Source organism: Schistocerca cancellata, chromosome 8 (genome assembly GCF_023864275.1).
Source record: "Schistocerca cancellata isolate TAMUIC-IGC-003103 chromosome 8, iqSchCanc2.1, whole genome shotgun sequence".
Lineage (NCBI taxonomy): Eukaryota > Metazoa > Arthropoda > Insecta > Orthoptera > Acrididae > Schistocerca > Schistocerca cancellata.
Window position 1 is genome coordinate 417,820,766 of NC_064633.1, and position 72,089 is coordinate 417,892,854.

Below are 72,089 nucleotides of genomic sequence, written 5' to 3' on the forward strand. Positions count from 1 at the left end.
TGATGATCCAACCTTCTTGTCATATGTTATCACCGGCGACGAGAGCTGAGTTTACGGTGATGACCCAGAGACAAATCAACAATCGTCCCAGTGGAAGATCATGAGTTCTCCAAGGGCCGAAAAAGCGAAACAGGAGCAGAGCATGATCGTTTTCTATGATACCAAGGGAATTTTTTACAAAGAATTGGTCCCACCCAACCAAACAGTGAATTCTGCATACTAGTGTGACGTTTTGCGATGCTCCGTGAAAACTTGCGGCGACGACGGCCCGAACTTTGGCGTCAAGGGAACTGGCTGCTGCATCACGAAATGAGCCCTGTCACATGTCCTTGCTCACCAGGATTTTTGGCAAAAAATAACATGGTGGTTGTACCCCCACCCACCATACTCGCCAGATTTGGCACCTTGCGTCTTCGCGCTATTGCCAGAACTAAAACAAGTTGAAAGGCTGTCGGTTCGACGCACAAGTTTCAAGAAGCAGCACAAGCGGTTATAAACACCCTCAAAGAACAGGGAGAAACGTTTGACCAGTGCTAGAAGCCCTGGGACCGGTGTGTGTGTGTGTGTGTGTGTGTGTGTGTGTGTGTGTGTGTGTGTGTGTGTTTTACTTCGAGCGTGATGGTGACCATTAGTCCATAGGTAAGGTTTCCAACAGATGACAGCACTAATCCCGAAAATTTTGGATAGCACCTCGTATAGTCTAGCTTTAATTTTTAAAATATGTAGGGCATCAAGTTTTAATGCTTGTTCTTTGACAGATTTTTTTGTAATAGCATGATTCCCAGATGGATTTGTTATAGCCTAGGAGATTCAGAGTATTTTACTGAAATGCTGACAGTGGATAATTAAAATATTTTTAACGGTGAAAGGAAAACGAAGAGCACGAGGCAAAAATAATGATAGTCAATTTTTTCTTATTTTCTGGTTAGGACGGGAATTTGTAGCTGAAATACGGCCGAATTTGTAGGGGAGTGTACACTGCAAGAATGCTGGCAGTTACTAAGTTACTTGCCATTTTATTTTTGTTGTGCATGGCAAAACCGATGAATGTCATCGGTGTTCACGGCACAGAGTCATTTCATAAGGTTGGCAAAACCTGCTTGATCAGGAGTTCAACGTGCTGTCTTCATTCTTTTGTTTAGTTTGTGTTTGTTGTTAGAAAGTTGCCAAAGTTCATAGCTTGTGTTCTTGGTAGTAGTTTCTGTGATAATGAGTGAATTGAGTGAGTCAAGTGTGGATGAAGCACAAAGAAGAGAATTCCATGGATGTGTAAGAGATGTGATGAAAAAACTTAAAGTGTTCTCATGAAATTGGGTCCAATTGCAGATGTAAAAGACTGCAGTGTTTTGATAGAGTTTGTAAAGGTGATTGAAAATGATTAATTTCTCATTTTAATAGTTTAGAATCTAATGACGCTCAGTCCACATACTTGGCTGGGCTTATCAATGTTTATGACGTCAAAAATCGCAGACCAAGAAAGCCTGAAAATGAATCACGTTTTAATGATAAGAGCTACACCTACAAAATAAGAATAAAGGATGGTGATAATATTGACACCCCTGTGTGTTAGAAAGCATTTTTGGTATAACTGGGAGAAAGGTTCAAAGTATTCAAACTAGTCAAAGAAACAGGTGAACCCCAACAGACGAGAGAGGAAAGTATGACCACAAACATGGTAGGACCTCAGAAGTTAAGCGAAGTGCCATTGGTCACATTGCATCGTTTAAGGGCCGTACAAGCCATTATAGTTTTATCAAAACTAAAAAAACATGCTTGTCAGACACTTTAAATTTGAAAAATGTACACATTGTAGAAGACAGGTAGGCCTAGTGGTAAGATTGTGTCCTATGAATATTATAGACATATTCGTATCTAAGTTTAACATAGCTTTCGGATATCCCAGATGCGACACCTGCAGTGCATGTGACAGGTACCAAGCAGAAATGAAAGCTCTAAACCTCCAGCTGGAACAGGCTAATGATAAGGAAAAAGCAAATATTTTGAGCAGTATTAAGGCAAAACAATGTGAGAATGAACTACACCTGAGGAAAGCTAACATGTTTTATGACAAAGAGAAAATGTAGGAAAATTTCAAGGAAAAGCGAGGATATTGAGGCACTTACCATTTATTTTCACAAAAATTTAAGCTTACCTAATTTGACCACAAATGACGTTTATTACCGCCGTCAATTATTGTATTTGTTCAATGTCCACAGCCTATCTACGGGAAATGCAACATTTTTGCTTACCCAGAAACAGGAGGTAAAGGTGCAGACGAAGTAGTACCTCATAACAATAGTGTAACCTTGAAAGTAATGAAAACTTATCAGTACAGGAAAATTTTTGCCGTTATTGCAACAGATATTTAGTTAGGTTATTTGTTAAATTCATAATACGCTATGCAAGTAGGTAGGTTACTAATTTATGACAAAAACCACCAGCAGGTTCCCTTGTTTTAGCCCAAAAGTTTGCCTATTTCCAGATCTGATTAAACTAAAACCTGGAAAGTACCAAAATTTGCACCTGAAGCAGTTTTGCAGTCCATCTGCTCAAAAGTACTTTTAAGAACTTCCTCGCTGACCAAACTTAAGTTTTAAGTAACAGTATTAAAATAAAATCTATATGGGCCTAATGTGTTAAAATCTAGAATATTATAAATCTAATAAAATAAACAGCAAACAGAATCTGTTTACAGGTTACAAAATCCACTGAAGAAGCACAGAAAGATAGTGGACTTTCATCGTTTTTACCAAGTTTTTTATGACTACCATCACTTTTGCCATGTTTTGTGTACCTATTTAAATTCTTAATAAAGTGCCTTAAAATTGAAAATGTGTTAATTGTATTACATTTATTACCTAAACAAATATACAACAATAAAAATGTTATAATTATACAGTGAAGGTTTATGATATACGAGAGACTAGAGCAGAAAATTCGTCGCCCTGGAAAGTTACAAAAATGTGACTGTCATTTTTGCCTTGTCTCTTCATATGTTTCGAAACCTGGTTATTGTCTATGAAACCCCCACTAACCTACAACCTATCAGACCATCTTTGGACTTGATATCAGTTTAGTATTTGTAATGTGTAGATCAAGCGTAAGTACTCATGTTTTGCATAAGGAAGTAATTTCATAACACAATTTAAGATATCTGTTGAGATTATTAACTTACTTACAATCAGGTCCAGTAGTCCTTGCCTTCACAGTTTTACTGCTGTTTGCGTTTTCAGGTCCTTTAAATTCGCACCTTTTATCACTTTTTACTTTTAATTATCATGAATTTTCATGCTCTTGCGTTTTTCAGGAATTATTCCTCTTTAGAAAGTTTCAGGATTTTCTTTTCAGAAAGATTAAGAAGAATTAACCAAAATATAAATATTAGCTGCAAGGAACTTTGGTATTGACAAGATTTTTGCTGGTTCATCACATGAGAGCTCTAGTGTAGTTATTTTGAATAAGATATCAGTCATTGACAGCTGCCCTTTTCAAAACAGAGTTTTTGAACTATTGGTAATCATGACACTATGCAAGAAACTAGTGCCCTGTTTAATGAAAGCTGGCAGAGATATTCATAAAGAACGTATTCAGAGTCTGATGCACCTTTCAGAACCATTGATTCAATTGTTACTGACACTTCTCAGAGAGAACGTTTAAGACAATGTTATGCAAAACTTCAGCGAAGCATGGGACCCCGAATTTGTTTTAACAATATGTTGCCAGTTTTTACAAAAAACCAAAATCTCTAGAATGATTGCTGAATTTCATGAACACTTACTGCTGAATAATGGCTCAACACAAGATGGGGGACCCAGGAACTGGTCTGCCTACTAATGGGGTTTAGGCCCACTAGGTCTCTCAAGGCACAGTAATAAACAGGAATACAAATATGTGAGTACAGGCACTAATAAAAACCTGTAAAGTAAGAGTAGGCCCTGGGATCTTGTGGCATACACTTTGATTTTATGATCAATGTTTTATTCTGTTACTTTTATCACTAAGCATATCATTTATATAAGCATTTGAAACTGCAATAAATCCCTTTTCCTCGCACTAATTGCTTTGGAACATTTCAACTGCTCACTGTTTTCTTTCTTTCTGCTTTATGGCACAAAAAACTGGGGGTCATACACACCCAAGACAAAACTATAGAACATGAACAGAGAGAGGAGTCAAACTACTATACGTCAGTCCCAATGGACGGAATAGGAGACAGCTAGAAACAGGCACGTGGAAAAAGTGCTAAAAACACCATGCAGAAATGGAGCTCCAAGACAATTTAAATGGCCTTCGCCATATTGTTTCGGCGGATATAAAGTAAAACGCAGTCGACAGCTCATGCGTCATTCGCTAAAACGGCTGATGAATCAGACGGCAAACCCAAGCTGGAATATAAATGGTTCAAAGAAGGGCGTTCCAGCAAGAAATGGCAGACACTTAAAATTAGGGCGCAATGTGTACAAAGTGAAGCAGTAGCGCCACTTAGCAAATGATGATAGCTAAAAATACACAGCTAAGTTAAAATAATCTCCTGCCAGCGAGAGGGCCGAGAGGTCGTCCAAGATGCTGAGAGACGCTTAATGAGCCGAAGCTTAGTCCCGTGAAGGGAGAACCATTGATGATGCCAAAGGGACACCACATCCTAACAAATGGCAACGCAGAGATCATCGAAGTGAATATAGGTACTCGCAGGCTGAGGTACAAGGACTGCAGCCTTGGCAGCAGCGTCAGCCGCCTTGTCTCCTGGCAGACTGACACAGCCAGGAACCCACAGATACATCACTCTGGCTCTATGAAGAGTGAGCAAATGACAGTTTTCCTGGACTTGCTGCACTAAGGGATGAGCAGTGTCCAGTGCACAGACTTTGCAGGCCACTGAGTGAGTCTGAGCAGAGGACAATTGGAAAGGCTGTGTCGCCGGATGTACTCCATGGCCTGATACAAGGCAAAGAGCTCGGCTGCAAATACTGAGGAATGTGCTGGAAGCAGATATCGAAAGACACAGGTGCCAATGACGAAGGCACACCCGACACCATGGTCAGTAAGAGAGCCATTAGTGTAGACAAAGATACTGTCGTTAAGTTCCATATGAAGATCGTGAAACTGGAGGCGATAGACCGAGGCTGGAGTAGTGTCCTTAGTATGCGAATGAAGGCAAAGGTTAACATGGGCTGATTCACGAACCCAAGATGGTGAAGGGTTGACAACCACTGGGAAGGTTGTAGGTAGTGTGAAGTTAAGCTGTTGTAGAAAGTGGCGAAAGCTGACTCCAGGAGGTAACAGAAGAGGGACTAGACCCTTACTGACGATCAAAGAAATCAAAGAAGGAGTCTTAGGAGGGGTGGCCACGCATGGCAGACAAACGGCTTGCATACCTGTGGAGGAGAAAGTCACAGCGGTAGGACAGTGGTAGTTCAGCAGCTTCAGCATACAGACTCTCAACTGGTCTGATGAAAAAGGTGCCTGTGGCCGAACAGATGCCATGATGGAGGGTAGTGTCGAGATGGCATAAGAGTGATGGGCGTGTAGATGCATAAACAAAGCACCCATAGTTTAGTTTCAAATGGACAGGGGACCGGTACAAAGGGATTAGGGTGGTTCGATCGACACCCCAGGAAGTACCATTGATGATACGAAAATAGAGGGACCACGTACAGCAGGTTGTCAGGTAAGACATGGGAGGACTAAGTTTCCTATCTAGCGTGAGCTCCAGAAATTTCGTAGTTTTAACAAGTGGAAGGGCAACAGGCCCAAGATGCAGATATGGTGGGAGAAACCATCTGCGCCGACAAATTCATCCAGACGGTTTTGTCAGGGGAAAAGCGAAAGCCATTGTCGATGCTCCAGGAATAAAGAGGATCAAGACACCGCTGAAAATGCCACGCAGTGAGACAGGTCCGTAGAGAACTGCAGTAGATGGCAAAACCGTCTACAAAGAGCTGGAGATGCCTGGCGGGAGACAATCCATTATAGGGTTTTGGCGATAGCAAAGAGGACGAGGCTCAGGAATGAATCCCTGAGACACACCATTTTCTTCGATAAAGGTGTGACAAGGCAGAATCCGAACACCTTGAAAAATCTGTCATGTAAAAATGCTCCAAGAAAACAGGGCAGGCGCTCAAGGAAGCCACACATATAAAGACATTGGAGGATACCAGTTCTCCAGCAGGTTTCGTAGGCCTTCTCCAAATCGAAACACACTACCACAGTCAGATTTTCACAGAAAACCATTCATGACAGGGCTGGAAAAAGTAACGAGATGTTCAACTGCAGAACGCCGTGCTCGAAATCTACACTGTACATTCGTCCGTAAATGTCAAGACTCGAGCCATCACCCCAGTTGGGCATGAATGCTATGTTCCACCACCTCGCAAACGCAGCTGGTAAGAGAGGGCGGTAGCTAGAAGGAAGGTAGAAGGAAGGTTTTGGTCCTTGCTGGGCTTAGGTATGGGTACGATGGTGGCTTCACGCCAGCGTCCGGGAAATGTGCCCTCTGCCTAGATGTGGTTGTACGTGTTAAGCAGAAAGTGCTTGCCCACAAGAGAAAGGTGCTGCAACATCTTAATGTGGATGGCGTCCGGCCCTGGGGCCGAGGATCGGGATGACTTGAGAGCATGATCGAGCTCCCTCATAGTGACGGTGGCGTTTTAGCACTCACGATTCAGGGAAGAGAAGGGTATCACCCGAGCCGCCTCCGCTCGTTTCCGAGGGAGGAAGGCAGGGTGACAGAGCGAAAAGCTCGAAACATCCGCAAAAAATGGTGGCACAAGGTGTTGGAGATAGCAATTGGGTCCATAACAACATCTGCTACTGTCGGGCCGGAAATTGGGGAATGGATCTTGGTCCCACAGAGCTGTCGGAGGTTGGCCCACACAACACAGGAAGGTGTAAAACTATTAAGAGAAGCAATAAATGAATTCCAGCTAGCTCTTTTGCTGTGCTGAAGAGCGCGACGCTACTTTGCACACCTGTTTATAATGAATGCAGTTTACCAGCCTAGGATGACTGTTAAAAACGCGAAGAGCACGTCTCTATGCGCGAACTGCGTTGCGACATGCCTCAGTCCACCAAGGGACTGGAACACAATGTGGTAAAGAGGAAGTGCGAGGAATGGAATGTAATGTTCTGCAGCAGTAAGGATAACGTTGGTGAGATAGTCCACCTGGCCATCATAACTGGGGAAATCTTGTTCTTCGAAGGTCGCCAGGAGTAGTAAAGCTGCCAGTTAGCCTTAGCAAGCTGCCATTTTGGTGTGCATGCGGATTGGGTAAGAGTCAGCAAACAGAGAGCACACAGGAAATGGTCGCTCAGGTATGTGTCAGAACAAACAGATCACTCAAGGCAATCGGCAAGCTGGGCAATGCAAAAGTGTAGGTCCAAATGGAAATAGGTGTATGAGGAGTCAGAAAGGAATGTGGCTGCTCCAGTGTTAAGGCAGAAGAGGTTGAGTTGGTTAAGAAGGTCAGCCAAGAGGGCACCTCTCCGACAGGTCCTGGGAGAACTACAGAGGGGATAATGGACATTGAAATCACCGAGTAGCAAAAACGGCGGAGGTATCTGCCCAATAAGCTGAAAGAAGTCTGCCCTGCTGACATCAAAGGACTGAGGTACGTAAATGGTAGAGGGAGAAAGTGAGGCAGGGAAGGAAAAGGAACTGCAACAGCTTGAAGATGGGTAGTCAATGAGATTGGTTGGCTATGAAGGTCAACCCTTAGAAGCGGCATGACACCCCCATGAGACGGAATGCCGACCTCAGGGGGGAAAGTCAAAACGAATCTTAAGTAATTTGAAAACTCAAAGCGGTTGTGAGGGCGCAATTTCGTTTCCTCAGAACAGAGTACAAGGGGATACTGCAATGCTAAAAGCAGCTGTAAATCCTCTTCGTGGGACCGAAGGCCATGAACGTTCCGTTGGAGGACAGTCATGAGGAGGAAGGGACAGAGGTGTGTCAACTCGGCGGCCGCCGAGTGACAGCAGGAGTAGAATCGCTACTATAGGGCACAGGAGCAGGAGGATCCTGCTTCATGGGGTCCACAGAAGCATCGGCTTGCTTGTGCAGTTGGTCAGAGTCCAGCGCTGAGAAATGGTTGCTTGTGTGCACCAGCGAGATGGAAGCCAGCCTGGCTAAGGTATCGCATGGCGACAATGTCTAACAAGATCTTCGAGTTGGCGAAGGAGAAGACCGCTTGCCTTTAGTGGACTTCAAGCCTTTCCAGTTAGAGAAAGACTTGGGTGTTGTTTGGCTTTAAGGATGAGGAAGTTTTCAAGGCAGCACTACTCCTGTCATTTTCTGCTGGCTGGTTGTGTAGTCTGAGGCTTCGCTCCTTGAGGCGAGTGTGTGTGTGTTGCACAGCGGGACGGGGGGGATAGTGATGCTACCTTGATACTGGGTGATTTCACAACCTCTGAGCCGAATTTAAGATCACATGTCTGCGTGGCCATGCCCTTCAGGGAGCGAGGGGTAACAAGAACAGGACTATAGGTGCCAGACGGGAGAACACAGTGTTTGCGACTAGCCAGTAACTTGCGAGCTACTGGGCTAAGGCACTTTTTCCTTTACCCAAATCTGACAGCCCACTTATCTAGATACACGGGACATCCCCGAGAGGTGGCGGCATGGCCGCCATTGCAGTTGATACAGTGGGGGGGAGGGAGGAGGAGGAGGAGGAGGAGGAGGAGGTGGACAGTCGCCATCTTGTGTGGCCCTGCCACAAGTTGCACATTTGGCTGGGTGTCGACAAGATGTTTTAGTGTGGTTAAAACGATGACATTGGTAGCAGCACATTGGGTTCGGAATGCACTGCCAGACTGATAATTTTATAGCCTGCTTTGAACGTGGACAGCAGCACCACCCTATCAAAAGTGAGGAAAAGAGTGCAGGTGGGCACTAAGGAGGAATCTACCTTTTTCATTACATGATGAATGGCAATGACACCCTGATCAAATAGCTAAGATTTTATTTCAGCCTCAGACCGTCAAGCAGCCTGGTGTAAATTACACCATGGGAAGAATTCAAAGTTCTGTGGGCCTTGACATGAACAGTGTAGCCGTGGAGAAGCGAAGCAGCAAGCAAGTGTTGTGTTTGAGAATTAGAAGATGTCTGCAAAAGCAACGTGCCATTCCGTAAACAAGAGCAGGATTTCACAGGGCCAGCAATTGCATCAACACCTTTCTGAATAATAAATGGATTGACTGTGGCAAAAGACTGTCTTCAGTATGTGAGACCACAAGAAACAGTGGTGCAGCAGGGTGGGTCTTCGAATCAATAGCCTCATTACTTTTACGGTTTGTAGACCTCCATTGGAACGATGAGTGACTCATTGCGAGGAAATCCTCACGATTGCCATTGTCTCAGATGGCGCGCTCCTTCCACCTAGAGGCTCCTTTCACAAGGGGGGCACACCTGCCTTAGGTGATTGTTGACACCTCAGGTCACATCTCCTGAATATCAGAGAGGGGGGCAATCAGCAATTTGCGAAGGTTGCAGCTTAGGCAATCGCCCCTCCCTGGGCCTGGCCTGTACCAACTAGTATGTGCAAACCCTACCTGTCTACCCAGGGCTGCGAATTACTCGTTACCCATTTACCTGTTACGTGTCAGATGCGTGGGCCAGCCTTCAGGAGCGCTCAGGGACGAAGAAGAAAAAAAAGAAGATCCTCAAACGCCAAAGCGGAGTACCAAGAGGAGAAGGGAAACAAAGAAAGGGAAAGATAACCAAAAATAAAGGTGAGACTTTTCGTATATCAGTGACAGAATACAGAACATTCCCAATAAATCCCCAGACATGTTCCCCAAGGGAGGGGCAAAAGAATAGCAAGAGGATAGACATGCAGCACAGCAGAGAAAAATGCTGCAAAGATTGGTGCACTGAGATAGCCAAGCATGAGCCCACGAAAGAGTGGCGAGTCCCCGGGGGGGGGCTCACTTTATTGACCACTTGGAGCATTGCATACGAAAGACTAAACACTTCAGAAAATTATTATTCCAACAAATGTTAACTATTTGGACAGTAATAATTTAGTTGTTGAACAAATTACCACACACCGAATATTTTGGCACTTGGAAAAGGTACCTAACCAGATAACTGACATAGGCTAAATCAGTGTTCTTAACATACAGTTAAGAATGGAAGAATTATTTAAACGTCCACCAAATTACTGGCCCATGGTAATGAGTGCAATACTGAACTTCACTTATACTAGAGGCAATAGCTGTGGTGATTACCCTCTAATCTTCGTCTTGATGCCGAAATTTCATGATTCAGTGTAAACCAATAAATGCTATGGTTTAATAACCAATATAAATACAGATCTGTGGCGTAATTAATCCAGTCATGCTGCTATTTTTGCTTCATTCATCATTCAGGACTAACTGGTTGGATGTTGCACACCGACTATGTGCCACGAAGTCTTCTTGTACCACTTCATGCCAAACCATGTTCGACTGTCTAAAACTGTTCGCTGTGGAGGGATTTCCGTTGAGGTTTTACAATCCGTACAGTTCTACATTTTCTATGCATGAACCAGTTTTATATTAGTATTTTAACACACATTATGAAAAAAACAGCTTTAAGAAATACATTCACATATTAAATTTGATTATATTGCCATACTAAAATAAGAAGCACCGTTTCCATAGGCGCATGTGTAATCCAAAGAATATTTCAACACATATTACAGTACTGATAGAAATGCATCACATTTAGATAAAGGAGATTGTACGGAAGTGTTACAGCGCTTAATCTATTGATATCAAGTTGCTGTCTGGTGTCTTCATATCACAATGGCTCTTAACATTAATATGAAAGGTGACATCTCTCTCAACTGCTTCAAATCTTTGTTCTTTTTCTGTTTTTCTTCATTTAAACGGGTAAGAATAATAATTTCGAAACAATTAGTAAACTTTTTAAATAATGCAGGAACTGATTACAGAAAGAATGACACCAGCAGGCTGCCGTCTGGAGTACAGAGTGTGGAGATATTTAAGTTTTAGTTAAGTGAGCCTGTCCATAGATTCTGAGGTGGCTGGAGCAGGCGAAGCCCAGATGGCACTCTTGGGTGCATGCTCAGACGGTGGCGTTCCCAGTCTGCTTAGCGAGCAGGAGCAGAACGGCCTTGAAAGGATAGGAGCAAGGGCAGTGATACAGCGGAAGGACTTTACCTATAGGTTAAGACAGTCCTCGAGGTGAACACCCCTTCTCTTTGTTTGTATGTAGGAGCAGGCTTAGCCACGACGTTGTGCAGTCTTAGTGCTATCTTTTCCCATAATTCTACAAAGGCAGCTCAGAGTGTCATTTATACCGTTATGTTTCTTTATATTTTGAACCACATCTGAATTAGTTTTGCGTAGGGCATTAAAATATCTGGCCCAAGATTTTAACGTATTTACCTGTTCTTTACTTTATTGTTATCACTGTTTTAGCTCCTATTACGTGTTTACCTTCCACTGCCATTACTTCTGTTCCTTTTACAGGCACAGTCACACAATAAATTCAGTTTAACATTTTCTTGTAAACCATTTTCAGTGTCTTCTAGGAGAGCCTGGTCATCTGAAAATAGAATTCTGTTAGTAAATTTGTTCCTTCCCAACTCCACATTCTTTCGTTTCTTAGAATTCCAGTCTTCTAAAACTTTGCAGATATATTTGTATTTACGAGGTCCGTTATGCCCCGTCAGTGCCAGTCCTTGTCCTGGTGGTGGGGCCAGTACTTCACTATGTGAATCAACTCTTCATCGTCCTCAAAATGTCTTCCACGAATGACATCCTTTAATGGCCGAAACAAGTTTAAGTCTGAGGGAATTACGTGGGTCAGACCCGTCAGGTGTGACAGCCGTGGATGGTTTCCCCGACCGCTGCAAATCGTGGAGCCACACCGAACCGCCTTCTGATGACCTCACCCTCCGTGCCCAGCGAGTAACTGTGCTTCTGTCTACAGCAGATGCCCCGTAGACTTTGCACAAGCATTTGTGGAAACTTCCCACAGTTTCTTTCTTTGCCGTGAGTAATTCAATGACGGCACGTTACTTGTAACGTACATCACCTACAGACAGCATTTGTAAACTGTCCTGCAGCTACGTTATCTGTCTGAAATGAAACTTGGCGCGCTCACTCAGGAGACTTCCAATAATACACACGTAACATTTAGCATTCGCAACATTGTTTCCGGCTGAGAAAAAAATGCGGTGCATTACTTTCGGGCAACCCTCGCATTTTAAAAGTGATTGGTGGAACCAGACCCTTTCTTTAGTCGCTGGTTAACAGCCAGCTCTTCGTTTACACTAATGTTAGTGTTATACAGTGATTTCACAGCATTCAATTAATTTAGAGGTACATTTTAATCGTTAAATATTTCTCGCAATTTAATCCTTCCTACCATACTGTAGGCCTTCTCATGGTCTAGTAAGAGCAGAAGCGGGGGTTCGTCGATCAGTTGAAACACGATCCCAGTAAAAATATTTACGCTTTTATCTTAAATTTCCTTTTAATGATAGACTAATATATTTTATAAGCAGCATTTATAATGGATATACACATATGAGCATTCTAAATTTTCTCCTTTCTTTTACATACTTATTCCTGCTACATTTCGTTCCTCTGAGATTTTCCCCATGCACCAGTTATTCAATAACTGCACAAATCTGTTTCCATTTAATACTGATATATTTTGTATATTCCGGATACATTGCATCTATACCTGTATCATTCCTGGCCTTTGTGGTCTGTAACATGTACACAATTAGTATAGCAGGACTTGTCTTCCTGTACTAATAATAGCTGCTTAAACTGTAACGATTACTTTCCTGGTATAATAAACTCTCATTAGTTATTTATTTCCCAACAGTTTCCGAATACTTTGAACGTAAACTTTCGAGGAGCAGTTAAGCTATCCAGGTTCTTTTAACAGTTCTTTCTCAGCTATCTCTGTTTATTTATCTAATAAGTTTGTGAACTATTGGTCTGTTTTTCATGCTGTAGCGGGTCCTCCCGTTTCTAGGCATTATACAACTCGCCTAAAACTTCTAAGGAGGCAAATGTCGTGCACCGTGTTTTTAAAATGCGTAATTTACAAGGAATAATTCACTTTATGTCGAAGGGTAACTAAGCTGGCTAGACAGTGCCGCGGGTCGGTGAGTGAAGGGCGGCCAGCTGGTTGGTCCCTCATCAGGCACGCACCCCGCGCAACTGGAGCTCCGCTACAGTGAGCACCACGAAGATCACCAGGCTTCCGAAGACGAAGAGGCCGAGGCTGCAGTAGAGCGCCGACGGCGGCAGGATCTCCTCGCGCAGGAAGTAGCGCGCCGAGCCCAGCCAACCCAACACGAGGCAAAGGAATCCGAACAACATTACACTCACGAGCGTCAGCCCCCGGTCGATAATCGTATCGCGCCACAGAGCTGCAATCCTAGTGGCGGTGTCACCTTAAAACCAAATAAGTAAACAATATTAAGTATGTTTCTACTTAGAGCAATTTTCGCATACGTGTTATATTCTGGTCGTATTTAACGGCTGCTTGAGACATGTACATGCAACTAGAACTGAAATTGAGGGTACCAAAGCAAAAACAGAAATACTAAACTGTTAAAATATTCTTTTAGAAACGAAAACCCAGCAAAGTAGCTCCAGTTAAATTCTTTTACCGGCGAAAGGGCAAACAAGTGTCAGTGGGATTGAAAAGCATCTAAAATCATTAAAATTTAACGCAACTCCAGGACCCAATGAAATCCCTATCAGATTCTGCAATGAATTCACAGCTGAGTTACCCCTCTATGAACTTATCCATCGCAGATACCTCTAACTGGAAAAAACTCTGCCCTGTACGGGACTGAGATTGTGCTATCTGAACACTGTGCACGCTCACACTGATAATTTAAACGATCAAGAATAATAATTCAGGAGCATAATTACTCTGAAAACCTGTCGAATGATGCAGGACTTAATTACAATAAGACTTATGAGAGCAGGTTAGTAACTGGAGGGCATAGTGTGATGATATTTAAGTTTTAATCAAGCGATCCAGTCAGTTGACTCAGGAATGGTTGGAGCACATAAGGCCAGGTGGCACTTTCGGCGGCATACGCAGATGGTGGTGCACAGTGTCAACAGTCAACAGGGTGGGCGGTACCAGCATGGTCTCGAAAGGGAAGGAGCAGGTACAGTGATGTAAAGGAACGACGACAAAGTTAAGACGCAGTTCTTGTGTGGAGACCCATTCTCTTTGGTTCCAGTGGGTGAGTCCATCAGCGGACCCAGCCAAAAGGAGTAATAGTCCACAATACATTTTTTGTCGTGGACAGTACCGAAGTCGTACTTTTTAAAGCAATGTTTACGGTTTGTCCCCATGTACATAACTCAACATGAGGCAATCATAAGTGAAGCGAATATATTTTGTTGAGGAGTAGGGTCTTTTGTTTTATGGTGCAAACACCGAGGTTTTAAGTGCTCATATCACAGCCTTAAATCATCAACAAGTAAAGGAACTTAAAAGCCACTATATATTAGGTCCAATCGACGGAAGAAAAGAGCCAAGAACAGGGACTTTCTCTTGGGGAAAAGTTCCACAAAAAATCCTGTAGATATAGCGGAGGTCCCGAACCTAAGATTAAATGTCCTTCGCCGTATTGCTACGATGGATAAAAAGTAAAACTCAGCACGCGTCGTTCGCTAAACCAGCCGATAATTCAGACGCCAAACATACATTAGAACCTAAGTCGGAAAATTGGTAGCACACGGGATATGGACGCTTGATTACGTATCAGAACGGACAACAAGCAAGCTTGGCAGTGCAGAACGAGAGATTCACATGGAACTAGGTGTCGCAGATTGTGAAAGGAACGTGAGTGCTCCCGTGTCAAGACAGACGAGGTTGATTGTATTAAGGACAGCCAAGAGGGCACCTGTGGGACAGACTGGAAGAGCCCAAAAGGTGATCTTGTGCATTAAAGTCACTCAGCAGCAAAAAGGGCTGATGGAGGTTACCAATAAGTCGGAGGAAGTCCTGCCTGGTGACAGCAGATGACAGGGGATGTAGAAGTTACAAAGATAAAAGGTAGAGTGAGGGGAACGATAATACAGACCAACACCTTGCAGCTGAGTGTTCAGCAAGATGGTCCAGCTATGATCATCCTGGACCAGCAGCGTAACTTCCCCATGAGATGGAATGAGGTCTTCGAGGGTGTGGGGGGGGGGGGGGGGTAAGCATACTGGACTTGGTGAGGGTATCATGCGACGGCACCATTGTAGAGGACCTCCGAATCAGGGAAGAAGAAAACAGTTTGCCTTTCATTTCTTAGAGCCTTTGCTGTTGGCAGATGACTCAGATGTTTCTTTGCTGGAGGGGCGTTAAAAGTGTGAATATTCCTTTTGTCCTTTCCAGGCTGCCAGTTGTGTAACAGGTGGTTTCGCCACTGGAGGCTAAGATTTGGTGGCTTGTTGTACAGGAGGAAGAGATTCTGGGCTATTTTGCAACTTTGTTGAACTGGAGGTTACGAGCGCGTGGCCATGTCCTTAGTGGATCAAGGCGTAGCAAGAATGGTACTAAGTGCTGGATGGTAAGATGCAGGGCTTTCGACTAGCCGAACACTTTCGAGCGACAGAGTGAAGCAGCCTTTCCCTCACCCAGATCTCTTGAATGGGCCCCTCGTCAAGATACACGGGACACTCACGGTATGAGGCGGCATTGTCGCCATGATTGATACAGCGAGGAGAAGAATGCGGGCAATCGCTCTCGTGAGCATCCCCACCACAAGTAAAACATTTGGCCGTGTTTTTATAGGACACGAGAGTGTGAGTGTAATGTTGGTAGCAACGGATCGGGCTTGGGATGTAAAAACTTAGTGTAATCACTTAAAGGTGAAATTTCAATAGTAAATCTCTCCGTATTGCACAACGTCTCTGTTAATGTCTGGCAGTGGAGTTTGTTTAGCATCTCCAGAACGCTCTATCGCCAGCTAAACGATCCCGCGACGAAACGCGCTGCTCTTCGTTGGATCTTCTCTATCTCCTCTATCAGCCCTACCTGATAGGGATCCCTGATAGATGAACAACTCAAGAATCGGACGAACAAGCGCCTTATAAGCTATTTCCTTCGTGGATGAGTTACACTTAATATTCTTCAGATGAATTTGAGTCTTGTATCTGCTTTTCCCACTATCTGTTTTATATGTTCATGCCACTTAAAGTCGCTCTGGATAGTTACGCCTAGATATTTTACGGCAGATGCGGTTTCCAGCTTTTTGTCATCAATAGTGTAGCTGTACAGTAGTTTTCTTTTCCTATGTATGCGCAATATTAGGATAATGCTCTAGAGGGGTAGTCAGCAGAGTTTTGCAGATTCTGGAAGTGCAGCTGGCCAGCAAGGACGCAGTACTGGCATGTAGGTCAGTATTGTAAGTGCCACCCACCCCTTTCAAACAGCCACCTACTGTGACTGAGTTATTGCCAACAGTCTGTTGTCCTTCAGAGGCGAGCGATGAAATTTCTGCAGCAGCACGGTCTGTTTGATTCAGAGCGAAAATTAATGAGATAACCGAGGGTATCAAAAGTTACAAGTAGTTGGAAGAAAGCACAGGTCACACATTTAAAAGCGCAGTAGTTGGTTGGTTGTTGAGGGGAGGAGCCGCCATACAGTAAGGTCACTGGTCACGTGATCTAAGATGACAGAAACTAAGAAGAACACAGACAGCACAATCCAGTCAATGCCCAACAAAGAGTCAAAACAAATGTTGGCGTGACGAGACGAGTAAAGAACGGGAGGGTGGAGGGGGAAGGTAGGGGAGTTGGGGAAGGGCGAAGGCTGAGAACACCACAATGGCGCTATGCAACGTTGTGTTTGCGACAACTGGGACAACGCCAGCGGAATGAGACAAGAAAAGGGGGAAAATGGTACAAAATACCAAGCAAAATATGGGGAACAATGGGAGGAAAACCTAGCTAGTGTTAAGTTAGGCCAAAGGCTTCCCAAACCAGTGCCAACGCTTACCATATATCTGTAATTCTGGATGAAATTGCAAGTATTTAAATGTTTTTGGACAAACCGTTTTCAAAAAGAAAACGGAGGGCAGACAGTCATGCGAGAGTCATTCCCTAAAAACCAGGAAAAGATAGGTGGGAGGGCACATTTAGTTTTACAGACCAAAAAACGGGGGCAATACAGCGAAATACATATCATATTGAGGGTGGCCCCAAAACTACAAGGAGGCAGCACGTGGGTCAATACGAAGATGGCAGAGGCTGGTAGGTTCCTGCTGGGAGAGGTTGAGGGAAGACTAGCAGGTTCGCAGGTCCCCTTGATCACACAATTTATTGGACAAGTCTGCTCATGACTGACCAAAAATTGACAAAGCCACTAATCGATCCCCAGAGGGGTAATGGACAATGGGTATTAGATGGCGGCCGCCGCCGCTGCAGCGTGGGTTGGGGTGCACACAAACTCCACGGAACAACTGGACCGCTCCAGAGCATAGATGGAATCCTGGATGGTCGCTACCAAAGGATGGCGAGGGTAGCACTTGAGAGCTTGTAGACTGCTCAAGTAGTCAGTACAGAGAAGAAACGACTCGCATAGGGCATGAGCAGATGCGCTCAGGACCATGAGAAATGGCCGCCAGCTCTGCAGTGAAAACGTAGCAGCCATCTGGCAAGGAGTGCTGTTCAATATGTCCTCCAGGAACATACGTGGAGCCAACCTGACAATCAGCCATCGAGCCGTCAGTGTAAACCACTTCATGGTCCCGGTACACATCAAGTGACAGCAGAGAGCAGTGGGGTCAACTGAGTCCTTAGAACCATGTGAATGGTCCAGGCAAAGCTTCGGCCTAGGTGCACACCATGGAGGTGTACGTGAATGGACCTCAAGTATAGAGGGTAAGGCAAGGTCGCCACTTCAGGCAGAAGAGATCGGACAGGAACCACAATCTTAAGCCCTGACCTAGTCCTCCGATTCGGGAGATGAACTGCTGTGGATGGGAAAAGGAGACGGTAATTCGGATGCACAGGAGAACTATGAATCTGTGCAACTTAACTGGCGAGCAGTTGTGCACACCATACCTTCAATGGAGGAACTTCAACCTCCATCAGGACGCTCGACACCAGACTCGTCCTAAAAGCGCCTGTTGCCATTCGAACGCCAGAATGGTGCACTGGATCGAGTAAACGCAACACTGATGGCGCCGCCGAACCATAAACCAGGCTCCCACAGTCAAGGAGGGATTGAACAAGGGCTGTGTAGAGCTGCAGCAGCGTAGAGCGATCTGCACCCCAGTTGGTGTTGCTCAGGCAGCGGAGGGCACTGAAGTGCTGCCAGCACTTCCGCTTTAGCTGACGAAGATGAGGTCGGCACGTCAATCAGGAATCGAAAACCAGTCCTAAGAATCGATATGTCTCCACTACAGTGAGTGGATCGTCATTAAGGTAAAGTTCTGGTTGAACGGTAAGATGCCAACAGAAGTGCATGACACGACTTCGAGGCTGAAAACTGGAAGCCGTGGGCTGGAGCCCATGACTGCACTGTGAATGGCTCCCTGTAGGTGCCCTCAGCAATACCGGTACTGGTGGAGCAGTACGAATGCGGAAGTCGTCTGCATACATATAAGGTGAGACGGACGGCCCGATAGCTGCTGCTAGGTCTTTAATGACCACACAAAATGTAAATACACTTAATTCAGAGCCCTGTGGGACCCCAGGGGGGATGGGGAACTATGGAAGGCACCGACTTGGATATGGAGAGTACGAAGCGATAGTAAATTGTGGCTAGACAGCGGGAGCGTACCTCGAAGAACCCACTCATAATGCGGTAAGGATATGATGCCGCCAGGTCGTGTCGTAAGTTTTTCGTAAATAAAAAAGACCAGGTGTTTGCGTCTGGAAAAGGCTGTTCGGATGGCAGACTCCATGAACACAAGATTATCAGTGGTTCAGCGACCCTGGCATAAACCGCCCTGGCATGGAGCTAGTGGGCCACGTGACTCCAGGACCCAATACAACCACCAACTTTCCACACGTTATAACCGCTTACAAGGAAAGTTGGTGATGCTGAGGAGCCGATAGCTATCCACATCAAGCGGGTTTTTTCCAGGCTTGAGCAATGGAATGATGGTGCTCTCCCGCCATTGCGATGGAAAGACGTCATCACACCAGATCCGGTTGGAAATGACCAAATGACGAGGAGATGTCGCTTGTAGTCGGACGAGAGATGTTTTATCATCTGACTGGATTCGATCTGGCCCAGGAGCTGCCACGGCAATGTGCAAGGACGCCGAGGAGCTCCCACTCTGAATGGAGCATTATAAGTTTCACTGTGACATTTAGTGAACGAGAGGGCTTTCCTTTCCATCCGCCGTTGGATGGTGCAAAATGCTAGGGAATACTTTTCCGACACAGAGGCTCGAGCTTAGTGATCAGCAAAGTGCTAGGCAATTGCGTTTCCGTCTGTAGATAGCATGCCATTGGTGCTAATATTTGTAACACCTGTTGGGTTTTGGTACCCACAAACACGTCTGATCTTCGTCCAGACTTGGGAAGGTAACGAATGGCACCCAATGTTCGAGATGTACCTCTCCCTAAACTCCTGTTTCCAACGTTTTATAAGCTGGCGACTGCGGGCACACAGCCGTTTAAAGGCTGTTAAGTGCTCTATAGAAGGGTGCCGCTTACGTCGCTATAGAGTTCACCAACGCTCTTTAATAGCCTACGCGATTTCCGGCGACCACCAAGGTACTGACTTTCGATGGGGCACCGTAAAGAACAATGGATCGTATTTTCTGCAGCTGAAACGCTCGTTCTAGTGACATGCTGAACTACCACATCGATGGTACCATATTGGGGAGATTCAACGGTGACAGCAGAGGTGAAAGCTTCCATGTCTGCCTTGTTTAAACCCCATCTGGTAGACGTCTGGGGGAAAGGCGCTGGTGGTCACTACTACGTCATTGTGGGCCCTCCAGTGGACAGACAGGAGAAGTCCTGGGCTGCAGAGGGATAAATCGATGGCCAAGTAAGTACCATGAGCCACACTGAAATGTGTGGGGGGCCCAGTATTTAAGAGGCAGAGGTCGAGTTGTGACAGGAAGTTCTGAAATGTTTTCCTCGTCAAGTAACCATGGTGCCAACCCACAAGGGGTTATGGGCATTATATCTACCAAAAGTGGGAGAAGTTTAGGGAGTTTATCAATCAGTGCAGTTATTACATTCCGGTATACTACACCATCTGGAGGAAGATATACATTGCAGATAGTTATTCCTTGTATCATCATTCTGACAGCCACAGCTTCAAGAGGGGTTTGAAGAGGCACAGGATCTCACAGAGTTCAGGACAGACACCAACTCAACTTGACACTATTATAGTCGCTACAGTTCTTGTAATATCCGCTATAGCTATGGAGAGCAGGGGTCTGCAATGCCAGAAACCGAGTTTCCGGGACTGCAATGCAGAAAGCAGGTGTAGAGCTTAAAAGTTGGCATAGCTCAGCCAGGCAGTGGAAGAAACCGCAGCAATTCCACTATAGGATGATATCGTGATGCTGGGAAGACATGAAGCATGCAAGGAGGCAGGTTACACCTCAGGTTCACCTTCTGCCACTGACCCAGTATTTGTATCCATTCCTGTTGTGGCTGAGGCATCAGTGAGATCCAGGTTCTCAGGAGACACTGAGAATCCAAAGATGCAGAATTGGTAGGAAGTGGTGGTGGTGCTGGGGCCATCAGAGGTCCTTTTTATTAGCAGACTTCTTTGTTTGCTTGCCCTCTCGCTTCTATTTAGGGGCTTGCTGGGAGGACTTCTCTTAAGTAGCATCAGGCATGGAAGAAGACCGTGAGGCTCTTTGTCCAGCAGCTTCTGGCTCCTTTAGCCACTGGCAAGTGTCCAATGTGGCATTAGTGGAGACATTGGGAGAGAGGGTCCCAAGGAATCACTTCCAAACAAGATGAGCCAGAGAGGGCTGTTGCTTCTCCAAATGGGGGGAGGAGACCGATGTCCCCTGCGTTTGGGGGTGGCGGCTTGCTCCCAAAGTAGGAATTTTGGGATCAACAGGAGATTTTGCTGCTGCCATCAAGGGGCAGATGTGTTCTAGGGGCACAGAGGGCCGACTGTTCGTGGCAGAGTGTGGTACAACTCATACTCGTTATGGCGATGGTAATGTAGCTTCATTATATGTGGTCATCAACCAAACACTGTGTAATCATTCAAATTTACATTTAGCGTCTTGTTAAGCCAACTGGTCCAGAGTCCTGTAGTCCATGATTTTCCTCACCTTTTGGAGTACTGTGCAGTCTGGCGAGCAGGGGGCTGCTGTTCTCTGCAGTTGATCCAAGTGGAAGGAGGCGCACAGGAAGTATCTGGATGTGGTGGACGTCCACAGTCTTGGCATGTGGCGTTGGAAGTGCAGTGGGAAGACATGTACCCAAATTTCCAGCACTTAAAGTACTGCATAGAGAAGAGACTTATGGTTTAACATCACAGTGGTACACAATCACCTTGACCTTCCCAGGCAATAAATCACCCTCGAAGGCCAAGGTGAAGGCAATGGTAGCAACTCTGTTTTCTTTGGGTCCCCTGTAAGTGCGCCAGTTAAAATGAACTTATGGGGAGTGACGGAAATAGGAATATAACCCAGCTGGTCACAAGTGACTAACGCCTGAGATTGGGCTGGGGATACTGTCTGAATCAAGATTGGACCACTTCATCTTGGACAATGCTGTCACTTCCTCAAATAAATCCTCAAGAAGTTCAGCAAAAAACTGAGGTTTCATGAGTAGAAAGGAGTCCCCATCCACTCTGCCACAGACTAAATACTGAGGCGGATATCCCTCTCTTCTCTCTGTAGACCTACGTACCTCCCACAGTGTAGTGACGGAGGGAAGCAATTTAGGACATATCTGACAACATTGTACTCGATCTTGCCCTTCTTAGAGACTGCTGCCGCCATACAGTCACCAGCAAGACATGACAGTTCACTTCACTTCATTGTGGGTCATCCACCCTGATGCCACCCACTTATGAGGGGCTCTCCCCACAGGCGCCACCTATCCACAGCAAAGGATACCTGACATGGCCGTTGCTGGGAGTGCTGACGCCACAGAAAGACAGGCGTCTACTCCTTGGCACACGTGGAGAGTTTACATCTCAGGCATCAGCAGTGCGATCCATGTGTTGTCAGGGGGCTACACCAAATGGGTACATGATGGACCTACCACAACAGACTGGCTACCGTGCTGGATTTTGGGCGAGGAGAAATACAACATTGTCATGGGAAGACAGGAGACAATGGAAGAAGATGACATACCCTGAAATGTCTCATGGCCCAAGTAATTGAATTGCAGGTGGAGATGCAAAGCCATGACAAGAGGTTCAGGAGATCGAATCGAAGGGCACTATGGATTACTCGTGCACCATGTAAGGCGTCCTTCCCCATATAGCCCACACTTCTGTAGAATTTGGTAAGTGGCAAGCCAAGCCATAAAAATAGGATCTGAACTTATAGGGCCAAAAAGTAAGAAACTCCTTTTAGTCGCCTCTTAAGACAGGCAGGAATACCTCTGGCCTATTCTAACCCCAGGACCCGCAGGGGGAAAGACGGGATAGGTAACATCTCACTGGAAATTCTAAAACCACTGCAGGAAGTGGCAACAAAACGACTACTCACGTTGGTGTGTAGAATGTATGAGTCTGGCGATATACCATCTGACTTTCGGAAAAATGTCATCCAGAAAATTCCGAAGACTGCAAGAGCTGACAAGTGCGAGAATTATCACACAATCAGTGTAACAGCTCCTTCATCCAAGTTGCTGACACGAATAATATACAGAAGAGTGAAAAAGAAAATTTAGGATGTGTTAGACGCCGATCGTTTGGCTTTACGAAAAGTAAAGGCACGAGAGAGGCAAGTCTGACGTTGCGGTTAATAATAGAAGAAAGACTTAAGAAAAATCAAGACACATTCATATGACTTTTCGACCTGAAGAAAGGTTACGACATTGTAAAATGGTGCAAGACGTTCGAAATTATGAGAAAAACAAGGTTAAGCCTTAGGGAGAGACGGATAGTATACAATATGTACAAAAGCCATGAGTTAATAAGAAAAGTGGACAGCCAAGAACGAAGTGCTTGGATTAAAAAGGATGTAAGACAGGGATGTAATCTTGCGCCTCTACTGTTCAATCTGTACATCGTAGAAGCAATGACGGAATAAAAGAAAGGTTCAGGAGTGGAATTAAAATTCAAGGTTAAAGGACATCAATGATACGATTCGCTGATGACATTGCTATGCTGCGTGAAAGTGAACAATTACATGATCTGGTGAATGAAATGAACAATCTAATGAGTACAGAATATGGATTGAGATCAAATCGAAGAAAGGCGAAAGTAATGAGAAGTATGACAAGAATTTTATTTACACGTCAAGTTCTGTAGGACCAAATTGAGGAGCAAATCTCCAAGGTCATGGAACGTGTCAATATATGAAATATCAACATAAAAGTAATAACAGATAAAAATAAATATTCATGGACCTGAAAGAAGTCAGTCCGTAAGTTTAAGTAAACGCTATCAGCAATACAATAAGAATCAGCTTAATTTTTCAATGAAGTCCTCGACAGAACAGAAGGAGTGACCCATGAGGAAACTCTTCAGTTTACATTTGAAAGCGCGTGGGTTACTGCTAAGATTTTTGAATTCGAGTGGCAGCTTATTGAAAATGGATGTAGCAGTATACTGCACACCGTTTTGCACAAGAGTTAAGGAAGTCCGATCCAAATGCAGGTTTGATTTCTGCCGAGTATTAACCGAGTGAAAGCTGCTTATTCTTGGTTAAAAAATGGTTCAAATGGCTCTGAGCACTATGCGACTTCTAAGTTCTAGGCGACTGATGACCTCAGAACTACTTAAACCTAACTAACGTAAGGACATCACACACATCCATTCCCGAGGCAGGATTCGAACCTGCAACCGTAGCGGTCTCGCGGCTCCAGACTGTAGCGCCTAGAACCGCGCGGCCAATCCGGCTGGCTAAATAAAGAACAGGAGCAGCCCCAACACTGATCCCTGGGGCATAGAAATAGGTCGAAAATTGTCTGTATCATCCCTTTCTCCCTTTTGATAAAACGGCTTTATTAGTGAGTACTGTAATCGTTCAGGAAATTGACTGCTCCTAAAGGAGAGAGTACAAATATGGCTAAATACAGGGCTAACATGTGCAGCACAGTACTTTAATATTCTGCTAGACACTCCATCATAACCATGGAGTCTTTAGTCTTCAGTGATTTAATCATTGACTCAATCTTCCTCTTGTCTGTATCACAGTATTTCAGTCAATCCCTAAATGGCATTTGAAAAGGAAGTTATATGGTTTCCTGTAGAAACTAATTTTTTATTTAATTCACGAGCAATGCTCAGAAAACGATTGTTAAATACTATACATATATCTTATTTATCAGTAACAAATATTTTTACTGCGAACTGACTTTATATCGTCGACTTTGTGCTGCTGACCGGACACTTCCTTCACAACTGACCCTATGGTTCTAATTTTATCCAGTGAATTAGCTATTCTATTTGCATACCACATACTCTGCCTTCCTCTTAACATTTTTAAGCACCTTACAATACTGTTTGTAATGGGCTACTGTAGCTTGATTGTGAGTACTTCTAACATTTTAATGTAATTCCCGCTTTGTTCTACATGATATCCTTATCACACTAGTCAGCCATTTTGGTTTCCCATTGCTGCTAGTACCCCGTTTACAATGTTCTAACGGAAAGCAATTCTCAAAGAGCATGAGAAATGTGTTCTGGAAAGCATTTTATTTATCATCTACATTATCAGCACTATAAAAATACTGCAACTCTTGTTCCTTGACAAGTTTTAAAAAACACTATTGCTGTTGGATTAACTTTCCTACATAGTTCGTAATCAAATATGACATTGGTTTGAGTACAAAAGCCTTTGAGTGTTAAAATTTGTGCATCATGGTCTGAAAGGCCATTCATGCTTTTACTAACAGAATGCCCATCTAGTAATGAAGAACGAATAAAAATGTTAGTATACTAGAAGTGATCCACAAAATTACCGTCCAGTATCCTTGGAATCGGTTTTCTGTAGAAACTTTGAACAAATTTTGTTCTTAAATAACGAGGTGTTAACAGAAAAACCTCCAAGGCAACCTGTATGGATTCCACTAACATCAAGTATGTGCAATCCAACTCACTTCTCACATGATGACATGGAAACCATGGTTGAAGGCAGATGCAGTATTTCTCGATTTCTGAAAACCATCTGATTCAGTACCACACCTATGCTGTCAAAAGTACGATAGTATGGGGTATCATTCCAATTTTGTGACTTTTGAGGATCTCTGATATGGAGGGCACAGCCTGTTATCTTGGATGGATTGTGTTAAAGGGGGAGGGGGGGGGACAAAGCAGCGAGGTCATCGGTCCCTTGTTCCTGGTAAAATAATTACTAAAGGGAAAGAAGGAAGGAAATGAGATGAACAGGAGAAAGGAAGAACCAGAAGAAAAATAGTAGGGCAACCAACACTACCATGGACAAAACAGGAAAAGAAAACCACAGAGAGAAGCAAGAAACAGGTAGAAGGGGTAAAAACAGATCAGATGACCGTGGCTGACAGACCACGAGACTAAAAGGAAAAGCCAGCCACTCTGCGACACATTAAAGCATCCACCCTAAAAGCATTATAGTGAAGAACACAAAGGGCAAAAGACATGCGATAAAATTTACATAGAATGATAAAACCCACCGTCACGTATAAAACGTAAAACTAAATTAACCGATAAGAAGTTGTGAGGTAAAATTAATGGCAACGAGTCCGGAAACTGAAAACTGTTGCAGGGCAACCAAAGGAGGACAGTTCACCAAGAAATGGACCACTGTCAGCCGGGCGGACACTGAGGTGGGTCATCACGGCACGGGATGTAGCCATGTCACACCCAAGCGTAGCCAATATGGAGCCGGCAGAGAACCACAGAGTCCCTGCGACAGGACCGCATGGAGGGTTGCCACACATTCATAGTCTCCTTAATGGCACCCAGTTTATTGTGCATGCTGAAGTTATGCCATTTCGTCTCCCAAAGCCGCAAAACCTTGCGGCGTAGTACCGAACACAGGTCAGTTGGAAGCCGATCTCCATAAACCGCTACCGCGTAGCCTGTGTGGCTAGAGCCTGTCGGCAAGTTCGTTGCCTGGGATTCCGACGTGATCTGAGGTCCCAACAAACACCACTGAATGAGTCGACCGTTCCAGGGCATAGATGGAATCCTGGATGATCGCTGCCAGAAAATGACGAAGGGTAGCACTGGTTGAGAGCTTGTAGGCTGCTCAAGGAGTCAGTACACAGAAGAAACGACTCCCCAGGTAATGAACAGGTGTGCTCGAGAGCACGAGATGTAACCACCAGATCGGCGGTGAAAACACTACAAGCATCGGGCAAGGAATTCTGTTCAATATGCCCTCCATGGACATACGCAAAGCCGACGTGAGCATCAGCCATCTAGCCGTCTGTGTAAACCACTTCATGACCTCAGTACATGTCAAGAATCGAGAGGAAGTGGCAGCAGAGAGCTGCGGGGTTAACCGAAAGCTTAGGGCCATGCAAAAGGCCCAGGCAAAGCCACGGCCTAGGTGCACACCATGCTGAAATGCAATACATGCTGAAAATGATGTCCGTCAACCTCAATGTATTTGGCAACACGTGTAACGACAATCCTCTCAACAGCGAGTAGTTCGCCTTCCGTAATGTTCGCACATGCATTGACAATGCGTCAGGCGTTGTCGGTGGATCACGATAGCAAATATCCTTCAACTTTCCCCACAGAAGGAAATCCAGGGACGTCAGATCCGGCGACGACCAATCCACCTGTTATGAAACATGACATTCAATACAGCTTCAACCGCATGTCAGCTATGTGCCAGACATCCATCATATTGGAACTACATCGCCATTCTCTCACGCAGTGAAACATCTTTTAGTAACATCGGTAGAACATTACGTAGGAAATCAGCATACATTGCACCATTTAGATTGCAATCGATAAAATGGGGATCAATTATCCTTCCTCCCCTAATGCCGCACTATACATTCACCCGCCAAGGTCGCTGATGTTCCACTTGTCGCAGCCATCTTAGATTTTCCGTTGCCCAATAGTGCATATTATGTCAGGTTACGTTCCCGGTGTTTGTGAATGACACTTCATCGCTAAATAGAATGCCTGCAAAAAATCTGTCCGTCCCATAATTTCTCTTGTGCCCAGTGGCAGAACTGTACACGACGTTTAAAGTCCTCGTCATACAATTCCTGGTGCATAGAAATATGGTACAGGTGCAATCGATGTTGATGTAGCATTCTCAACACCGACGTTTTTGAGATTCCAGATTCTCGTGCAATTTGTCTGCTACTGATGTGCGGATTAGCCGCGACAGCAGCTAAAACACCTACTTGGGCATCATTTGTTTCAGGTCGTGGTTGACGTTTCACATGTGGCTGAACACTTCCTGTTTCCTTAAATAACTACCCGGCGAACGGTCCGGACACTTGGATGATATCCAGGATACCGAACAACATAAATAGCACAAGCCCGTTTGGCATTTTGATCACAATAGCCATACATCAACACGATATCGACCTTTTCCGCAATTGGTAAACGGTCCATTTTAACACGGGTAACGTATCACGAAGCAAATACCGTCCGCACTGGCGGAGTGTTACGTGATACCACGTACTTATACGTTTGTGACTATTCCAGTGCCATCTATCACAAAGCGAGAAAGTGATCCAACTAAAACATTCATATTTCTTTACGGACTGCACGTATATGTAATAAAAATGAGGATTCCTATTTAAAAGATGCAGTTGATATCCGTTTCACCTATGGCAGCGCCATCTAGCGGGCCAACCATAGCGCCATCTGGTTTCCTCCTTCAAGCTAGACAAGTTTCGTTCTTTGTATTTTTCGTTTGACGCTTATTTCGTGAGATATTTGGCCCGGTCACTATCAATGGACCACCCTGTATAGAAGTGAAACACGGACGAGGAACCGTTTAGACAGGATAAGAAACTAAGCTTTTGAAATGTGGTGCTCCGGAAGAATTCTGAAGGTTCGATGGGTATATCACGTAACTAATGAAGTACTGAATAGAGCTCACGAGACAAATTTCTGGCACAACCTGAGTAGAAGGGCTCTACTAACAGGTCACATTCTGATATATCAAGGGATCACGAATTTAGTATTGGAGGTAGTGTGCGGAGTATAAAACTTAGGAGACCAAGTGATTAATACAGTAAGCAGATTCAAAAGGCTTTAGGTTGCAGTAGATATTTGGATGATGGTGGGGCTTGCAGAGGGTAGAGTACCATGGAGAGAAACAGTTCTAAATTGATGGAAGATTACGCGACAGTTGGTCGGGTGTAAAGAGAATCATGTGGTGACAGATCGTTGTCCTTCGACCGGACTCTTGAGTTTCGGAGAATCACTACACGCAGGCCAACCGTTGCGCCGTCGTGTAGTAATGCAGCTTTCAAACTACGCTTGAAGATGTGTATGAATAGACTTCAATCATTTGGATCGTTCTAATCAAAGTATTTCCTCGAGCCATTAATGTCGCAGTAAGAGATTGTTTCTCCTCCTAAAGAAACGGAATTTTATCCCTAAGGCCGTATTCATACTGTGAGACCGCGTTGTAACGATGGAAAGCATTCCACTACTGTTTTCTCGTCACTAGAAGTTCTGCCTTCTCTTTCGACAAATCGAGGTCTGAATGAGACCACCCAATTCCGTATGACTCAGTCAATGAGGTTTATCACTTTTTTGATTAAAATCAGATTCCTGAGACGACGTAGGCTTATCGAGGTGTTCATCTACATTCCGTTCATCTACCTTAAGCTAACTTTTGGTGCAAAATGTGATCTGGTAAACGGTCTGAACATTTTCTAGGTAGAGTAGCACATTGATGGTGTTGACTCCTCCCTCTTCTTCATTGACGAACCTGACAGTCTCCACGTACAAACAGAAATGACAGTTATCCGTGTGGTTTGTGGGCTCCCGCCAGACTGCAGTTACAGCAAAATCACTAGTTTTCTTTTTTTTTTTGTTTGGTTTGATTTTTCAGCCATTCTCGAGGTATAACTGGACAAGAGTTGCAATGTATACGCGCAGCCCATGACTTCTCTCTTACCTTCATAGCAAAATAATGCTGACAGTGCTCGCAAGTGGAGACGGATTGCGTTTCAGTGAAGTAATTGATATTTATAAATGCAACTAATAATTACGTTTTTCGTCGAGTTTTGGTCATCAATTTTTACACGGCAAAAGAACCCTAACATAGGATATTCTGCTTTATTTACAACACAATATGAAAGTATGATCTCCAAAGCAAGACCTAAATGGTTATTTTTATGGTGATAGTGATTTTTCAACTCAACTAAGCTATTTTTGATCCCGATTCATTTTCGTCAATTTTTAGTGTTACCGGCGATAATTACTATAGCGGTCGTCACGAAAATAGGTACCTCAAGATCATATCGTCCCACAGCATTGTCACTTGGTGATAATTTCAAATGTTAGTAACAATTCCTAAATAATTGTAGACATCTGACTTGTCTAGAATACGATGGAATACTTCCCAAAAGAATTCTTGACAGCTGCTACAAAAAAAACTAACGTTACATGAAATTTTGAAGATATGTTTTTTACTTCAACCTGTGGAGAAAACATACCTCCTTGGGCTGAAATTAATATACTCTTATCTACATACTAACATACGCTCACTAACAGTGCGCTAGTGAAGATGGCAACAATACGGCCACATTTGTAGAATTCACAACAGCAGACTTATTAAATGACTGCCCAAAATTGTAAATTCAATGATGGTCGAAATCTTGTTAGAGGATACTACGGGTAATTTACAAGACATTCACATCGCAGAAGAAACCATAAATGAAAGTGTAGCCCTTCGAAAACCAGCGCCAAAGCACGGATTCATAGGGAAGCTTTGAAGGTGATCTAGGAAGAAATGGTCAAAAGAACCGAAGACAAAACAGTAAATTCATGAAGAGTTTTAGGAGGACAAAAAAGTCAAAAACCATGAAGCCAAATGGCAAGTTTAAACTGCTGCGTAAGTGGATAAAATTGAGAAAACTTTCCTAACATCGTCAGGACTCTCCCAAAAAATTTAGTGAAAAGCTAAAACACTTTTACGACCTATTAGTTTCAGTAGGACTTTCAGTTTATATGTTTAAGCCTCTCACACCGAGTTCCTACTGTTAGCTGTCTGGAGAAAGGACATGAGACAGAGGGTGTCAGAACATCAACGAAGCACAGTCAGGACGAGCCACAAAACGGACGAGATATTGCTAAGCGGCATGTTACTGAACGTTAAAACCTATTCGCGAATTCTGATACTGTGTCTAAATGCAACAGATCTCATTTTTCCCTTCAAGTCTACGTTATCTCCATGAACAGCTGAATTGTATTGTTATAAATTATGTTCTTTAAATATTGTTAATCTTTATTTCAACTTTGTGCTTACTTTGACAATTCATTACATAGTTTTGTAATTACGTATATACCTCCAAACCATGTATTTTACCACAATTAGTTTCCATATGACTGAACTGTGTATCAGAACACACAAGTCTGCCAAGTGAACAGAAAAATCTGAGCACTCGACCCTAGTCTCACAGAACAGAAAAAGCCGAGTACTTCCTCGAATTTATCTTCCCGCAGAAACACATTATGCTTACTTTTTAAAATTTCTTTTACTTCAAGTACCATCAAAAGACCAGAGAAACTGATTTCTCAGTACGCGTGTTCACATTGATTGACGGCCTGAAGAATCACACAATAGACGTAGGAAATACACCACCGTGCAGTGTTTCCTTCACTCCATCCACGAGTGATTCCACATAACCCACAGGACTTTAGGAGCTTAAAAACGTGGTCAGCCTTAAGAATATGTATACTTAAAAATGTTGGAGTTCTTTGTTGTTTCATGATCTGTAGTCCTCATAGTGGCCAGTTTGAATTCTACAGGGTAAAACTTCTGTAACCTGCAAGGGAAGGGGGGAGGAGGGAGGGGGGAGTGGTGCAGTTCAGTGTTTATATTTGCCAGTTGGTACGCAGATGAGCACTAATGCAGAATTTGCACCAACCCATCATACGCTACACCGCAAATTCACAAAATCCTACAAAAAAAGACCACATCCTTCTGTGCAGGAACATGCTGCAGAATTCCTGTAAGAAAAAACTTGCTAGTTACTATTTAATAACCAACTCTTGAAACTTTACTTCGCCACAACGGATCCACAATACATCTCCGGCAATATGCAGATCTGAGCGTCAAGTTTCCACACGGGTTCGACATCAGTTCGCAAGATCAACCACACACACCTTCCGGCCTAACTTTGACCTCAGGCTACATAGCAGATCAGCGTCAACTCAGTATATTCAACACACACTAATTGTCAGTATTCTCTTTTCTGCCCACGCACATCTGAGTCGCACATAACTCCCATAGTTTGCGGTACTAACCTGACATCTGCTCTCAATAGGTTCTGTTGCCCTAATTTTTGTTTCTTCATATTCCACTCATGTGGCACAGGGGGAGAACTCTAGTACAATTTTGGCCTTGTTGCCACTATCCGTATTCTAAGTTGGAGAAAGTATATTTGACTCCTTTTGGGATGGGAAAGATCCCCACGCTGCCAAACCTCTGACAAATCGTCCATTCAGTCTAATCTTTTCACTACCGTTGATCCAAATCGCTAAGCGTCCAGGACTGAGGAAAAAACTGAATTTATTAAAAAAGGGCTTTTTAACTCCCACTGGGTTCTTCCCATTTATGTTACTTCAGAATCTTACCATCTCCATAGCTAGATCCATGCAAACGTTCCAAGTTAAAGTACTCTTACATGATCCTTTAGAGACTAAGGTTGTAACTGATGGAGTGATAAATCTCCCAGTGTAGTCCAACGACACCGGGTCTTTACGTTTATTTACTTCAGTTAGGCTAGATTTATTTGTACCTGCCAGGGTAGCAAAGAGCGCTAACGCGCTGCTTCCTGGTCTCTGGTAGGCGCGACGGCTCCGGATCGAATCCGCCCGGCGGATTCACGACGGCGACCAGTGTGCCGGCCAACCTGGATGTGGTTTTTAGGCTGTTTTCGACATCCTACTAGGTGATTACCGGGCTGGTCCCCACGTTCCGCCTCAGTTACACGACTCAGACATTTGACACACATTCGCACTATTTCACGATTTACACTAGATGCTAACAGCTTGGGTACACTAATTTCGTCCCAGGGGTATGGGGTGGCGGCAGCAAGGGCATCTGGCCACCCCTTAAAATTCACCTTGCCAAATCCGTCCTTACCCCGCCGACCCTGCGCACAATGCGGGATAAAGGCAGTAGCCAAAGAAGAACAAAAGAAAGGCTAGATTTATTTATGTCTACAGTCAGCCGCCAATCTTTGCAGCAGACCTTTGTCACCCAACGCTGTATACATTTGTGTCGTACAGCGTCAGAAATAAATAAGTGCCAAGTTATTTATAGGGGACGTATTCGAAAATCAAGGGTAGTTTCCTTACACTTACGTATTTGCAACTCAGGACGAAGCTGCACAAATGCAGTGCCTTCTGTTTACATACAAACAGAATTCATAGTTTCTATGTAGTAGTAGGAAAGCATACCACAATGACTTACCGAATCGTTGTCCCTGTGAACTGCAAATTGCGGACCCTAATACGATTTTTTGTCCAAAAGGATCTAGATCCATTCGGTTTCATCATCAAATATGCCTACTTATTGATATTACAGTAATGACTGCATGAAAGGTTAGTAGAGTGTGCTAAAAAGGGGCCCATTTTATATGCATGATTAAGATCGAAATCGCATGCCCAGTACCCGGACGGTTGTATTATGGGCCACGTTTGTGATCTGATCGACATCTCCCAATTGCCATTATGATGAATTTCCTCTTGCTGGACGCATCACCATTTACACGAACTTCACAGAAGAAATTGATTTCGCAAAAAGTGCCAAGGGGACAAGTGTTTCGGATCGGTATCGTCAATCTTTATTTTATTACAGTTTGTGGACGAGAACATCTTCATATCATACAGCAAACAGCAACCAAGAATCAAAACATTCACTGCTGTGACCAATTCAGCTTGACCAAACACCCAAAAAATTCAAGCAATACTCTTACTCTTGTTTCAAAATGGCTCCTTTTTTTGGAATGACAAGGGAATTCTTGTGATGTTAAGGAACATGGGTTAAAACTGAAGCTGACTTGTTCTGAGAGACACCTTACTGACAAGGAAATCCTTTAGTGCAGGTCGCTAAAGGCCAGTGATGTTTACGTCACGGGATGCCTCACATATTGTCTACTATGCAACCACAATATTGGCTGCTAATTACAACAGAGGGGGCGGGACTGTAGGTAACCAGTGATGAGCACAGCAAGAGGCTACGGAGCGTAGTTGCACTACTTAATCAACAAGTAATCCACAAGAATAGTTCTCTAATTGACATTCCGTCAGAAAGAAACCCAAGGTATTTTGCAGATGAGAAAAGTGAGATATGAAATACACTACTACCGAATTGGCAGACAAACGAAATTTCAAACGATGCGTCAACTAGACAATGCATGAAAACCGCAGAATCGACCTGAAAATTTGTGGATGAGAAACATGTCCCATCGTTCACTACAGAATTTGTTTCCAACTCCGACCAACTGGGATTTGAAGAGGAAATTCATATGACGGGAACCCTGGAAATTAGAGACGCCAAGAGAAGTTTATCAAAATTAACTAACATTAATAGATTAACGCATTTGTGTACAGTTACACCGACTGTTACTCTGGATGGTAAATTGGCTGGAAGGCTAGTTAATGCGCTGCGAGAAGTTTTAGGTGATCGTCCCCTTCGATTCACTCTCGCAAGTGATCTTGCAAGGGCAGTGGGGAACATTTACATCACAGCAAGCAACAGTGGGAAAATGGGCGTAACAGAACAGCACTATGGTATGAGCACTGCTTTTGGCCAATAGCTGGTTAAAATAACTTTCTTCTACTTGTTTCCTGGCCTGCGCATAAATATCTTATTGCTTTAGAACAAACTGTCACTGCAGGAAAGACTGACATTGCAGTTCAACTGGACAAATTCAGCCTTCACTTAAAAAGTGGATGCCCAGCTGAATGCCCTGTAAGGTTTTCAACTCCCAAGGAGTTCGCCTTAGATCTTGATGGTGCGAATCCTCGTGATCACAGTGGCGCGCCATTTTTTCATTCAATGTTTAGGGTGTAAGTTATTGGTTTTTTGAACATTTCTTGACTGTAGACGATGCCCATTTTGTGAAATCTAATACATACGTCCCATACAAGGTTGATCTCTGCACCTGTCGGACAATCATTTTCTTTCGCCCTCTTGATGCACGTGGTGAGCCACAGCAACTAACATTTTTCTTGTCATAATTGTTAACACAACTCTTTCAAATAAGAGTTACTAACGGTTGAACTTGTCACTGGACACTCAAATGTTTCCTTCTGAGACCCGCCATTCAGCGGAGCAGAAAACTCTGCCCGAAATAGTCCATGCAACGCATGTTCACGCCCCATTCCCCGTACCAGGGAGAAAATTCGGGATTTCCTTAAGGAACTTTTCTGACACCCATCTAACAGACCCGCCATCACACCGAACTCTTACTACCTGTTTTTGGGCTTTAATCCACGACTGCACCCAACAGTTCGTAGAGCTCTAGACTAGCTTTTACATAAGGCTCAAATTTGAGGCGATGATAGACAAGGCGTTGAACATAGTAAAACGTTACGAAAGTGAAGTAGGATTACAGAAAAAGCCAACAAAATCTTTTTCAGAGGTTGCATTTGTGATCGAACGGCACTTCTCGCATTCACTCCGTATACATCACAAACCGCAGCACCCTCATCTCACTACTAAACATAGCTGAACTTCAGGATTGCACTCCTCGACCGCTATGAAACCTCTGAGCGACCTACCCTCTTCTAGGAATGGATATCTGCTCCACCAAAATTCTGTCACTTCCTCCAAATCCTGCAACACCTTGCACTCTGCTCCCTATTCCCATCCATTTACTTTGCTCACATGGATCTTCACCATTTCAACAAATTCCAACCTCTTCACACTAACAATGACCACCTTTGAGATACCTAATACAGGCCTCAACTCCAATAGTGCTATTGTTTTCCATTCAGTTCCTTTTACGCTGTGAGGACTGGTATATACTGACATGACATCAACCTTACAGCCCACACCTTCCAACAAAATTCCAACTGTCTCCCTCTCCAGACAATGCAATCTGTCCCGATATCTAATCAATTAAAATTCGGCCCCACTTTCCCTTTCACATCCCTTCTTCCGCTTCCCCTTTTTCCTCTTCATATTACGGCCTGCCCACAACCCATAAGACTAGTGCCTGTCTTTCCAATATCCGCTCAAACAAAACATCGATACTACCCATCGGACTTCCGTACTTACATCCGCAGTTACCTACCCTACCGAACACTTAGTTTTCCAACTCCCCCCAAAAATTTCTCGGTGCAGATTCTTCAACTTTTAATAACCCCTTTTATACTACATTTTAAATGTATTTTTTATCTTAGTTCTACTTTCATTCTAAAAAACCAAGTTTCTTTTCAAAGAAGATTAAGTTCATCTTACAAATTTGAAAATATGTAACTATTCCACATTTCAGTTTTGTACAATATTTATTGTTATGAAGTATCATTGCAACAGACTCAAGTTTCGATCACATTTAACGATCTTCAGATCCGATAAATCACCGATTACGAAAACTATCTGAAAGCTTCACAATTCGTGATTAATCTGATCTGAAAATTAAATGTGATCGAAAATAGTTATGAAGTGACTATTTGCGCCTGGCTGTTATAAAAACACTTAAAGTAGTAGTTTCATCTCTCGTGACAATATGTTATCCCTTATTTTAATTTGTTGTTCGGCTTTGTGTATGGTACCTATCTGTTGGCTGAAGAACGGGTAGGTTCCAATGCTGACAGCCCACCCCAGCCTGTAAAGGACGAAGGGAATAGAGGGGGAAAAGCGCTCACTCTCTTTCCCCCCTTTATGTACGCCTGACGTTATCCGCATTTCCTAGGATGCCTCTCCAATACCTTAAAGACAGACTACACCTATCTGGGTATCCCTGGACATCGGGAATGACCCACCAACACGCGCCGCATTAGAGTCCTTATGACGCCTGCTGTGGCACCTTGACAGCACTGCCGAGAGGAAAGTGCTCGAATACTAGCTTCAGGCTAGTGCTGAGAGCTCAGTCCACATTCGACACATCACTGCCCGCCCTAGCCCGAAGGCAGACGGGAATGAAACCATGAGGCCACCGCACTCTGCCATGTAAGGTTGCAAATTCTGTTTAAGGACCTACATACGTACAACCGATCGACCGACAAGTTGATCGTGTGTAAGCGTTCTGACCACCGACCGACGAACTTTCCTTGACAGGATGTCCGGTAGCTAGGACCACACGACCACGACCTCCCCAACCAACTAATTGTGTCGTGTTTAGCTCGGTCGTGCCAACAGGCCGACAGAAGTTCGTCTTTTGTCATTAAATACTGTTCTAAAATACTTAGCAGGGTGTGTAGTGAACGAACCTTTAAGGGCAGAGTTTCTAGACAATTTTAAAGACTGCATGCGTTTGTGGGACACATTGTACGGGGTCTATAGCAATAAACATGTAAGAAATGTTTTTCCATTTTAACGAATCTGTAATGGTTTTGTTTGGCACACACAGACAACGAAAGTCTCTCGACTTCCTGGATTTCTGCTTTTAGTTCAGATACGTATGGAAAACGAAATCCAAAAACAACAATATCGATATTCAATGGACGTTAATCATTAGATATAATTACTTCATCCGTATAAGCGTTAAAAAAAGCCCAATCCATATGCAAGCCGTTTGCTATGAATGGCAAAGTGTGGGAATTTTTTTACAGTTCTAACAGTTGCTAAATGCTTCATTTCTTATGGAATGTTATTAAGTAATATGCGCCACCACCATGTTTAGTCTTTCTTCGAATTTTAAACGAGTTTCTTAAACCTACAGGCCATCTTTTATGCTATGTGTATCAGTAATGTTTACATGAACGTAGTTCATTTTATTTATTTTGCTCTACCATAATGTATTTCCTCATTCAACTGCGTCCCAGCTTTCAGGAATCACTTTAGTCAGTAATTGTGGGGGATACAACAGCACTTACTTTTAAGTTATCTTAACTTCTCCCAGCCGCTGTAAATCAGAGTAGCTAACAACCTGTCCTCGCAGCTCACAGCCTTTATTTTGACTTTTATTTTTTAGTTCAGGACGGTTTGATGTTCAGCATCCCCAAAATGCATGTTTTATTCATTCTTAATTACTATAATCATCGCCTAGCTGCTTAAGCGGAAAAATTTCGGTACATTTATTTCTTGCATTAGCCATTTCTCTGTCCACAGTTTTCTCTGCCTTTTTTGACCTTGTTACGTCTAGAAAACAGGCAAGGCAAACCCCCATTTTGGTTTATGTGTAAAACCAAGGGGAATTTCGATCTCTAAAATTAACAACGGATTCATGGTAAACAACAAGGCATACTAATCACCAAATTATGTAGAAGGGGACACTCAAAGCAATAACTGAAGCGGACAGTTTGTAGTCAAACGATAAGTAATATCGGTGGCATTTAGCAAACAGAATTGAGGTCTTAAATCGTGTTGTTAAAAACTCTACAAAGATGTAAATCCTGCCACTTCTGACTCTACTAAAAGGCTACTCACCCTCCATTTCCGGAAGCGCGTTCTGCATAGCTTCTGCGGCTGTGTTGTGGTGCTCTCGATAAAACCTGCTCTGTCTACCTGCCTGCTATTTACTGCAAGGTGGTGGTCAACGCCGACCGCTGTAGGGGCACGTCACTAGGAGAAATCAAAGATCGTTACATGTGGGGTCACACACTGCAGCTGAGGAATGACACTCGCTGATGTCTACACACGTATCTGCATCCACTGAATGATGAAGCACTTTTAGCAAACATACTTCACCGTGTCTAGAGTAATTTTGGGCAAGTATTCGGACTCTTAAACCTGTTTGAGAATTAAACAATTTACAGTCGTGCAAGCTTGTGCAAGCATCCGGGTGTGCACATTCGTGAGTGTCTGAACCTTTGACGTGCAGGCCTGCACAAGAAAATATCATTTGTGGGTCAAATTCCGTAACGGCACTTTATCAAGTGATAAGAAACAAACAGTTGCAAATTACTGGAAAAGTCTACCCGAGTATATAAAACGCAGCGCAGCTTCACCAGCATTAGACTGAAAACCTATCACAGAAAGTTGTATACCTTATAGATTTGTCAAAATACAAAACAACTGACCAATTTTAATATAAATATGTCTTTAATAAAAACAGAGTCTCTCAGAACCAACAAGAAGAGGTTAAAGGAAGAAATCTAACGTGAAACGTGCTGGCTGTTTGAAACTTTGTCGATTTGTTATTCTAACCCAGAAATTACCTTTCGCGGGTAATGTTCTTATATTACTTTTTTTTAAAATTAGGCCTCCCATTTCCCCTTATAGCCCATCCATTATCTGTCCTTCTTTGCCTTCTACTTCTGGCTACACTGCTTTATTGTTTATTTGCCTTTATGAAGTAACTCTTAAAGTTCTTCCTTTCTTAAAAACAAAGATGTAATAGCCAATAGTAAAAACCGATATACTTCAGAAACAAAAATGGTTTCCGTGTGAACAAATAAATCCTGGCTTCTCTGCCGTTGTGGATCATCGATTCAGTAACGAAAACAAAAGGGTGAAATCCTTGTTTCTCTAGAAGAACAAAAATTTGTAAGAACTTCTTTCCTAAAGTGGAGAGTTAACAGCTTTCTTCACTGTCAGGTAACATGGGTAATGTTCAAGACTCATTTCGGTTTTCTTTCCACTTGAGTAATAGGTATAACTGGCTAGGAGTCAGACAAATGCGTTGCGTTTCTTTCTTGGATAACAGGACTTTTCCGGAAATAGAATTTCTTCTCAACTGTTTGTGGGTGCCGAAGTATGCGTTATGACTGCAAGTTCTTGTCTCGTCTACTGCCAAACTTCAGGCTTCTCACAGCACATTTGGCGGTGACATATTGCATCCTCTATGTTGTAACGTGTACACATTGGCGAAGGGCAAAGTCGTATATTGTGTAGTTTGCTGTTTGTGGGAATCTTTTGGTGAATAATCCTGTGGCACAGGGATCGTGCATTCGAATTGACGAGTGGGTTATGGTTATTTGACCACATCTTTTTCTAGTTCTTGATGTTGTTCTCAGTTTCAGCTTTGCTCGTGTATTGTTGGTATACTGCATTCTGTGTCTTCCTACTCGCTGGATTTCCTGCAATTGACGGTTGTATATGACTATATTCTTCGACGAGTCAGTGAAACAATCGAGGTGTCGGATTGATGTGGCTTACATCAACTGGAGGTACTCAGCTTGGTGACACGATCTCGTTGACGATATAGCTCGTTAGGCTGCTTTGAAGGCGTTGACGATGTTGAGGAATGTTTCCCGGAAATATGGCACTACATTTTAGCTGATGTTTACATTTTGTAATCATCCTCCCACATAGAACGTTGTGTGGAGTTCTAAGCATTTCGCAGTTCTGCACAATCCGCCTAACAGCCATTTCCATCGGACGTGCTATTACCACTGGAATTGGAAATGTGTGTCTTGGATACCATAGTTTGGGCAGTGCCACGTTACCTACGCCCTGTATCTTTCGCATGGCATTCATTTCTCTGTGGGAGTATCGTTGCAGTCGCCATCCAGGGCCTACTCTCTAGCCGATCGTGCTAGTCCGCTGTGGGTGTTTTGTGACATGCAGGCCCAGTATTTTCATTACCACTTGAGCTATCCACAGACCACTTACGATCCACCGTCACAGCTTCACTTCCGCCAGTACATCAGTCCATATCTCGCGAAACGACCTCGTAGAGAAAACAGGAAAGTACAAGTTCATAGGAAGGCATGCCAACAGCAATTCATTCTGCGAACCGTTCACGCCTGGAATAGGGAAGGAGAGCATTGTCAATGGTACACGAAATACTCTCTGCCAGACACAGTAACGTGGCTTGGGGAATATAGCAGTGGACGTAGTAGAAGACTCTGCGCTCTGTACGGGCTGTGGTACAGCCTTCTTTTTTTGTCTATTCTCTCAGCCTTACAATGTAACATGTTGCTCTTACCTCTTGTAGAGATGGATATAGCGGTGGCCCCACAATGAGTGCCATTTATATAGTGATGGGATTTGTTGACTTTAAGGTAGCATGAGTAAATTGAAATGTAATTGAACCTCAATGTCACATTTGCAAAATAATGATGGATGAAGGGAGTAGCTCCAACAGCATACATATATATAGATTACATTAAAATCCGTTACCTTTCACGAAAAGGAGGTTTAGATCCATAGGCATCTGCGAGGGGGACAGAAAGGGACACTTGCCCCTTTCTGGAATCAGAGGGTACAGACCTTACTTTAGCACATTTCTAGCAATGATTCCCTGCGGATCTACTGAATCGCAGATTTAGTGTTGTCAACCGCAATGGGAATTTCCGTGATTTTTTTAAGTTTAACTGTTTCTGCCCTTTGGGAACTAATAATTTGGCGTTTATCCTTGATAATTTTTGTTGCTATTCAACAGGATTTCCTCTCCCGTTATGACTTTTTCTGTTTGGAGTTCCTTAATTTTCGGTGAAAATGACAGTTTTTTTTATAAGGTGTTGAATACAACGGATTTACTCGTAAAACGTGTACTTTTGATCGTTGAATCAAAATACTAGCAATCATATTCGTACAAATACAAAAATTTACACGTAGCTTATAATAATGAAATACGCTAGCCGTTTTCATACGAAATACGCTAGCCGTTTTTATACCAAAGCAATGTACCTAAAACCACTGTCAGTACCTATCAGTCGTTTTACACACAGTCGGTTTTCTGTAATTCGTACCAAATTTAGCTTTCGGGGCACTATACGTTACAGATTTACCGAATCAGTTGTATAAAAAATGGCAGTTATAACATTTTCCTGACTCGTGGATAATTGTCTGTCGACGACCATGTTTGGACAATGAATACTAATTTCGATTAACATTTACAAAGCACTGTTATACAACCACTGACTTTCAGCTGCCAAACCCGACATTGCTTGGGTATTCAGTTTGCCAATTTTCTATTATAAACGAAAACAAAAAATGAAGCGTTTGTAGCGTAATATCGAGACACTTTCTTTGCGCTGGGCGCAGCTGCTTCGCGTCTCTACAACGCGATTTCGTAAACGTCCGTATGGCAACGTCTCTTCGTAGCCCAGTAGATGGAGACTGTTTTCGCTTGGAGCCGTTAGCGCTTCGCAGTTGAAAGTTACCAAAAGCGCGCCACGTATCAGGGATTTCATTAAGCTGTCTCACTGCAGAAGTGTCTTAGTGGTAAAGAATAAATTTATTAAAATTTTATGCATGTATGCATGATGCGGCATTTTCTCACGCATCTCAGTATTTGTGAAGTTATATCCCTTGAACTATGTATCTTACAATGACACATTCGTGTAGGTACATTCAGTGGCATACGTGCGTCAGAAATACAAAAAATATCTAATTTTATACAGATGTATAACTACGTAAGTTAGATGTCAGATGTGAAGATATTTCACCAGTTTCACGAAAATTTGCCATGAAAGTAGTTGAAAATTATTAACATGGCCAAAGTTTTCATTTATTCAGCAGAATAGGAAAATAAAACTTTGTCTGTGACACTAAAAAAAATATTCTATTAACGAAATAACGAATAATTCCTATAGTTGTTCAGTACTTTACGTAATTTTACAGTTTTTCCCGTACATGAGAACTTCATCTTGAAAATGTTCTAGCCTTCAACTACGCAAATTTTTTCGAAGTAGAATTTGCATCTATAGGCTTCCAATTTCACAGACAATGGTTAACGTTGACTGTCCTCAAATTCTTTGAGAAAGTGTTGATCATAGTGAACAGAGAGCGGTGTCAACAACAGGGCAGGAAATATTTACCTTACAGGAGCGTTCTCCTTCAATAGTTTAATCGTTAACGTCATAGATAAATTGTTTCTTCACTCTCCAGAACAGAATTTTTTTCTTTTCAAATGCCAAATGAGGTCAAATTTGTGAGAAAGCATTATTACATCCATTATGGCACTCTTAACGCTTTCGTCAGGCTCCATCTCTCTCAAAAACATATCAACACTTTCAACCTGATCCAAAACACACTGTCATTGTTCAGTAATTTTTTGAAGATATTTGATGACCTCCCTCAAAGCAGGTTGTGTATCACAATTTCATAATTGATCCAAAAGTAAAAGTTATGTTTTTTTTTCTTTGGTACTGTTTATTTGTACGTTTTACTATGTGTGATCAAGTGATATGGTATATGTTGTATAACAGCAACATCGATTTAGCATATTTTACAGAATTTAGAAAGTTGTCTTCATTTTTGTGTAACTTTCCGTGTAACAGCGTTGCTTACTCTGTAAAAGTATATTGTGTAATAACGATGTTGTTTTTTTGTTGTTGTGGTCTTCAGTCCTGAGACTGGTTTGATGCAGCTCTCCATGCTACTCTATCCTGTGCAAGCTTCTTCATCTCCCAGTACTTACTGCAACCTACATCCTTCTGAATCTCCTTAGTGTATTCATCTCTTGGTCTCCCTCTACGATTTTTACCCTCCACGCTGCCCTCCAATGCTAAATTTGTAATCCATTATAGCCTCAGAACATATCCTACCAACCGGTCGCTTCTTCTAGTCAAGTTGTGCCACAAACTCCTCATCTCTCCAATTCTATTTAATACCTCCTCATTAGTTATGTGATCTAACCATCTAATCTTCAACATTCTTCTGTAGCACCACATTTCGAAAGCTTCTATTCTCTTCTTGTCCAAACCAGTTATCGTCCATGTTTCACTTCCATACATGGCTATACTCCATACAAATACTTTCAAAAACGACTTCCTGACACTTAAATCTATACTCGATGTTAACAAATTTCTCTTCTTCAGAAACGCTTTCCTTGCCATTGCCAGTCTACATTGTGTATGCTCTCTGCTTCGACCATCATCAGTTATTTTGCTCCCCAAATAGCAAAACTCCCTTATGACTTTAAGTGTCTCATTTCCTAATCTAATTCCCTCAGCATCACCCGACTTAATTCGACTACATTCCATCATCCTAGTTTTGCTTTTGTTGATGTTCATCTTATATCCTCCTTTCAAGACACTGTCCATTCCGTTCAACTGCTCTTCCAAGTCCTTTGCTGTCTCTGACAGAATTACAATGCCATCGGCGAATCTCAACGTTTTTATTTCTTCTCCATGGATTTTAATACCTTCTCCGAATTTTTCTTTTGTTTCTTTTACTGCTTGCTCAATACACAGATTGAATAACATCGGGGGGAGGCTACAACCCTGTCTCACTCCCTTCCCAACCACTGCTGCCCTTTCATGTTCCTCGACTGTTATAACTGCCACCTGGTTTCTGTACAAATTGTAAATAGCCTTTCGCTCCCTGTATTTTACCCCTGCCGCCTTCAGAATTTGAAAGAGAGTATTCCAGTCAACATTGTCAAAAGCTTTTTCTAAGTCTGTCTCCTTAATCTTTCTTCTAACATAAGTCGTAAGGTCAGTATTGCCTCTCGTCTTCCTATATTTCTATGGAATCCAAACTGATCTTCCCCGAGGTCGGCTTCTACCAGTTTTTCCATTCGTCTGTAAAGAATTCGTATTAGTATTTTGCAGCCGTGGCTTATTAAACTGATACTTCGGTTATTTTCACATCTGTCATCACCTGTTTTCTTTGGGATTGGAATTATTATATTCTTCTTGAAGTCTGAGGGTATTTCGCCTGTCTCATACATCTTGCTCACCAGATGGTAGAGTTTTGTCAGGACTGGCTCTCCCAAGGCCGTAAGTAGTTCTAATGGAATGTTGTCTACTCCCGGGGCCTTGTTTCGACTCAGGTCTTTCAGTGCTCTGTCAAACTCTTCACGCAGTATCGTATCTCCCATTTCATCTTCATCTACATCCTCTTCCATTTCCATAATATTGTCCTCAAGTACATCGCCCGTGTATTGACCCTCTACATACTCCTTCCTCCTTTCTGCTTTCCCTTCTTTGCTTAGAACGATGTATATCAGAGAAATATTATTTTCTGTTACAGTGGCAAAAATAATGGAAAGTATTAACAGAACATGCCGTCTGACGTACTGAAGTAATACAATGTACTTATTTAATTAATCTCCAAACTAAAAACGTAAGTCTACGCAGGACAAGAAACAATAACAAAAAAAAGTTAAAGAGAGGAAAAATAAGTTGAATTTTTCAGTCAAGAAGGAAGTTCATATAGCGTTTCAAAAAAGTTGGATACCTAGGGATAAGATTCTAAAGCTCATAGAATTTGGTACATGTGTAAGAGATATCTCCTTTTACGAAAACAAGCGCAGATTCTTTCCTTTACACAGGATTTAAAAAATGGTTTGCGGAAAGAAGGTAGAGTTTTCCGCTTCTTGCATCGAGGTCTTCAATTCAGAGATCAAACTGACTACAAAGTGTCACTTATCTGAAGAGCATTTCAGTGCGTTGTCGACGTTCGCACCTATTTGTGTGTTTCTGGCACGTTGATAGATAACACTTTCGCAGCATTATGTCACTGACATTGTAGGGACTGGCAATTCATGTAATGAAATGGCTTCCTCGTGTAAAAGCAATACGATGGCGATCCAAGCCTTCATGCCATTTCCAACACCCAGAATTCATTGTACCATATTTGCCACCGACCACCGTCATTCACAAGACAGGACACCGAAATAGACGCAGTGAAAGACCCAGATTAAGATTTGGGAGGACAGAACGACAGCAGCGCTCCAATAAACCAAGGTCGTGTTACTGAGAGTCCATATATGGGTGCCACCAACTCCTTCCTCAGCAACAAATAGTATCGTCGATCTACGTAGTGCAGCTGTCATCCCATTTTGATATTTTTATGTCGTTTAAATTTTTGCTAAAACAACCTGAAATATATCACTGGAAAGTGATAAAAAATTACACTGAAATAGTTAAACACACCATTTACTTGCACTGGTTGTTACTTTTGTCCCACATTGCAGTATTACTTACAAAGGACACTGTGCCACTACCGCCCAGGTCCGGGCACCGTCTTAAGTATACTTTACTGATAATTACGCCCGGCGAGAGCGTGAATGAAGCACTTACTTGGTGGAGAGCGTGAATGAAGCACTTACTTGGCACTTACAAGAAAGAATCATGATAACATGCGGGACCTGAATCTATACCTTCGTAAAATAATTCTTTGGTTATTTAACAGTGCGTGACTCACCGCCTTGTTAATATAGTATTGCGTGAGGCGCTTTTAGAATTTATTAAACTGATGTCTACGTGAAGCGTTTATACCAAAAGGAAAGAGAACGTAAACATAATCTCAGGGATTGTATCTCGTATCAGCATATTAAAATATTGCTGCATGATACCTTTGCTGTAGTGGAAATTAAGTAAACTAAACCTTCTAATGAAAGAAAGTATTTCCTCTTTTTTTTCTTAACGCAATATTCTTCGTCTTGCCGGAAGCAGCCAATATCTGATCTGAACGTAATGTTCTTAGTTTTTACTTTAAATGCAACATAAATTTGAATATTCACTTTCCTTCTCTTGATAATTAAGTGCAAGCCTTTTAAAGGCGTCCATTTATTACGGAACGCAATGAAATTCCTTTTATGCAAGATGTCTGCCAAGAATGGGTGATTGTTCGACCATTCTTGTCGTTCATCTAGCGTGCTGAAAATCTTGCAAATGATATTTTTATTTCTGCATGAAGGTCACTAGGTATACGAAAGAAAAAAACTCACAATCAGCATAAACTAAGATATATTATTTAAAAATTTACACTTACAATGTGAAATGGTCGCCGTGGCGTGTGTTAGCTTCGAGACTAGAACAGAGAGTGAGTAATGTGTCACCGCCAGACACCACACTTGCTAGGTGGTAGCCTTTAAATCGGCCGCGGTCCGTTAGTATACGTCGGACCCGCGTGTCGCCACTATCAGTGATTGCAGTCCGAGCGCCGCCACACGGCAGGTCTAGAGACACTTCCTAGCACTCGCCCCAGTGGTACAACCGACTTTGCTAGCGATGGTTCACTGACAAATTACGCTCTCATTTGCCGAGACGATAGTTAGCATAGCCTTCAGCTACGTCATTTGCTACGACCTAGCAAGGCGCCGTTACCAGTTACTATTGAGATTTGAATAATGTACCATCAAGAGCGATGTTCACCATTTATGGATTAAAGTTAAGTATTCCAGCAGCAACGTACGTTTTTTGCTAAAGTCTAATTTCCTTGTCCTGTTCCAGACCTCACGCCAGCCTCCGTGAGCTAAAACGCGTGCCTTTCGGCTTCCTCTGGTATACCGGGTTGGCTCTCTTGCCAACCCACAACAAGTAATACCGCTGGTCTTTTTCGTTTCTTTCGTCAGCGAGTAAAAGATTAATTAATAAAAATGGCTCTGAGCACTATGGGACTTAACTTCTAAGGTCATCAGTCCCCTAGAACTTAGAACTACTTAAACCTAACTAACCTAAAGACATCACACATATCCATGCCCGAGGCAGGATTCGAACCTGCGACCGTAGCGGTCACGCGGTTCCAGACTGTAGCGCCTTTAACCGCTCGGCCACACCGGCCGGCAATAATTAATACAGAGATCCTATACTGTTATCTTATAGAGTCAGTCTGTACAATTATTATTTCATTTTATTATAAATTACTATTATGGCAACTAATCGCATGCACATTTTCAGAGTTTTTTTACAATTTTCTTTATGGTTTGCTTTTGTGTCTGACTTTTCGTCACACGATTTAATGTTTTGTACCGTGTGTCGGTACAAGGGCCCTCTGGTATGAATGGGACAAAAACACTTGTGGTTTGCGAACAGTCGTACCACCTTTATGATAATACATGAACCATGGACCTTGCCGTTGGTGCGGAGGTTTGCGTGCCTCAGCGATACAGATGGCCGTACCGTAGGTGCAACCACAACGGAGGGGTATCTGTTGAGAGGCCAGACAAACGTGTGGTTCCTGAAGAGGGGCAGCAGCCTTTTCAGTAGTTGCAGGGGCAACAGTCTGGATGATTGACTGATCTGGCATTGTAACACAAACACAAACGGCCTAGCTGTGCTGCTACTACGAACGGCTGAAAGCAAGGGGGAAACTACACCCGTAATTTTTCCCGAGGGCATGCAGCTTTACTGTATGGTTAAATGATGATAGCGTCCTCTTGGGTAAAATATTCCGGAGGTAAAATAATCCCCCATTCGGATCTCCGGGCGGGGACAACTCAAGAGGACGTCGTTATCAGTAGAAAAAAAACTGGCGTTCTATGGATCGGACCGTGGAATGTCAGGTCCCTTAATCGGGCAGGTAGGTTAGAAAACTTAAAAAGGGAAATGGATAGGTTAAAGTTAGATATAGTGGGAATTAGTGAAGTTCGGTGGCAGGAGGAACAAGAGTTTTGGTCAGGTGAGTACAGGGTTATAAATACAAAATCAATTAGGGGTAATGCAGGAGTAGGTTTAATAATGGATAAAAAAATAGGAGTGCGGGTAAGCTACTACAAACAGCATAGTGAACGCATTATTGTGGCCAAGATAGACACGAAGCCCACACCTACTACAATAGTACAAGTTTATATGCCAACTAGCTCTGCAGATGATGAAGAAATTGGTGAAATGTATGATGAGATAAAAGAAATTATTCAGGTAGTGAAGGGAGACGAAAATTTAATAGTCATGAGTGACTGGAATTCGAGAGTAGGAAAAGGGAGAGAAAATGGCTCTGAGCACTATGCGACTTAACTTCTCAAGTCATCAGTCGCCTAGAACTTAGAACTAATTAAACCTAACTAACCTAAGGACATCACACACATCCATGCCCGAGGCAGGATTCGAACCTGCAACCGTAGCGGCCGCTTGGTTCCAGAATGTAGCGCCTAGAACCGCACGGCCGCTCCGGCCGGCCAGGGAGAGAAGGATACATAGTAGGTGAATATGGATTGGGGGAAAGAAATGAAACAGGAAGCCGTCTGGTAGAATTTTGCACAGAACATAACTTAATCAAAGCTAACACTTGGTTCAAGAATCATAAAAGAAGGTTGTACACGTGGAAGAATCCTGGAAATGCTAGAAGGTATCAGATAGATTATATAATGGTAAGACAGAGTTTTAGGAATCAGGCATTAAATTGTAAGACATTTCCAGGGGCAGATGTGTACTCTGACCACAATCTATTGGTTATGAGCTGTAGATTAAAACTGAAGAAACTGCAAAAAGATGGGAATTTAAGGAGATGGGACCTGGATAAACTGACTAAACCAGAGGTTGTACAGAGTTTCAGGGAGAGCATAAGGGAACAATTGACAGGAATGGGGGAAAGAAATACAGTAGAAGAAGAATGGGTAGCTTTGAGTGGATGAAGTAGTGAAGGCATCAGAGGATCATGTAGGTAAAAAGACAAGGGCTAATAGAAATCCTTGGGTAACAGAAGAAATATTGAATTTAATTGATGAAAGGAGAAAATATAAAATGCAGTAAATGAAGCAGGCAAAAAGGAATACAAACGTCTCAAAAATGAGATCGACAGGAAGTGCAATATGGCTAAGCAGGGATGGCTAGAGGACAAATGTAAGGATGTAGAGGCTTATCTCACTAGGGGTAAGATAGATACTGCCTACAGGAAAATTGAAGAGACCTTTGGAGAAAAGAGAACAACTTGTATGAATATCAAGAGCTCAGATGGAAACCCGGTTCTACGCAAAGAAGGGAAAGCAGAAAGGTGGAAGTAGTATATAGAGGGTGTATACAAGGGCGATGTACTTGAGGACAATATTCTGGAAATGTAAGAGAATGTATATGAAGATGAAATGGGAGATACGATACTGCGTGAAGCGTTTGACAGAACAATGAAAGACCTGAGTCGAAAGAAGGCCCCGGGAGTAGACAACATTCCATTAGAACTACTTACGGCCTTGGGAGAGCCAGTCCTGACAAAACTCTACCATCTGGTGAGCAAGATGTATGAGACAGGCGAAATACCCTCAGACTTCAAGAAGAATATAATAATTCCAATCCCAAAGAAATCAGGTGTTGACAGATGAGAAAATTACCGAACAATCAGTTTAATAAGCCACAGCTGCAAAATACTAACGCGAATTCTGTACAGACGAATGGAAAAACTAGTAGAAGCCAACACTGGGGAAGATCAGTTCGGATTCCGTTAGAAATATTGGAACACGAGGGGCAATACTGACCTTACGACTTACGTTAGAAGAAAGATTAAGGAAAGGCAAACCTACATTCCTAGCATTTGTAGACTTAGAGAAAGCTTTTGACAATGTTGACTGGAATACTCTCTTTCAAATTCTGAAGGTGGCAGGGGTAAAATACAGGGAGCGAAAGGCTATTTACAATTTTTACAGAAACCAGATGGCAGTTATAACAGTCGAGGAACATGAAAGGGCAGCAGTGGTTGGGAAGGGAGTGAGACAGGGTTGTAGCCTCCCCCCGATGTTATTCAATCTGTATATTGAACAAGCAGTGAAGGAAACAAGAGAAAAATTGGGATTAGGTATTAAAATCCATGGAGAAGAAATAAAAACTTTGAGGTTCGCCGATGACATTGTAATTCTGTCAGAGAAAGCAAAGGACTTGGAAGAGCAGTTGAATGGAATGGACAGTGTCTTGAAAGGAGGATATAAGATGAACATCAACAAAAGGAAAACAAGGATAATGGAATGTAGTGGAATTAAGTCGGGTGATGCTGAGGGAATTAGATTAAGAAATGAGACACTTAAAGTAGTAAAGGAGTTTTGCTATTTGGGGAGCAAAATAACTGATGATGGTCGAAGTAGAGAGGATATAAAATGTAGACCGGCAATGGCAAGAAAAGCGATTCTGAAGACGAGAAATTTGTTAACATCGAGTATAGATTTAAGTGTAAGGAAGTCGTTTCTGAAAGTATTTGTATGGAGTGTAGCCATGTATGGAAGTGAAACATGGATGATAAATTGTTTGGACAAGAAGAGAATAGAAGCTTTCGAAATGTGGTGCTACAGAAGAATGCTGAAGATTAGATGGGTACATCACATAACTAATGAGGAGGTATTGAATAGAATTGGGGAGAAGAGGAGTTTGTGGCACATCTTGACAAGAAGAAGGGACCGGTTGGTAGGACATATTCTGAGGCATCAAGGGATCACAAATTTAGCATTGGAGGGCAGTGTGGAGGGTAAAAATCATAGAGGGAGACCAAGAGATGAATGCACTAAGCAGATTCAGAAGGATGTAGGTTGCAGTAAGTACTGGGAGATGAAGAAGTTTGCACAGGATAGAGTAGCATGGAGAGGTGCATCAAACTAGTCTCAGGACCGAAGACCACAACAACAACAATGTTGCTTCTCACACTTATGTTTTTAGACAAATGTCACTTTACGATTATTAACAAATTTCAACTAATTTGTTACAAAGAACATTTTCCCTTTTTACGAGGTTTCATCTAATTTGACTATGGGCATTCCACCACCTTTTGCCCTTACACCACTCAACCGATGAGAACAGCTTGGTATGACTGAACAATCCCAGTAAGCAATAACTTTACTCCCCTATTTAGGTTACGAGTGAAGGGAAAAATCCTCCCGGAGTCTTCAAACTGTTCAAACTTCCGTTACTGTCAATTATTGATTTTGAATTATGGTACTGTTACAGTCAAAACCCGTTTTTAGTTAGAATGGGTTCTTACTAGTTAAAACTAGTCTTTATTGAGCCACTTCGTCAAAATGCATTTTGCCTAATTAAAACTAGTTTTAACTGACTTTCGCTTTTGACCAGCAGTAAATTCTAGTTGCAACTAAAACTGTCAGTATCAACTAGTAAGAAAGCGTTCTAACTAAAAACTGGTTTTGACTGTAACATGTGTTATGGGATACTCGACAAATTGTATTTTAGATATGTATTTCTGAATTGATTTCAATAATTAAGGACAAATGTCAGACATATTCGTTACTTTATTGATTTAATGCTCGGAAAATGTTGCTAAATATTCAAGTAATTAATTAATATTTTAAGTTTTAATACGTACATTGTAATATATTTTATAATATGTATTAAGTACATCCGACGTGTCCAAAGAGAAATTATTGCTGCTGGAAGACGTGCCAGAGACAAAGGTATCATTAAGAACTGCTGCCAACATGGTAGCCTTAGGATCAGGACAATAATTTGTTCGCTGTGTGTGTTAGAAGGCATGTATTTCGAAAAGGTTCTTTTGTAGGAAAAAAGGAAACCTTTGTAACTGAAAATGTCACGACAGTTTGCATTGCAATGACAAATAATCAAAATTTAATTGTTAAATTTTTTGGGACGTTTCTCTTTTATTAAGGCTGTAGAAACTTTTGCCAAATGTGTGAGTAATTATTATACTTCTTACTGTATGATTATTTTGTTTCCACTTACGTCACTAATACTGTTAATATGGCTCTGTAATGTTCCTTACAATGTTTCTTCAGTGTATGGTTATTTTTGTATTGCTGTAGTTAATATTAATGAATTAGGTGTATGATAAATATTCTCAATAAATATTACATTGCACAATACAAAAATGATGTTTTTTATTTCAATCAACACGTAGATGCTCTTATATAAACATTTGTCCCTAAATAAACTTAGTGAAAACTAGTTCTGTCTAGTATAGCTAGAACGCATTGTAGTTGAAACTAGTTGATACTGATAGCCTATAATTTACTGCTGGTCAACAGCGAAAGTCAGTTAAAATTAGTTTTAACTAGGCAAAACGCGTTTTGACGAAAAGGTTCAGTGTAAACTAGTTTTAACTAGTAACATGCGTTCTAAATAAAAACGGATTTGGACTGTAACATTATCATTTGATTACACTGATCTGTAGGCAACCATTTTTACAAAAATATTTACAAGTTACATAGTTACATGTCATCGGGCATACAGTATAAAAATATGCAGTTTATGGATAATTTTGTTCACTTTTCTAGTGCATCCACTTTTAATATACGTCCACTTTACATAGCTAACATTTTAAGAGATATATACAGCACAGAAACCTTTTCATTCGTGTCTCTCGCAGTCAATATTACAGAATATATCAATAATACGAACTTACAGAGCTTTCCATAGGTTTTGTAAGCTATTATAAGGATGTTCTCGTCGGTCGACTTTCCTGCTCGGGGCCGAGGGAATGTTGTGCCAAAGATAGGGAACTCTCCTCCTTCCGCCGGTCGTTGACTGCCGGACAGCTGCGCATCGTTATCGTAGTAGCGGGTTCCGCCCACCGCGCTCTGATCAGCTGTTGCACGGAGGCAGGCTCCGCCATCGCACCACCCCGAAGCAAGCATGAAACAAGTCCACCGAGCATCAGTTTTCTTATCATGAAGATACATGCTGAAAAAATGTTTTGATTAGTTCACAATCATTCTTTAGCCACAAATGTCACTGTCTTGTTGTTTGTGTACGTACTTTGTTTTGAACGTGTGGTTGTGCTCACGGACTTTTCCACCTACAGAGTTCGTGGATTTGACCTTTCACTGTCACTACCTTAGCGTCCAGATCGTTCGACACTTAAAATGCTCTTTTCGCACACCGTTTGTACATTGTACGTGTGAAGAGTCCATTATAAGCGCTTTCATTTCTTTTCCATTATGTAGCACACATTGTACATTTTTTTACAATAATAGTCTTTATATTTCGGTAGGATTTTTGTAACCAGTGCAGGAAGTTCGACCAATTGGTTACCTGGACTATTCAGTTCATTATATTTAACCATTACATTTTCTCTCAACACTGATTCATTCTGTAGTGTTTACTTTGCTTATTGACAACATGATACGACCACATTTCTCCCAGGTATCTAACGTGTGAAGGCTTATATCTTCCACTGTGATAGAAGTTTAACTTGAATACTTAAGTTTGACAATTCTGTCCTTATGCTTAGATACAGGTGCACATTAGTCATCTAGGGACCATGCAAACTGCCTACATTTCCTTACTCACAGTGTGATTTTATGAAATTTCCACTAACTAAGTGCACTGTCCTCATTAGTAATTCACTTTTTGTTGCCATTGTTCACTTGCTCTCGCATGTACTCATGCAGACATCCTGCTTTCATACACAGAAACATAAATGTACATATACATAAACATTTAGACACATATTAACAATACACATGAAAAAAACAAGACTGAATCTAAAACTAATAAAATAACCTTACACTACTGTAACTAATTTTGTTTCATGATCTGCTTTTCGCGATGAATAGTCTTGTTCATTCCTTTGACACAAAGGGCTTTGTGTGGGTAGAGACTACGCACCTTTTGTGTCTCAGGATTTGCCAAAACATAATATCCCTCATGTGGAATGTTAATAATCCCATGTGGATCTGTATATGACAGTTGCCACTTTTTGTTAATCTTTTTTTATACTAGAAGCTTTTGGGTGTGTCCTCAGCAATACTAAATCTCCCACACGGTACTGCTGTACCCTGTTTAACAGTTTGTTGTGTTTCTGCTGCCTTAGGTCATCTTGTTTTTTTCAGCGTCAACCAGAATTGTTGTAATCTTTCCTCCTGCGCCACATGTCTGGGTATCATAGGGAGTGATTTTACCCATTCATCCCCAAAAATAGCCTTCAATTGTTTCTTCGTAGTGGGGTACGGCAAATGATGGATAGCTTCCAACTTTGCCTGGATCTGGCGTTATACCTATGAGTGACACTATACGTCCTAAAAACTTTATCTCCAACCGGCCAAATTTTGATTTCTTTAAGTTGGCAGTAACTCATGTTTCTGCGAACCTAGCTAACACCAGGTCTAAAAATTCTAGATGTTGTTCCCATGTTCTTGTAGCGATTAATATATCATCCACATACAAGGTTACTTTTCCCAGTAAGTCTGGTCCGAGTACGGTGTCCAGTGCTTCAATAAAGACTCCCGCACTTATGTTAAGCACAAAGGGCAGCACTCGAAATTGGTAACTACGACCAGCAAATATAAAGGCTGTACATTTTCGTGAGGCCTCTGTTAGCAACACCTGCCGATATGACGCTTTCAGCTCAAGACTAGTAAGGAATTTTAACTCCTTGGAACTACAGAATCTGTTCTTCGAGGTTTTCAGGTCGGGTTCTTACAGGTATAATGATTTTGTTAATGTCTCGGGCATCCAACACTAACTGCATACTTCCATCTGCTTTGGGGACTGCGAGTAGAGGGCTGCTGTATGACAACAATGAATGTTCTATTATTTGCCAATTAAGCATTTGTTGATTCACTTTAGCTATGGCTTCCTTTTTAGCCCATGGCACAGAGTACGTGGCGCGGCAAAACGTATCATGCGGTTTAATTTGCATGACATAAGTGTATCCACTACCAGGTTTCTCAGAGAATACCTGACTATACTTGCTTAGCAGGTGAGTCAGTTCATTCTTTCGGTTCTCGATTGCGACACCTTTACTTCAATACCTTGTCTGATTTGCTTTGTTTCAGATTCGGTATCAAGGACTATCTTATTGTAAATCCCCCTGTAGCCGTCATTTTCTACATTCAGTACCTTTTGGTCAGAGACATGCACCTGAAACTGCTTACAGTTATTGTTATTGTAGCAGCAGTCTTTATCAGTGCCAGTTCAATAACCCCATTGTGGTTTTTCAAGGTGCATGTCGCACAAGAGAGGTCTATCTTTGCGTTCCCCTCATGTAACGTATCCTAACTCAGGATACAGGATACCGCTAAGTTCCTAACGACCAAGAATGAGCATTTCATCGGTTCTTTTCTATGCCTAGGACACCCTGCACCTGATTTTTAATGATCTGCACCCTGCCACATATGGCCCCACAATTTTACAGTTTTGCACTGGTAAAATGGGCAGACTCTTAACCTGGTCTACCCATTTATAAAATTCGTAATCCATAACTGAAGCACTTGCCCCTGTATCAATAATGATAGTTACGGGTATTCCGGTTATCTGAGCCGTAAAAGCAGCTTGTACTAACTCAACCTTTTGTTGCTGTGTTTGCCTCGGTTCAGCAATTAATTCCTCCCTGAGGTTTTCACTTTCATTATATCCCAACATGAATGCTTGCACGCTTTGCCTGCCTTCGCCCTGTGCCATACCGACCCTATGTGGAACGCTTACATAGGTCGGTTGGAGTTAATCGTCCCCGAACATCCGGGTTGTTCTTTTCAACCACTTCCACAATACGTACTGTTTCATTTTGTTTCTGTTGTTGCTGTTTTTGGACAAATTGCGGTTGTGGTGGCCAATGCTATTGCTTAGTTGGCGGCGGCATTGGTACAACATTTATGTTATTCACTGGCACGTTCCGGTCGCCGGGAGCGTGCTGTCTCTGCCAATTTTCAGGGCCAGACTTGTGCCACTGCTCATCTGCAGTTCGCATATTCTTGTTAGCGAAGGAAGTGTTAAAACTTCCTTTTTCCTCCGTTTCCTATAGAAATATCCGTTTCCGTTTTTACGAGGTGCATTCAAGTTCTAAGGCCTCTGATTTCTTTTCTGATTAACTACTCACCCGAAATCGATGAAACTGGCGTTACGTCTCGACGTAATCGCCCTGCAGACGTACACATTTTTCACAACGCTGACGCCATGATTCCATGGCAGCGGCGAAGGCTTCTTTAGGAGTCTGTTTTGACCACTGGAAAATCGCTGAGGCAATAGCAGCACGGCTGGTGAATGTGCGGCCACGGAGAGTGTCTTTCATTGTTGGAAAAAGCCAAAAGTCACTAGGAGCCAGGTCAGGTGAGTAGGGAGCGTGAGGAATCATTTCAAAGTTGTTATCACGAAGAAACTGTTGCGTAACGTTGGCTCGATGTGCGGATGCGTTGTCTTGGTGAAACAGCACACGCGCAGCCCTTCCCAGACGTTTTTGTTGCAGTGCAGGAAGGAATTTGTTCTTCAAAACATTTTCGTAGGATGCACCTGTTACCGTAGTGCCCTTTGGAATGCAATGGGTAAGGATTACGCCCTCGCTGTTCCAGAACATGGACACCATCATTTTTTCAGCACTGGCGGTTACCCGAAATTTTGTTGGTGGTAGTGAATCTGTGTGCTTCCATTGAGCTAACTGGCGCTTTGTTTCTGGATTGAAAAATGGCATCCACGTCTCATCCATTGTCACAACCGACGAAAAGAAAGTCCCATTCGTGCTGTCGTTGCGTGTCAACATTGCTTGGCAATATGCCACACGGGCAGCCATGTGGTAGTCTGTCAGCATTCATGGCACCCACCTAGATGACACTTTTCGCATTTTCAGGTCGTCATGCAGGATTGTGTGCACAGAACCCACAGAAATGCCAACTCTGGAGGCGATCTGTTCAACAGTCATTCGGCGATCCCCCAAAACAATTCTCTCCACTTTCTCGATCATGTCGTCAGACCGGATTGTGCGAGCCCAAGGTTGTTTCGGTTTGTTGTCACACGATGTTCTGCCTTCATTAAACTGTCGCACCCACGAATGCACTTTCGACACATCCATAACTCCATTACCACAAGTCTCCTTCAACTGTCGATGAATTTCAATTGGTTTCACACCACGCAAATTCAGAAAACGAATGATTGCACACTGATCAAGTAAGGAAAACGTCGCCATTTTAAGGGTTTAAAACAGTTCTCATTCTCGCCGCTGGCGGTAAAATTCCATCTGCCATACGGTGCTGCCATCTCTGGGACGTATTGACAATGAACGCGGCCTCATTTTAAAACAATGCGCATGTTTCTATCTCTTTCCAGTCCGGAGAAAAAATCGGAGGCCTTAGAACTTGAATGCACCTCGTATTCAGGGAACGGTTACTATTCCCTTTGTATTGGTAGCCAGCCAAACAACCGTGACTATTTTGTTTGTTGCTACAGTGATCGGCGTGGTAGTCACTTTCTCTATTCTGCCCACCTTTTCTGGGACTGTTTCCATTCGTGTTTCTTTAATTATTGTTACTACTGTTCGATCCTGGCCCACCACTGTCACATTCGTTTTGCCTGGCGTCTTCTTGTATTAAATCTAATGAATCTACGGTGGCCATAAATTGTTTAAGGTCCGTATCAGGCACATGAACAAGCTTTTCCCTTGAAATTGGTAACTTGCCCTTTAATATACGCAATACACCTCTTGGAAGAATGGGTTCGTCCCAGTATCGTGTCTTGTTAAATATCTTTCGAAGTGTTTTCGAAAATTGCCTTGCCGGGGATTAAAAGGCTAGGCGTTATAAACTTGCTTTCTGATTCGTTCTTGTACACATGACAACCAGAGACGAGCTAAAAACATCTTCTCGAAGTCTACGGATACCTGAAAATTCTCTGCAGCTTCCACTGCCCAGAGAGCTGCATCTCCGCTTATAAAAGAAATCACGAACTGTATTTTCTTTTTCTCTGTCCACGAAAGAGGTAAAACATTTCTAAAACTTTATAAATATCACTGGGTGTATTGACTTTCGTCCGTCAGTGAATATTTGCAACTGCATGTGCTTAATAAGCGACTCCTCATGTTTTACCTGTGCGACAGTTGGCACTACACCCACATCTGCCACACCAACAATAAATACTACCATAACTGCACGGCCTATACTGCTTGGTATTAGTGCAAGCCAAATGCTCACCATTTGACATATTCGCAGGTACGTTTCCGTACCGAGTACTAATGTGTGGTGGGATAGTATCTTCCCTACGACCACTTTCCCTTTGTTAATCGGAAATGCGTTGCTGCATCTCATTTAGTTCAGCGTTTGAGTGCGTGTTCGACTCCTGGCTCTTACACTCAACACCTGTATTTAATCTCTGTAACGCATTCGTTATTTCTTATTCTATCTTTGTTTCTACACTGACAGCTATTTGATCTAGACTTTTAGCTAGCGTTTTCACCTGACCCTCCAGTGCTTATTGCGCTCTGTAGAGCTCGGTTACCTTCTCGTCAAGTTTCTGGACTTTCGTTGGAATACCCTTGTTTTGTGTTACCAATCCAGAAACTTGTTCCCGCAGACCATCTATTTCTCCTTTAAGGTATGCTACGATGACTTTATCCCTTTCATCTAAAATCTGGTTTAGTCGATCGACTGAACGTTCGTCACGTTCCTCTTCCTTCCTTTGCCTTTATAAGCGTTCTGCTTTTTCTCTTTCCTCCCTCTCTAACCGTTCTGCTTTTTCTGTTTTCTCCCTCTCTGAGCGATATGCGGTTATTCTAGTTTTCACTTGGTTAATTATCGATTTTTCATTTTCCGCCTGCTCTACTTCTAATATACTCTTCACTTGAGCTATTAGGGTCCTTCTCTTTCGAGGCGCTCCTCATTTTCGCGTTTCTCTCTTTCTAAACGTTCCTCTTTTTCTCGTTTCTCTCTTTCTAAACGTTCCTCTTTTTCGCGTTTCTCTCTTTCTTTTTCTCTCAACTCAAGATCTGCCAGCAACACGGCCAGAAAGTCATTCGTCGGTGCTGGCTGTGGCAGCACATCAGCTGTGTTTACAACTGATGTTGCTTTGTTCGAATCGTCAGCTGAGCTGACGCCTGTCTGCTGTTCCGGCTGTTGACCGCTAGCAGCAGGCAATATTTCCCGTACATTTCTCTGTTCAGTTTCCGAATTGTGGATTGCTGAAACAGATTCATCATCAATCTCTTATGTCGTCCATCCCTAGTTTTCTCTCTTCACGGGTTTTCATCATACTTATATTAACACTGTTACCCCCAGAAGACACAAGTTATATATAACTCACATGGCTCAGTCATATTGGACTTTTCTTCATTTTATTATTTATTTATTATTTAGTTTGACGTAATACTTACACAGTAGATTGCAAATCATATACAGTTTTATTTACATTCTTCAACTCTAACAATGAAACTGAAAAATTTAGGTCATTCTCTAACACCTGTATGAACTGTGCTTTTTGAAAAACACACTACGCAAAAATATGAGTCACAATTCTTACATTTCCATGCAGTTTGTTTGCATTTCTGGACAGCTTGATCACGTCCAAATTCATTCTTCGTTTTTTCGTAGCACACTGTACACCTACGTCAGGCTGCTCCCACATTCACAAGTGCACAATCTGCAGGTAATGCGGTGGCTTTGGTGAGAGATGCCTCAGGTTCGTCAGCATCTTCTGTATGGAGTAGTCTCAAAGTCACTTCCTCTTAGAATTCTGTGATTGAGATCTTCTTGTTGTTGATGTTTTGGTAAATCACATGAGCATTTACCAGTGCTGACCCTGTCAACAATTCAATTGCAAGCGTCTTTTACCACTACATACCCCGCCTTAGACAGTGCGAGAATGACTTCATTTGGTCAGAAAGATCTATAAATGACTGATTCAATTACAATTGCTGATTTTTTCTTTGTGCCCTTCCTGGTTTGAACTTCTGCTTCGTCTTCTCCATGAACAATACTCAGCATCAGGACATCCCTCTTATCTTTCCATTTCAGTACTACTACACCTATGGTACTTTCCTTTGCTTTGTGTTCCCCCTTCTTCAGTTTTGCCTGTACAACATCTTGAGGATTCACTTTTCTGTTTGATCATAGAGTACCATCTAAATGTACTGATCGTTCAAGAAGCTGGTGTGCTAGATGGACACTTGTGTAAAAATTGTCTGTATATAAGAGTCTGCCCTCAATTAGTAATCCACTCATAAGGCTCATAACAACAGAAGTGGCAAGAGGAACACCAAGATTCGTATTCTTCCCACAGTAAACTTTCATATTCCAGGTGTACCCACCCTTCAGACAAAGTTTGAACAATTTAATTCCGAATTTATGGCGCTTATTCTTTATATACTAAATGAAACTTAATCTTCCTCGAAATGGCATAAATGTTTCGTCAATGCAAGCTCCTTTCTTCGGCACAACTGCACTTTGAAACCCATGCAGTAATTTATCAATAAGAGGTTGAATTTTGAATAAGCGCTTTCCCGGTGGGCACTGGTTGTTATCGGAAAAATGCCACCTACGTAAAAGCAGTTCAAAATGATTGTGTGATATAACATTTTTTACTTTGTTGTGATCTTGTGTGTTTCTTGACCTATAGTTTGGAATCCTCGGTTTTCATTTAGTGACATCCATAACAAAAATCCTAAAAATTGTTCAATTTCAGTTTTGCTGACATCAGTCCACTTTTTCAGTCGTGTATTAACAGTTGCTGAGTGACTTTCTTAGACTTGTTTTGCGTACAAATTAGTTTGTTGATCCAAAAATTCTAAAATTTCATCAGTTACAAAATATTTGAAGAAATCGTATGGTGTCTTGCCTTTGAGAGTTAATGCAACAGAAGCATATTCATCAGAACGGGAGTGAATAAATGTAAAGTTTTTCGTATTTTCACCCGTAACTGGCCCCCAGACAATCTCATTAGAATTTGTTCTAAGTGTGTCATCTTCATTTTCAGAACTTTCTCATATAACACTTACTTCAATTGAACATGAATCAACTGCAGTAGTTATGACACTAACACAGTTAGAGGTACTTTGTTGCCTGGTTTTTACAGCTGTAAAGTCTGGATCAATGACTGTATGTGGACATAAAACTCTTCTTCCTACCGTCACTGATATGATTCCATCATCAGAACTTCCGGTTTTGCTTCCGGTCTCCTCTGGTAAAAATTCGTCTGAACTATTACCAAATAAAGAATCTTCATCACATATGTCCATAACTTCATCTAAAATGTGAATCATATGTAACTAACACAAAAAAATTAAATAAAGGTACTAAAATGCCACATTTTCGCTTTATTTGCACTTAACAAGTTTACTTGGAGCAAACTAAAGCAGGATATTGCAAAAAGGGAAATGGCCCCATCTATACCATGGCAGTCAATGTGTTAAGTAAACAAAATCTAGTAACGAAGGAAAGTATTTCCGCTTTATTTTCCTTAACGCAATATTCTTGTCTTGCCGAGAAGCGGCCAATATCTGATCTGAACGTAATGTTCTTTGTTTTTACTTTAAATGCAACATAAAACATAAATTTTAATATTCACTTTCCTTCTCTTGATAATTAAATGCAAGTCTTTTAAAGGCGTCCGTTGATGACGGAACGCAATGAAATTCTAATTAAATTCTTTCTATGCAAGATATCTGCCTAGAATGGGTGATTGTTCGACCATTCTTGTCGTTTATCTAGCGTGCTGAAAATCTTACAAGTGATATTTTTATTTTTGCATGAAGGTCACTAGGCATACGAAAGAAAAAAATGCACAATCAGCATAATCTATCATATATTATATAAAAATTTACACATATAATGTGAAATGGCCGCCGTGGCGTGTGTTAGCTTCGAGACTAGAACAGAATGTGAGTAACACCGCTGGTCTTTTTCGTTTCTTTCGTCAGCGAGTAAAAGAATAATTAATACAGAGATCCTATACTGCTATCTTATAGAGTCTGTTTGTACCATTATCATTTCATTCTATTATAAATTACTACCATGGCAGCTAATCTCACGCACATTTTCAGATTCTTTTACAATTTTCGTTATACTTTGTTTTTTGTGACTGACTTTTCGTCGCACGATTTAATGTTTTGTACCGTGTGTTGGTACAACACCTTCGACCTCGAACACTCGAAGCCAGACAAAATCGTGCTTAGACCAACATTCGACCCTAAAAATAAACAGTGGTCTGAGTCATTTCCATTCAAAACTTAGTACACATCTGCTGCACTAACAGCTGCAGTCCGAACGTGTTTCCACAATGTTCCCCCTTTTTTATTTCTATGTACCCCATATTCTCTCCTTTATGTTATTTTAAATGTCTTCTATTGTATGATTAATTTCTTTCGCCTGAAGAGCAGCGCATATGCTGCTGCCGACCCGCCTCAGAAGTGGCACTGAAATACAATGAAAAAAAAAAAGAGACAGAAATACATGACGTTATCTGGAAAGATACACTAATTTTGAATGACAGGAAAAGCTTGAACATGAAGGTGGCCATTCAAGCAGTACACGACATTCATCTCCGGAGAAACAGGAGTAGTCCAGTTCTACTACCTCCACCCAAACAGCCGAAGCCTTGTGTATTAGAAGATACTGATGGCAGCTTACTAGAGAATATTTATGAAGACTATTACAATCGTAACTACAATTCTTACAATAAAGTAATGAGGCTCTATAAGCACATTAAAAGGAAATCAGATAACAGATCAATTCTAAATTACGTGTCTTGCAAAAGGCGAGCAGGAGCTTGTTTCAAAAGAGACGGGCGCAATTACAAACTATAAAAGAGCAAATAATATCGCAATTTGATATTGCAAGGACATATGGATCTACAGTTCACAAATGGCATCTCCTCTTGTACACTGTACAAGGGGCGCGCGTAGGGTCGGAAGTTATCAGGTTTGGGCCAGTCTAGGAGGCCGAACAATTAATTGAAATGGGCAACAGAATGGGAAGCGGTTCATGTTATCTTATGCTGGTGGCCAGTCGTGGAAAGCAGAGGCAGAGGCTCTGCCTTCAAAAAAGACGTCTGTTCTGCTCGAGGTCTGGATTACAAGAGAGAGAGGCAACTGTGTTCCGCACCGCAGAACACTCCAGCGTCCACACACGTGACCTGTATCCCACGCACGCTATTGGCTAAAACCAATGGCGTCAATCCGCTAGCAGTTTCAGCAGAGGTCTCCGGGCGTCTCTTGTCAGCAGCTTTAACTGGACAGAACTGCCTCGGTTTTGCAACACAGGCGACTTGCGTCACGTAGATATAGTCTAAGTTACTCTGGGAGAAAACTTGTAAAGACTTCACTGGGCCTTTGAAATAACTTTTTTAAAACCAATTCTCTAAAATATTCCTTGACTGGCTGCCACCCTTTACATTCCTTCTTCCTTCCAGAGAAGTGGTGACAAACATTCTACATCTACATCCATACTCCGCAAGCCACCTGACGGTGTGTGGCGGGGGGTACTTTGAGTACCTCTATCGGTTCTCCCTTCTATTCCAGTCTCGTATTGTTCGTGGAAAGAAAGATTGACGGTATACCTCTGTGTGGGCTCTAATCTCTCTGATTTTATCCTCATGGTCTCTTCGCGAGATATACGTAGGAGGGAGCAATATACTGCTTGACTCCATGGTGAAGGTATGTTCTCGAAACTTCAACAAAAGTCCGTACCGAGCTACTGAGCGTCTCTCCTGCAGAGTCTTCCACTGCAGTTTATCTATCATCTCCGTAACGCTTTCGCGATTTCTAAATGATCCTGTAACGAAGCGCGCTGCTCTCTGTTAGATCTTCTCTATCTCTTCTATCAACCCTATCTGGTACGGATGCCACACTGGTGAGCAATATTCAAGCAGTGGACGAACAAGTGTACTGTAACCTACTTCCTTTTTTTTCGGATTGCATTTCCTTAGGACTCTTCCAATGAATCTCAGTCTGGCATCTGCTTTACCGACGATCACCTTTATATGATCATTCCATTTTAAATCACTCCTAATGCCTACTCCCAGATAATTCACAGAATTAACTGCTTCCAGTTGCTGACCTGCTATATTGTATCTAAATGATAAGGGATCTTTCTTTCTATGTATTAGCAGCACATTACACATGTCTACATTGAGATTCAATTGCCATTCCATGCACCATGCGTCAATTCGCTACAGATCCTCCTTTTCAGTACAATTTTCCATTGTTACAACCTCTCGATATACCACAGCCTCATCCGCAAAAAACCTCAGTGAACTTCCGATGTTATCCACAAGGTCATCTATGTATATTGTGAATAGCAACGGTCCTACGACACTCCCTTGCGGCACACCTGAAATCATTCTTACTTCGGAAGACTTCTCTCCATTGGGAATGACAGGCTGCGTTCTGTCATCTAGGAACTCTTCAATCCAATCACACAATTGATCTGATAGTCCATATGCTCTTATTTTGTTCATTAAACGACTGTGGGGAACTGTATCGAACGCCTTACGCAAGTCAATAAACACGGCATCTACCTGGGAACCCGTGTCTATGGCCCTCTGAGTCTCGTGGACGAATAGCGCGAGCTGGGTTTCACATGATCGTCTTTTTCGAAACCCGTGCTAATTCCTACAGATTAGATTTCTAGTCTCCAGGAAAGTCATCATACTCGTACATAATACGTGTTCCAAAATTCTACAACTGATCGATGTTAGAAATATAGGTCTATAGTTCAGCACATCTGTTTGACATCCCTTCTTGAAAACGGGGATGACCTGTGCCTTTCTCCAATCCTCTGGAACGCTGCGCTCTTATAGAGACCTACGGTACACCGCTGCAAGAAGGGGGGCAAGTTCCTTCGCGTACTCTGTGTAAAATAGAACTGGTATGCCATCAGGTCCTGTGGACTTTCCTCTTTTCAGCGATTTTAATTGTGTCTCTATCCATCTGTCGCCTATTTCGATATCTATCATTTTGTCATCTGTGCGACAATCTAGAGAAGGAACGACAGTGCGGTCTTTCTCTGTGAAACAGCTTTGGCAAAAGACATTTAGTATTCCGGCCTTTAGTGTGTCATCCTCTGTTTCAGTACCATTTTGGCCAAAAAGTGTCTGGACATTTTGTTTTGATCCACCTAACGCTTTGACGTAAGACCAAAATTTCTTAGGATTTTCTGCCAAGTCAGTACATAGGACTTTACTTTCGAATTCGTTGAACGCCTCTCGCATAGCCCTCCTCACACTACATTTCGCTTCGCGTAATTTTTGTTTGTCTCCAAGGCTTTGGCCGAACTGAATCAGCACCGATCTTTTAATGATTTAAAGGCGTAGATTGTATAATATGGCAAATATTAATCTCATTTCAAGATAGTGGAACGACTACCAAAAATAAAATGCATCAAGAACATGACAGAACACTCAGTTCTATGATAATCAAAATATTTGGGAAAATAACGTAATAAATCAGCTTAATGCAATCGTTAACACCTGACTTGGGTAAGAACTGGGTGAAGCACATTTAAAAAGAGTGTTGTTGTTGTTGTTGTTGTGGTCTTCAGTCCTGAGACTGGTTTGATGCAGCTCTCCATGCTATTCTATCCTGTGCAAGCCTCTTCATCTCCCAGTACCTACTGCAGCCTACATCCTTCTGAATCTGCTTAGTGTATTCATTTCTTGGTCTCCCTATACGATTTTTACCCTCCACGCTGCCCTCCAGTACTAAATTGGTGATCCCTTGATGCCTCAGAACATGTCCTACCAACCGTTCCCTTCTTCTAGTCAAATTGTGCCGCAAACTCCACTTCTCCCCACTTCTGTTCAATACCTCCTAATTAGTTATGTGATCTACCCATCTAATCTTCAGCATTCTTCTGTAGCACCACATTTCTAAAGCTTCTATTCTCATCTTGTCCAAACTATTTATCGTCCATGTTTCACATCCATACATGGCTACACTCCATACAAATACTTTCAGAAACGACTTCCTCACACTTAAATCAACACTCGAAGTTATCAAATTTCTCTTCTTCAGAAACGCTTTTCTTGCCATTGCAAGTCTACATTTTATATCCTCTCTACTTCGACCATCATCAGTTATTTTGCTCCCCAAATAGCAAAACTCCTTTACTACTTTAAGTGTCTCATTTCCTAATCTAATTCCCTCAGCATCACCCGACTTAATTCGACTACATTCCATTATCCTCGTTTTGCTTTTGTTGATGTTCATCTTATTTCCTCCTTTCAAGTCACTGTCCATTCCATTCAACTGCTCTTCCAAGTCCTTTGCTGTCTCTGACAGAATTACAATGTCATCGGCGAACCTCAAAGTTTTTATTTCTTCTCCATGGATTTTAATACCTACTCCGAACAGTTCTTTTGTTTCCTTTACTGTTTGCTCAATATAGAGATTGAATAGCATCGGGGACAGACTACAACCCTGACTCACTCCCTTCCCAACCACTGCTTCTCTTTCATGTCCCTAGACTCTTATACTGCCATTTGCTTTCTGTACAAATTGTAAATAGCCTTTCGCTCCCTGTATTTTACCCCTGCCACCTTCAGAATTTGAAAGAGTATTCCAGTCATTGTCAAAAGCTTTCTCTAAGTCTACAAATGCTAGAAATGTAGGTTTGCCTTTCCTTAATGTTTCTTCTAAGATAAGTCGTAGGGTCAGTACTGCCTCACGTGTTCCAACATTTCTACAGAATCCAAACTGATCTTCCCCGAGGTCGGCTTCTACCAGTTTTTCCATTCGTCAGTAAAGAATTCGTGTTAGTCTTTTGAAGTTGTGACTTATTAAACTGATAGTTCGGTAATTTTAACGTCTGTCATCACCTGCTTTCTTTGAGATTGGAATTATTATATTCTTCTTGAAGTCTGAGGGAATTTCGCCTGTCTCATACATCTTGCTCACCAGATGGTAGAGTTTTGTCAGGACTGGCTCTCCCAAGGCTGTCAGTAGTTCTAATGGAATGTTGTCTACCCCTGGGGCCTTCTTTCGACTTAGGTCTTTCAGTGCTCTGTCAAACTCTTCACGCAATATCATATCTCCCATTTCATCTTCATCTACCTCCTCTTCCATATCCATAATATTGTCCTCAAGAACATCGACCCTGTATAGATCCTCTATATACTCCTTCCACATTCTTTGCTTAGAAATGGGTTTCCATCTGAGCTCTTGATATTCATGCAAGTGGTTCTCTTTTCTCCAAAGGTCTCTTTAATTTTCCTGTAGGCAGTACCTATCTTACCCCTCATCAGATAAGCCTCTGCATCCTTACATTTGTCCTCTAGCCATCCCTGCTTAGCCATTTTGCACTTCCTGTCGATCTCATTTTTGAGACGTTTGTATTCCTGTTTGCCTGCTTCACTTGCTGCATTTTTGTATTTTCTCCTTTCATCAATAAAATTCAGTATCTCTTCTGTTACCCAAGGATTTCTACTAGCCCTCGTCTTTGTACCTTCTTTATCCTCTGCTGCCTTCACTATTTCATTCCTCAAAGCTACCCATTCTTCTTCTACTGTATTTCTTTCCCCCATTCCTGTCAACTGTTCCCTCATGCTCTCCCTGAAGATCTCTACAACCACTGGTTTAATCAGTTTGTCCAGATCCCATCTCCTTAAATTCCCACCTTTTTGCAGTTTCTTCAGTTTTAATCTACAGTTCATAACCAATAGATTGTGGTCAGAGTCCACATCTGCCCCTGGAAATGTCTTACAATTTAAAATCTGGTTCCTAAATCTCTGTCTTACCATTATATATTCTATCTGAAACCTTTTAGTATCTCCAGGGTTCTTCCATGTATACAACCTTCATTCATGATTCTTGAACCAAGTGTTAGCTTGTGTGATAACAAACGTAAAATTGTGCTATCTCCTCCACATATTACTAATGAGGAATAGGTGCACAAAGTTTCACAGGCAACAAAATATTAACACATTTCAGTAGAATGGAGGATGCAGTCACATGAAAATCTTAAACCACATTAACTCATGTTAAAATACAAGGTACAGAAGTTTTGTTGTAAAATACTGGAATTATGGATGAATTCAGGGGATAACAAAGGCTACACATCAAATTCATGAATAATGCATGGGGGCTTAATTATATACATGAAAAAGTATTTTTAGTAGCTGTATGTCCAGTTACGAAGTCTCATAACCGGTTGGCCCTGAGTAGTATTAGTACGCAATCTGACTGCAGAGAATAACAATAAAGAATGAAAGGAAATTTGCGCTAACACAATTGATTAATTAAGTCCCCAGCAACTATAAAAGCCACGAAACAACAAAGCACAAGTGTAACGGCCCTGTGTGTGGAAGTGTGATTCAACGTACACATCTGGCATGGTTCTTCCTCAATACGACAAGATATTGCAAACAACATTTACAATGAAGTAATTAAAAAACCAGGAATACTATAATTGCATATAGAAACCAGAATTACAGTCTAACACATGAACACAAGCCAGATGCTTTGTTGACTGAACCCATGACCAAGAGGCATTGTTATTTAGGAAATTTGAAGTAAAAAATCTTTTTGTTAACTTCATATATATTGATGAAAATTACACTGTGATCATACCAACATCCCCAATCGAACAGCATCTGCCGTCTCACCCAACAGAACAACTGCACACGACATGCCCTCAACTAGTACTGCTATCGACATCCTCTCAACAAGCACTACCCACGGCAACCTCTGAACTACAACTGCCCTAGTGGAGGCGACTGAATAATACTCTTTGGCGCAATCTCTGGCGCTGTGACTCAGTGTAGCCACCTTTCTTATGCCCCTCCTCCAGAGGCTAGAATTTGATGGTATTTTTGCCAGCATTGGTGGTGAAAATACCACCAAATTCGTCAAAAAAAAGACAAAATAAAAGATAATATTAATAAGTAAATATGACATAACTAAATAAATTTTGGCTTTGCACTAACCCTTCAGTAACCTAATATATAAAATACAGTAAGGAATACAAATGCTTCCATACATGTGATTTTACATAATAGTTTGCACAAGTATCATTCAGTCAATGGCATCAGAAATGACGAATAGGTGTAGGTAACAGTCTCATAACATTTCATAAACAGTAAATACACAAAAAATCAGTTTATACAAATATTCACATAACATCTTTTCAATAGTTCAATAAACAAGTAGCATTCCTCAGTGTAGTTGACAGTTCCAACAGTAGCAGCCAGCCATGGTCAACAGGTGCAAATAGCAGTCTCATAACATTTCATCAGCAGTATTTAAACAGCTCCAACAGTGCCACCCAGAAATGGCGAGCAGGTGCAGACCCTAACAAGTGACATTATCTCAGTAGCAGCAGTTCCATCAGTGGCTCCCAGCAATGTTGAACAGGTGCAGACACCAACAAGTGACATCATTTCAGTAGAAGCAGTTCCATCAGTGGCACCCAGCAATGTTGAACAGGTGCAGACACCAACAAGTGACATTATCTTAGTAGAAGCAGTTCCATTAGTGGCACCCAGCAATGTTGAACAGGTGCAGATACCAACAAGTGACATTATTTCAGTAGAAGCAGTTCCATCAGTGGCACCCAGCAATGTTGAACAGGTGCAGACAGCAACAAGTGACATTATCTCAGTAGAAGCAGTTCCATCAGTGGCACCCAGCAATGTTGAACAAGTGCAGGTAACAGCCCATAATATTCACTATCACTAATCAGACAGTTCACCAGAGTTTATCAGCAGAAATTAAACATTTCCGAGTGGCACCCATCATGTTGAATAAGTGCAGGTAACAGTCCATAATATTCACTATCACTAATCAGACAGTTCATCAGAGTTTATCAGCAGAAATTAAACATTAGGTGCAAGCACGAACAACAGTTTGAATGCAAACACAATTGCTTTTACAAAACTATTATCAATGCTCTTACACTAAACATACAAATTATAATAAACACACAAATGATATTAGATAATTATCATATTAACTATTACAAATACACAAATAACAATAAACCTATAATATTTATGAGTGTCAGTGCAAGCCACAACAAACAAGTAAAATAATATTTAGGAGGTAGGTCGGCACCAATTATTTGGGATTAGGAAAGGAAAACACACAAAACACACTCACTCAACTTTTTAATTGAATTGTGTTAACTGTGTAAATGCAATTCTGTCAAAAATTTGATGTTCAACATGTGTATCAAGTATTAGTGGCAGCAGTGTTTAACAGTCAAAAATAGTTAGTCAACGTCATAGTCATCATGTCAAGACCAATGTTTGCCAAGCCAAATCAAATGTACAGTTGCTGAACAACTGTCAGTGTGCCAAGATATGCAAATACTTCCTCTCTCCAAAAAAAACAAAAAAAAGTATATACTGCTTATTGATTTAAGAAAGTGTGTGCGTAGGCAATCTTCCTTCCACTTGAGTGTTCTAGTCTGCCATCTTCATCCTCCTTGTTCCATATAAACCAATAAAAAAAGTATGTTCCTCACTTACTTTACCTCTTATCCACCAAAACTCCAATAATGATAAGCATCACATAATCTTAATACTTCAATAATACCTCTTACATCGATGCATATAAACCTCATAATCAATATCATTTACCTTACCTCTTGACCACCAAAACTCCAATAATCATCAACTTCACACAATCTCAATACCTCAAAATACCTCTTCAATACGTCGATACATATAAACCTTATCGCCAATATCATTTCACTTCCATAACAACTCTTTCCTCTAGTCAGTCTCCTCGAACAAGTACAGATAAAATCCTAGTGCAAACTTCAATTCATCATCCCATACAATCCGAAGACACAATATCCACACGCAACCTCTGTGTAATCCATCTGACCTAAATCTTCTACTCATTATGAATTATAAAATACATTTTGGTTAACTTTTCCATCATTAAATAAAGAAACGCATACATGACCTTTAACAGCCTTTAGTTTGAATAACTTTCAGTAAGTAAGTACGAGTATGGAGTGTGAATGATCGTAATATTTTACAGTGTGTACACCACTTCAAGAATCATGGCAAAACAGAAGTAAACATGTGGAGTATTTCTTATGTCAAGTGTCACTTGCTATTTCAATTGCTCACGAAGAAAGCAGTGTAATAACTGTCAATGGTCTAAACCTAGTGTTGGTATGTCATGTCGTTAGCTTCCTTCCTATTAGCATAAGTTGATACAGCTTCCATAAAACCTTCAGTTCATGTGACTTCAATAAAGTTTCTTGTACCAATGTCGTTCGTAGACTTATAGCAGTTCATTTTCTTATCTTAAAACATAAGGCACTGAGCGTAAGCAAAACATGCAATAGCGAGTAAATATACCAGTAGAGAACAGAATGTTAACAAGTGGATGTAGCACAATCCCTATAACGAGGCTCTGCCAAGCGAACATTCTATAATTAATACTATAGTGTGACCTAAACTCCATGTTCGTACACTGTATATCAGCATTTCTATATACCAAATTAAAGAGTAGTTATGACAATAAAACAGAAATGTGTAAATATGCAATCCATACGCAAAGCAGCAAATATATATCTTACATAATAAACAGGTTATTAGCATCATATCAGCATAAGCAAATAAATGTTCATATGTGATCTTAATAAGTAAACACGAAGGCGCAAGCAGATAAATCACAAAGTACAACTTACATACATAATCATATCAGCACAACTAATCAGGTGACAATTATAATTTAAATGAATAAGCACAGCTGGCACAAAATAAAAAAAAATTGACATCAGTGAAAAAGCAGTGCAGCCAAGCGATGCATAATATACATAAGTAACAACCCTGTTCATTAATCAGTCATTGTCAAAATCAGTTAACACAAAGTATAAATCACGTAATCGCGAGCAGCAAATTACGTCTGAAGTACGTACTTAAGTGGAAATATGTTACCTGAAAAATAAACTCAATTAATTGTTACCTTTTTAGTTTATTACTTTCTTCTTCGAAATTACATTCTTTCTGAAATTTTCTCAATAGTAAGTCCTCTTAACGTCGGACACACACAGAATTTACCTGAAGTTCTTAAATATTTTATACAACTGTATCCTGAAAAAAACTGAACATTAATAACATAATTTATCAAGTCACTAAGGCTTTATACTGAATTTAATCAGAGAAATTAGACTGTGAATTTGTTTACGGCTGTCAGTGCATTCGCACTGAGCGTTCGATCAGCTGTAGGTACTCGTGACGTAGGAAGTAATACTTTGCGGCCAACGACTGCCTTGTGCTGCGCGCAGACTTGACTGTTGCTTTGAGTATGTGCCGCCGCCAGAACACGGCGCGGTATCCTTGTATTCTCTGCGTGTTTACGTATAACTGTTAGTTTCTCAGAAGTATGTCATTCCACAAAAATTTTAACGTTCGATATATGATGTATTCCTTTAGAGCGCCGAGATTTAAGAGTTTCTACTTCGACAATGTTATCATGAATAATTTTGCGAACTCTATATGGACCGTTATAAAGCAGAAAAAATTTGTGACACAA